General features: G+C 38.1%; 1 protein-coding gene and 1 long non-coding RNA gene across 2 annotated transcripts; both read right to left on the bottom strand.

Moving 5' to 3' along the window:
• Positions 1-21,733: 21,733 nt before the first annotated feature.
• On the bottom strand, positions 21,734-40,499 carry LOC108677449 (netrin receptor UNC5C; the record flags this gene model as incomplete). Its single annotated transcript, XM_018165669.2, has 16 exons — positions 21,734-22,430; positions 23,973-24,132; positions 24,961-25,207; positions 26,862-27,007; positions 28,260-28,431; positions 28,903-29,130; positions 29,919-30,178; positions 30,380-30,847; positions 31,818-31,967; positions 32,574-32,609; positions 32,962-33,126; positions 34,148-34,318; positions 34,637-34,761; positions 35,119-35,278; positions 37,672-37,887; positions 40,475-40,499. Coding segments are annotated over 16 exons (2,901 nt in total), but the record flags the coding sequence as incomplete, so codon positions are not given.
• An 8-nt stretch (positions 40,500-40,507) lies between these two features.
• LOC108677453 lies at positions 40,508-58,184 on the bottom strand. The gene is made up of 3 exons (XR_001931254.2): positions 57,872-58,184; positions 51,975-52,877; positions 40,508-40,601 (listed from the first exon to the last, which is right to left on the bottom strand). It is a non-coding gene; the product is annotated as an uncharacterized LOC108677453 (long non-coding RNA).
• Positions 58,185-72,089: the final 13,905 nt, after the last annotated feature.

Here is a 72,089-nt window from a genome sequence, read left to right as displayed (position 1 = left end):
AGACTAATGAATTTTTTATCCGTATGTAAGAATGTGAAGGCCTTCAATTTCATAGCCTTTATAAGAAGATACTCGAGTACGAATACCGAGCATATTATGAATTATAATCTTTGACTGTGTGCTTTTAAGTTCGATCAACAGCCTTTGTAATATTGTAAGCCCAATGCGCGCATTTTCCACAACTTCGTTTAATTTATTAGAAAAATTCCATCAATTATACTCAGGCCACGCATCCTCATATAAATTATTTAACCGTAAACACAATTGGAACACGAGATGAAATTGTTATTATTTATTAATAGTTAAAAAGTTCATTGTCAAACGCATGGGTCCGTGCGTGACAGGCGGTCTGGAGCAGAGACGCGGACTGCTTCGAGTTGTCCGTAATTTTGCCGTCACTCGACGAAGTAATCAGCAAGAGGGCGGCATTCTTCCTGGGTGACGTTGAATGCGCAGCCATTGTTGTCAAGCTTTTATTCGGTGCGTGAGAACAAAAATCTAAATCGGGAGAAATAATTATAAATATTTGCTGCCTGTTTTTTGGTGAAAATGGTTCCGTGAGAGCTTCGACTTGGTGTTTTTTCGGCGTTACGCTTGAAACACTATAAGATTTTTAATGTGAAATAAACGTAAAATTTGAAATTAGAAGTAATCAGCAAGAGGGCGGCATTCTTCCTGGGTGACGTTGAATGCGCAGCCATTGTTGTCAAGCTTTTATTCGGTGCGTGAGAACAAAAATCTAAATCGGGAGAAATAATTATAAATATTTGCTGCCTGTCTTTTGGTGAAAGTGGTTCCGAGAGAGCTTCGACTTTGTGTTTTTTTCGGTGTTGCGCTTGAAACACTATAGGATTTTTAATGTGGAATGAACGTAAAATTTGAAATTTAGAAACTTGTTTTTCAAATTTCTTAGTCAACCTGTACCGATGACACCGAGCACTCCGATGTAACATAACCAAGAAACGAGTCCCAACTGCCAATCCTTGCTGATTCAAAAAATCTTTAAAACCTGTACCGCAGCAACGATGTACATTTTACGGGTGGTCCAAACGCACAAAAATGATCAGAATTCTTGATACGTGTTTAACACTCCATAAAAACTTTCAACAACAACAGCGTCCAATGTGGCTTAGTACCTCTCCTTCCACATTCACCCAAGACTCGGTATCTACACGGCCAAGGAAATCAATAAGCTGCGATGTATAACACAGTGACAATGGCGAACACAATAGCCAATATAACTGAGCAGCCACGGAAATGAAACATGGGATGGAGCCCTGTACGACCCATTGCAAGATTTGAAGGCCCATAAAGGCAATGAAGACTCGCATGACATCCACTGTTCCGGGATCCTCGCTCGCTTCGGCCGCCCGCGCCCCGCACTCCGACGCGTCCGTCGAGCTCCGGGAGAGTATGTTGGGTTTAACGTGCGTTGGTGCTTTTCAACTGGAATCCTACGTTGAAATAAGGTTGATTGAACCCGGTCAGCTCATAATCAACGTAATTGCAACGCCATTTGCCTGTCTTTACTGGTGCATCATGCTGGAGACTTGACTTGGTTTGCGTGCTACATTTTGTCCGGATTCATGACTGTCTGGAGTGTACCATACGGGAGACTGACTTGGTTTGTGTTACGCATTTACGTATTATGCTCAAATTCAAATAGAACTACAATGATGTTATTAGTATGTCAATATAAAGCTGGCAAGCCTTCGCCCTTCAGTTTGTATGAGATTCTACTGAATACAGTTCCCGAATCTTGAGTCTCGTCTCTGCCCTTCTTCCACCTTAGCTTGGTCTCGGAAGTCATTTGACTAGCGAACGTAACAGTTATCGTGCTACGTTATTTCTAGAGTTATGAATTGCTGGTGCGTACCATGGTGGAGACTGACGTGGTAAGCGAGCTACGTTGCGTAGGCCTGAACTAAAATTATCAAAGTTATTATACAGTGGCATTTGTGGAGGTTGTGCAACCTAAAAAATAAATTGTTTTGTTTTATGATTTTGATAGATTTAAAAAAGTCCTGACTTGAAATGTTAACATTAATTTAATGCCCTTTACTGTGCACGGCTCCCACTAAATGCACGGCTCACACTAAATGCACGGCTCACACTAAATGCACGGCTCACACTAAATGCACGGCTCACACTGAATGCGCGGCTCACACTATAATGCACGGCTCCCACTAAATGCACGGCTCCCACAAAATGCGCGGCTCCTGCATTCCAATACGTAAACGTAAACAAGGAATTTTTGTTTTCGGGGTTATAATTTGAAATACATTAAAGCTGATGATTTACTATAAAGACTAAAAAGGTCACCGCGGCTTCAACTTTTAAGCGTTATGCTCATAAACTCTAGTTTTTAGACTCAAGGCTTTTCTGTAAATACAAACATGACCAATAAAAAATTGTCTACACTAATAAACAACACATACAATTGAATTATTAAGTACGTAAATAATCATAAATGAAACGAGATACGTATTGAATATAATTCTTTAGTAACTTTTAACAATCATTCGAAGTCCCTTCATTTCCTCTGAGATAAACAGTATATCCATTTGCAGTTGTACTGCTATGGCCTCTTTAGAAAAAAATATAACTCAGTACTCACTGCAGTGAGTGACAGAGAGTGCATTTTCTCGTCGACGAAATCGTGAAGTCACGGACGGACAGGCAGACGAACAGACGTTCAGACAGACGGACTGACATGACGAGCACAATAGGGCATTTTTTTCATAAATGAGAAAATGCGTTAAAAACAATCTAGCTTGTGAAACCTGCATATACTAAAATTCACACACATCATTTGATGAATATTCATGAGTTGGATTCCACACCTGCACCCAGTAGATGCATGTATGAGTAGAAAATCGAAACAGATCTACAATATAGGCGTGAGTATAGACGGATGAATACGTAATAATTTTCTCGTCCATGCTGTTATCGGTTGACATCCAAATAGTGTCTTCGAATAGCGGACTCAGCATTCAGGACCATGAGGCCTCCATTCAACACATGCGGACGCACGTGTCCGGAATCTCAAGTGTTATACGCGAGATGGATAATTGTGTGGTCACGGCATATATTCGTGAAAAACCGTGTAAATTACCGTGAATTTTAAAAATTGTTTTTAATCGTGAAAAATTTAATCTCCGCTGCGCGCCTGCCTTGTCTGTTCTGATGCAGTCGCTGTAGAAATGATATGATGTACAAACTCTATTATAAACTTTCATTGCACATTTAAGCTTTGTTTCAAATAAATTAGGGAAATTAATCTGATAAGTAATTACTATTTTATCAACAGGAAGGCTCAACTTTATTTTTATTTCGTCTGCTCGTCTTCCGTCAATCGAGGACTGGCAGGCATTCATTCCTAAAAAGAGATTCCAGAAATATATTGCATTTTGATCGACCAAGTCGCAAGTTTTAGGTCTTAGGACTTTTCAGATCAAATACGAACTGGTGAGGTGCATCAGGAATTAAAAATGAGATGATAATGGAAATGCACATGATGTTGGATGTAGAAGTTATTTTTAAATTTANTATTTATTTTACTATTAGTTGCCGGTGATTCAATTTCTATTATTGTAAATTGTTAATATACATTCCATCAATATTTAATGTTGCTCTATAGCTATGTTCAAGAAAATGTATGTGTGCTATGTCATCTCATTGTTTAAATTTCATTAATCATATTTCCAACTACTACATATCACTACTCTCTATCAACGGGCTTTATTACAGCAAACAAACTACTCTGTAGGAATGTATCACGCAATGAAATAATAATTTGTAATTTACGGCAAGTTCCTATTGAAAATGTTCATCTCAATTATCTAGTTTATATCAATAAAACTTCAATTCTCATATTATCATTACTGCATTCTTGTAGCGGTCCAGTTTAATTTATAAGATTTTGTATAAATATAATAAAAATATTTAGAAATTTAGAATAAGACATAATGGTAATATTAAGATTTGTTTATATCTGAACGTAACCACAATGAATACGACAATAGCAAATTTCATTCCAGCTTTTAGTATTTTTGATACATTGCGCTAGAACCTCTTACTAGAGTAAGTACTTAAGTGTTGCAACAGTCAGCCTGTACTAATTACTTTGTTCAATAGCTGATTTGATTTATACTGTTAATAATCTTTTCTATGTTTTTGTATGTATGCAACTTGTAACAATCTGTTATTTGTTATTTATACAGGATTCTATACTGAGACCAGAAAAAGTGTCTTTTATTTCACTAATCCTGATCGTGAGATGCTTTATTCTCTCGCAATGATGAAAAGTTAAATCAATACACGTTTCAGACAACTGCTTTGGAAAGCGCACGTTTACCCACTATATGCTTTGAGTGAAACGGGGAAAAATTATCAAAATATGATTCGTAATAGACTGTATAATCCTGTTGTATGCCTAAATGAGATGTGGATGTAAACAATACTAATAACCAAACCGGAAAAATAGACTACGGTGCGGTTCACTACTGTCCCTGTTACGTTTAAAAATAATGCGTCTTCTCAACACCCAGAGCGCAGGGACAGGGCCATTTACAGCCGTGATAAAACCGGCCGACCAACTTCCAGCCAAAAGACGGCAATAAACCATCGATGACTTACATAAGGAGCACAAGGGTCGGTTGCAGACATTGATGCTGTCGGCTGTAATGTGCACTCCATTTTAAGCTGCACGTAATATGGTTAAGCATTTTGAGTGGTGGCGTTTTGAGGCCAAGCTGTTGTCATGCAAACACCGCACCGCCATATCTTGCCATACAAGGCGCTCAGGCACATGCTAAATACCGACGCAATTCGTTTTGCGCATCCGCTTTTCATGCGTACGACGCGCCGTTCTCCCTCATCGTCAATTATCAGCGGGTCATCTGCGGCCGATGGTTGGCCGAGTTTCCTATGAATTTTTATGGCTTCGAAGCGGGAAGTTTAACAGCGATGGATGGCGCGCCGCCTTAGCTAGAGAATAAAGAAGGCACAATGGATGTACTTGGTCCGTGCTATACTTGCATAAATTCTTGCTGCCACACCGAGACAAGCTTGAGTCAGCTTTGCCATACTCCACACCAGCGCCATTAATTTTCTCCGTATACGTGACGACTGGGCTTGCTCTTACTCCTTTTTGAGGTCTCTGTACTTTATATAGTTTTAGTCTCTGTTTTTTATACTTTTACTGAGATATGATCAGAGCAATATTATCTTTACTGGTAAATTCATATGAACAAAAATAATTTGTTCTTGAAGTCATTGATCCTGAAGAAAATGTGGCAGATTCTTTATTTGTTATTTTTTATATATTTCAGGGACTCCCAATTCATTATTCTTATCCTACTAATCAGTCAGCAATCAGCCAATAAAAAATAGAACACAAATTAAACTTAAATTCAATTAAAATAAAAACGAAGGCTGAAAAATGTATAGGCAAGCGGGAAAGGAGACTTGTATGAAATAATGGGGGAAGGGCATAACTTCATCTGTACTTCAAAGCTACCGTTGTCATGACGACCAAACTCTGCAGCAACTTATTTTACTTCATATTTACAGCTGCTCTGCGACTCGCATAACAACAACAGCATCTCCTTAACTTGCGAATAATCTTGATTTTTCTCAAGCTCATTTCTCGGCCTGGAACGTAAAATAAAATAATATGCGTTTAAAAATTAATTTTTAAAGACAACACTTCCAAAGAATCCCGTGTCTCCAATCTCACAAATGTACAACGAATTTCTCATTTAATTGTCAAATTAAAAATTTAGTTTTTCAATTTTTTTTAATATATAAATTTTTTAATACATAATTTTTTCAAAATTATTTATTCTGTTAATTGTGATTTTTGTATTCACAGAATGCGATGGATTTCTGTGATCTCTATTTCGAGATCACAAGTTTAACAAGTTCGAAAAATATTTTAAACCGTAAGATTCTGTTCATTTTATTAATCAAGCTAAGATCTAGTAACATATTCAGCGAAATTAAAAGGAAATAAGAACATCGTTAGTATGGTGTAGAAAAGTAAATGGTTTTGAATCCGCAACCCATGTGAAGACTTTCTGTTGACTTGCATGATATATTTCACTTCAATTGGGTTGTGAGAATTTTTATTGGGATCAAAAATGTGTTACTCAATATTTCAAATGTAAATACAGATAATTTCAATATTGTTTATGAACGATTTGATAAATATTTATACGAACTCCAAATATTTATACGGAATCCTCTCCTCCTTTCGTTCAGAATGCACCTTTTATTCACTTACAGAAGCAGTTCATGACATCCAAACGTTTGTCGTTGTACAAACATTTGGGCGATGTATAAACAAGCGCCATAGGGCGGAGACGTTTCTATGAAACGTTATTGTTGTTGGTTTAGACAGAGACGGTGTTGCTGCTGCAGGTTTCTCTTGTTATTGTAGTGAAGTGGTCCTAATGGATGCGTTTGTCAACTTCTATAGAGAGGGATAAAAAAGTTCCAGAATAACCAACCAAGCTCACCCATTAGAACCACCCATCCTTGGCGGAAGCTGTGGCAAAGGGATTTGTTTGCAGATGCACTAGGCTCTTCCTTCCAATAATATGATATCGATATGGCAACCGTATTTCCTTTTATCCAATTCGCAATAACTTCAACTTATTACAGATTCAATGGATTTATCTGCAAAACGACGAAATTTACTTGCCAATAGTTCCTCCCTTCTGTTTTCTTCACCTCCTGGCTTAGGCTACTTGAAAGTCGTTGAAAATTCTAGTTCCGACATTGCAGAGAGTGTTTTCATGAGATTAATTCTTTTTATCTGCATGCCAAGAGTTCCAAAGATGCGGACTCGGGGCTCTTCATCCGCACGGCGTTGCTAAGCAACGCTCCGCGAGACGACGAGGTTACCAAGGTGATGCTCGGTCTGGAGACGCGCTTGCTCACGCAGCTGCCAAAGTCGCTCTCAGCGCAATTTCATAAACTTACCGGGCTTCACAAATGCTACACTAAGAAAAATTAATGGATCAAACTGGCCGAATATTTACTTTAATTCTTACCTATAGCGTGAGCAGAGAACGGACGTAGCACTGATACACCATTTGGCCGAGCTAAACTGGGTCTGGATGACTTTACACAAAGACAAAAAATACAGTGGTATTTAGACAAAGTCTTACTCATTTCTTTGAGTGCAGCTATCCTTCTGATACGCAGTACAGCTTCGACTCAATTCTCAGGATCCCTTGATCTGCATTCACTGTTATGCATTTGTATGGGTTCTCTATTATTGCGTTTTGTAGAATAATAAACTATATTGGAAAGGGAAAAGATGCGTTGCACCATGGGATATATACCTTTGAAATCGGTGTTTCATTCCGCATATGTTGAGGATAGCGATTGAGTATATGTTTCGATGTGAAACACTCTCTGCATCTTTTCCCTTTTCTATATAGTTTTTTATACTCAACATAAACAATATACTGCCAATATTTATGAATGCCTAATAATATCGTGTTTCGATTTTACATATTCATCGAGATTACTTACATAACTTCATCCTAATAAACCTTGTCCGAAAAGCGATTAAGTTACAACGATTGCATCTAATGAGTTTACGCATGGCTACGACAGGAAATAATTCCGGATCAATTGTGTCATCCTGACTCATGGACCACGGAACAAGCCTGTCAGGATCTCCTTGAAGATCTTAAGGAGCAATTCAGGGAGTGCAAACAAACTCGCGATTGCTCATTTATCACCAAAACGTACCTGAACCCAGCCGACAAACACCATCAATTCGAGCGACTAACGCCATCAGAGCTTCATTTGCATCTGCCAGTTTACTTAGCAATCAACAAATCCTCTGAAGACGCCCTAGCTTATCTAACATGGGCTGCTGCTCTAGCAGCTCGACATCTTCTCGGCGAGGCGACAAACCTGCAAGAGCGAAACAACGATGTTCCAGACTGAGTTAACGGTGATTTCGAAACAGTCAATGGTCATTTGCAATTACAACTCTTAATTGTTGTCGGTGATAATGGTGTTTCTAGACTGAGTTAACAGTGATTTCGAAACAGTTAATGGTCACTTGCTAGTACAATTCTTAATTGTTGTCTGCAATAGTTGTATTGGTGTATCCATGGAATAACGGTTTAGGATTTGATATTCAATTTATTATTTAATGGAGTGTTACGCGAGAAGGGAATCTGCCAAGATAAATTCACGCTACTGCATATACGTTTGACTCGAACATTTCGCTATAATCTAAAATTATGACTGTCAACACATCATTTTCTACCGCATTTAATTCTATGTTATGAAAGATTACATTTCACAGCAATACTCGCAAGAATTTCTCGCCGGTTATGATAATTAGTTTGGATGAAAGTCCTTTTAATATTAAATTTAAAAGTTAATTATAGCACTAATATATTCTTTGTGACTACTACAAAAAAATAAAGTCTTCGAATCAAGAATATCTTATACGGAATAAACTTGGACACCCCCCTATGGAATGTCGAAGAATAAATGTAAAATAGTTGAGAGAATGACAGAACTGACCCTAAAATAACGTAATAAAAGCAGGCTTCGCTGTTCATTGCTTGTAATCTCAGTGGAGGGGCGACCGAGACGGCCAATTTAAGGAGAGCTTGACAATTTACAGACAAGTTTTAACTTTAATTGAATCTCGGGCTGTCAGTCCCATGAAACACCAGCAAATAGTTGTTCAATGGTCTTAATAAACTTTCAAAGTTCATAACAAATTTGTTAAGATCTTATTGTTCTTAATAATTTTTTTATAGGTATAACAAATTTGTCTTAATAAATTTTCAAATAAAATCCTAGTTTTTTACACCACTTTTCTATTTAAGTGTATGTCATTGTGTATTGTGACCATCAAAGGATTGTGGTCTCAAGTCGATCATTTCGTCTCACTAGTTTGCATCATTGCGGTTTCAAGCACGCAACTCAGCGTCTGGAAACGCTGCTCTGAGTGAGTCTTTGTTCCTTAAGTTTCTTTGTAGCTAAGTTTCCTTAAGTTTCTTTGTAAAGCCTTTGAGTAGAATCCAACCTCTCTTTTTTTTTTTTGAAGCAGCCGAGCGTTAAATGCTTCATACGCACGGAGACCGACGCCTCATTCCAGTCTAGGATTAACGTGAAGAATTTTCTTCCAGTTTCTGCATAGTGAGCGTCGATGTAATTTACGGTAGCGCTCAACCGCTCACGGAAAAAATGATGAGCATGGTTAACTTTGGAGTTTTAGAGTAAGTTAATTAGCATTGTAGTTGAAAAAAGAAATAGGACAGAAAAGAAGAATAAGAAATGTGATAGGAAAGAATTCACAATTGTAACAGCCAAGCCACAATTACATTTTTTCGGTGCAGTATCATAACGAATAAAATGTTTAAAAACGATGGGAAGAAATCAGTAGAAAAAAAACAGAAAATTACTTATTGAGTAGTTATTAGACTTATAATTGCATGAAAAATTCAGCTCTGGAAGTAGAATTTAATATTTATATGTGGTGCAAAGATTTGATTAACGTTAAATAAATCTCAATCCATTCATTATTGAACAAATTTTTTACGAATTAATTTCAACAACATGCTATGAGAATTTTCACTCTCTTAAAGGTGATTATATAAATTCTCTGCTCGAGGTTTCCTATCAGCTTCTACCCTTTAAGGTTGAACGGCTCTTGGCCTCTTCGCTTGCAAATTAAAGCGTCATCTTATATTCATGCAGAAATGAGCTGTCCGATTACTTTTCCGCGCCTTCCAGGATTCTTGGCTTGTGAAAATTTAAATTTTACATACTTCATTTTTAATTAAAATCTATTTACTAGCTAGCTATATAACATCCTTTTTATTTGACGCGCGATGAATCTCAATAACATGATACTGAAATATTTAACCAGACCGTCTGAATTAATTAAATGAAAAGTGCCTATAAATGTTCGACAGCAAATGAGCTACAAATTTTACAGGTTCCCTGTTCTATAAAAACCAAATTTGAGTTATCGCTATTAAAATTTTCGTATAATATCTCTTCCAAATGTTACAAGAATTCCAAGTTAATAGATCGAATTTGGTTAATGCAATGACCATATGTAAATAGTTTAATCTCAGGCGTCTCCAAACTACACGATCACTTAGCATTTCAAATATTTGTACCGGAACTTGGCTGCGATTGCTGCTGCTGCTGCTGTTGCTGCTGTTGCTGCTTCTGCAGCTTCTGCTGCTTCCGCTGCTTCCGCTGCTACTGCTGCTTCTGCTGCTGATGCTTTTGCTGCTGCGCGTTGTTGCTGCATGTTGCTGGTGCTGCTGCTGCTGCTGGTGCTGCTGCCACTGCTGCTGCTCTTCTATTGTTGACCCCCCAGCTCTTCCTCTTATTGCGCTGCTTCCTCTCCCTCGGCCATCGTATTATTCCCGTATTCTTCACATTATTTTGCTTTGATCAGTTATCCGTTATCCGTTACCAGCGCGCATGAAATTTAGAAAATAACGAGTATTAACTTTGCTACTGTTTATTTAGTCCTTTTTTACAGTTTCCCAATTACTAGCACATATTTATTTTACAAATTTCATATGAGTCAAGATCGTTCAGTTGTCTATCATTTATTTCAGCGAAAATGTTGCTGTTATTACGCCATATTGTTACCCTTTATGCAAGACAATTTTAGAAATGAAAATTTAACTAAAACTTTTTACTTTCATTGCTCATGTAACAAGAATTGTGACCGCAACTGTAGGAGGCCCTCAAAAATTTCCGACGATCAATGGTCTGTTGGGAATAATGTGCTTGAAGCAGAAGTGGGCGCACTGATAATTGGCGCATAAAATTGAAACGGTGCTCTTCATTGTCGAGAGTTGGGGAGGCCGTGAATTCACTTTAGGGGATCTGTGAGTGATCTTTTGAGGGGTCGCATAATCGTTGCACGAGGGGCCTGCTTCTTAGCCCTCGAGACGACATTGTAAATCACGGGCGTATTTTGGACGGCCATCCCTGAAAATTACATGACTTTTGATGGCACAGAAAATGTGATGTACGCAGTGCCAAGGATTTTCTTTTATCCCCGCGATGTACAATTTTAGATTTGTATCATTGTTTTTAATATCAAGCTTATTACAGTGTCTTGATTAGCATAATAATAATAATAATAATTATTATAATTGAGCACGGAGCGAGTTACAATAATTTGGTGAGTTTTACCTGCTTAGCTGCAAACCCGACTTATTGCAAGCTCTGTATAATTATTGTATATATTATTGTGTTGCTGTTAAAATTATAATGAATAATAAATGTTTCGCTCTCGCAGGAACCGATCGTCAAAACCACAACGCGTATCAAATTAATCTACTTGAAAACCAGTTGAACTATGCGAGATCTTGCACGAATATGCGGACATGTAACGGTACTTCAATGACGCAAGGATTACTGAGGTAACGTCCGTGTATCAGTCTCGTTGCCTGGATATTATTCAGAAATTATGTACTCATTCATATGCAAAATACTCATTCATGCGATAACACAGGATAAGTTCATCAAGTTCCAGCAAGGATCAATGAAACCAACTGAGCGATTCAGATTATTTCCTGGCCTATGCATATCCGGCAGTTTGATACGAATATACGAGTAGGTTTAAATTCACACTTGGGAACAATTAAATGCTTTTGATGGACTCAATCAGTTAATTAATTCAGTTGGATTTGTTTAACTTTGTCACGTTAAGAATGGATCCACTTTAAATTGAGAAAAATCGTTAATGTAAATGAAGCACGCGTCAACAACAATTAGTTGACTCGAATGATTTTAATTAATTCAAGTAATTTTTCAGAAGGGTTTAGCTATATTCAGTTCTCATTTAATTAAAAAATAAACTAAACTATTAAACTATCTCATCAACCCCAACATGAGATGTGCATAACTGATAACAGAGTTGCTTGAACTGTAAAATAAATCACTGGAATAGATTATGTTCACCAGTCACGTAGCTCAGTATTAAAATGTACTAATTCTTCGATTTTATAATTCAGGGACGATAAAACATGATCAAGTGACAAGGGAAAACTTTTTAAATGTTTCGAATAACTCGCGTTCTACGCCCACTCTCATGCTGTGGGCAAGATATCGTGGAACTTTTAAAAACAAAATCACCTGTTCATTTTTCTTAGTGAATTATTTATAAGAAAAAGTGCGCGAGCCAAGAGAATATTACTCACTAGAAAAATATACCACTCATAATACCAGCATTATTTCGCAAAGAAAAAAATTATAGTCTTGCGCAGTGAACGATTTAACTTGCATTAACTTCTCGTATATCAATATGATCATTTAATTAATATGATCATTTAATTGATATGATCATTTAAAAATATTAATTCCGTTTAACCGTTTGGATATTTTCCGTAACCAAATTCCAACTTTAAATTCAATCTCCCACGTCGAAAAGAAATGTTGAGATGCTAGATTCGCCATTTTCTCGACCCGATCGGATTTCATATTCTACCTAAGTAAGCTAGAACACAGAGGACATATTCAAACCTATTATCAATTCCTCTAACCGCCAGTTTTCCAGTTTATCTCTGAATGTTGGCGGCATGAAACTGATAAGTTAGAGAGCACTTTTCTGTCCCAGCCATTCAGTCTTCTCGTGGATTTTCGAAGAAATATTTTTGGTTGAATTTTCGGAAGGATTCTAGAGTGCCTCACCTCCAAGTGGCAGCTTTTCTTCGCTCGGCTTCCGCTCGAGCAGCGAGATTTTCAGTTGAAAATATCATCTATGTATTATCGATGGCCACTCAGAGGTTTATGGTCGGCCTTCCCTGATTCACTTGTAATTTCTATAGTATCGGATCCCCAGGAAGTGAGTCACTCAAAGCGCTTCCTTAAGCCCACTCCACCTGAAATGTTACTGACTTAAAATATTGCCAATCGTTCGTGCCTCGGGGGCGACCGAAGGGCTGCTTTGACATATTTTAGAATGATTTAGTCAGTCATTTTTAATGATGTAGTGTAGTCAATCATTTATGAGTCGGATTACCATGATGTTTATCAGAGACAGGCAAATTCTAATCATTGAATATTTAACAACGAAGAATATAAGTATAATATTAGAATGGGACAGCCCTGATCTTAAACTTGGCATGACATATTTCGGGCAATAACCTGACGCTCTACGTTGAAATAACAACAGTTAATTAATCTTTTATTTCTTTATTTTTTTAAATAAATCCTCGAATAAAATAAAATTCAACCGTCAGCTTATTACTTTCACATGTGCTAAACAATCTTGCTCCCCACCTCCATGAAAAGCCCGCACCTAGACCGGTCTCTCAACTTGCGATTAAAGTGACACTGGGTTGGTCAAAATCACCACTACACAAGAGCTTGCCTTTGCATCCTGTAATTCCAAACCTCAACGCGACTCTGAGCTTAGAGCTGCATGGCATGCAGATGAGCTGCATCCGAGCATTCAATAAATAAACTATAGAACATTACGCCAGCAACAGATTATTTCACTTTGTACCTCGTGCTCAACAACGAAATTTAATTGGGATTTATTCTCCTACTGAAATCACATACGATCAGGATAAAATATATTAGATATTTATGTTCCATTATTGGTCACAGAAACTCTGAACAAGTTTTACTACAAGCAAAATGTACACATTTCCTTTATTAATGGTGGCATATTTTGTTAGGGACCTACTTAGAAAAGATATTTATTACATACGTCATATGCATTATGGTTTTGGCGGATGCATTTGCCGCTTAATCAGCGGCACATACACCCTCGTACTTTATGAAATATATTAAATAAATTAATTCTGCAATTGTTTTGTTCGTAAATTCTGAAGTTATTGAGGAAATAGATTTTATTTATATCGGTTCCTGAATAATTTATAAGTATATAGTAATGTATAAGGTTTTGGGATGCTTGACTTCGTCATTTTAGTTTCAATCGCCCCTTGCTGTGATCTCGGCTGTTGGTGCAATCTAATTTTTATTGTTTTTGGTGATTTTGCCGTAGAGGTGAATTGATAGATAGCTTGTGAGTTTAAATTTAATCCAGTATAAGGATCTTAACTGGGTTTTTGCTGCTTGCAGTATAGATTACGATAAATTAGCAGTATTTTTTGATTGGTATTTGCCTTTTTAGTGAATTATTTCGGATGTGCAGTGGTAGAATGTCGGGTTGGGTAATATTAATATTGACTTTTGACGTTTGGTTTGAAGTCGAATATATTAGTTTAATATTGTCTTGTGTCGTTTGGTTTGAAGTAAATTCTAATAATGTCTCCTACAGTTGCACTGCACGTTAATTTTTTGCGTATACTCAAATTTTCAACAGTTTTTCTGCTTGTACGTTCTGTAGTGACTTCTATGAATGTATTTTACAGTTGAACTGCTCGGACGTTTTAAAATATAGTCTTTACATTTTCTGTAACGTTGAAGTGCTTGCATTTTTTGCAGTCTATTATTTCTTAGTTTTATGACATCCTGCACAGAAATTCATTCTTCAAAAAATTCGCCGTTAACTCAATAATTGATACGTCTATTGACACATTTTCGATGCATTTGCTATATTTTGATCACAAATTGCCCAAGTCTGATACACAAAACTATTGATCTGCAAAACTATTTCGTTTACTCATATGATTGATAAGAATATTTAACCCATTTACTCATCAATCGATTATTTTATTCTCATTTAAAATTCCATTTAAAATTATATTCATACAATATAAAAGCCATAGTTTTCGATCATTCACCTACATCTCAATATCCATTCATACTATGAGGCACATTGTTCAATTCTTATCTTGGTTCTAATATCACTTTGAGCATCCCTTCATTATCAAGAATCGCTACGTCATAGCGACGCATCGTTTCGTCCCTTAAAACTTTTCAGTAAATCCTTGTGTGACTTCCACATTGGAGCGCACCATTTAGTGAATTTGTACTATATAGCGCATCATTTTGTGCCTACTTACGCTATTACACATAGTTTTTCTTCATTCCTACTCTGCAACGCATCGTCACTGCCACGCAATATCACATTATTTCGTTTATGTCTTGGTGAAGACATTAATGCGAGTGAATTATCAGGGCAGCTGACGCAGCGCAGGCAGCGTTCTGAGTACACTTCACACCCGTGGCCGCCATCACTTACGATGTCGGGGTCGTGGTCGTGACATCCGCGATGTTGGTTAATGCAAGTCTTTGTGGAAATTGTGCATGTAGAGTTACACGGTAGAGATGGATGTATTTTTGAGGTATAAGGAGCTTGATGATTATTGCCGTCCGTAGATGGCGGTAAAGGCATTGCAATCGGCAGTGCTACGTGTATAAGCTAAGTGTTCTCCATGAAGCTGGAAGTGCAGGAATCATTTTACGCCTGTTTAGTCTGTTTATTTCGTGAATGTTTAAATTTTTACGGTTTATTGCACATGTATTCTCCGAGTTTTCATGTTATCTGCTGATGGAGCTGGTCTTCGAAATGTTTTCATGAAGAAATGGTGAATTCCTTTTTTTCCTTATAAATTCTTGGTTTTACCAAGGCTTGCGTAAGACACAACCTCGCTGTGGGTTTAGGGTACGTGGGTAGTTGAGAGTCCTCTAATCTGAAGAGCACATCCCTCCTCAACACGTCATTTGAATGCCGTTAGCGCGCTAGGCCCTCGTCTCCGTGCCTGCTGCACACATCGCTTGGCTCGAGGGGAGACCCGGTGAGTGATACACTCCTGCAACATCGTCTTACAAGTGTGTGAAGTTGTGTCTAAACAATTATATTTATTTGACATATTAGGTTATTGAGAGATCCGTTATCATAATGGTCTACCGCTTTGAATATTAAAACCTGTATATGTCATCAACCTGCTGTTATATAGTGTCTGTTGAATTCATAGTAACTATATGACCTTGGTAATTGTTACAATCTACAGCCGTCTGGTTTTTGCCTGGAAAGAGAAGTGTATTTTTTCCATTCATATGATAAGTTACGATACTGAATTAATCTACTGAATTAGAATAATATTACTGGTCGAATAATAACGCTTGTAGGAAGTTTCCTGATCGCGTTTAAGGAATTAGTGCAATATAAATACGTACAGATTCAACTTTGGTCAGTAGCTTCTGTTCTCAAGAAAACGAGTATTCAATGCTTGTGTCACTCAAAGGCCATACTATCAGATAGTTACGTGTATTTAACTTTGTAAGCCGATCATTGACGAATTTTAGTTCTAAATCCACCAATCTCAATCGCGAAATTTGACGCTATGTCTACTTAGGCCGCTATGTCTACTTAGGCCGCTACGTTTACTCTGGCCGCTACGTATACCTTGGCTGCTACGTATACTTTGGACGTTACGTGTACTTCTGGCACCTACATATGTACTCGGCCGTTACGAGTACTTATAGGCTGAAGTTTGAAAATTTGAGCGAATTTTAATAGTACGGCCCCTGAAAACTTGTTATCTCTACATCCCAGTTGCTGAGGTAGCGGTCCGTAGAAGCCGCCTGTGCCACCCTCCGGACACCTGCCTCGGATTTACGCCGCTGCATCTCATTGCAGCAGTGACAAATGATCATGAGGTAGATCCAGAATTTAAATTTAATCCAGTGTAGGGATCTCAGCTGGGTTTTCGCTGCTTGCAGTATAGATTACGATAAATTAGCTTATTCTTTGACAGGCATTTGCCTCTTTAGAGGATTATTTTATAATTAAAACACAATCTAATAAAACGAGTCTAAGGTAGTAAAATATAAACCCTTGTGTTAAAAAAAGCGAATTCTTCAATAAAAAGGAATTTATCCATTTAAGAAAAGGATAAAAAGGAGAGGAGAAACAAACTTCAAAATATACAAGGAGTAAATTTCCTACGACTTCTGAAATAATGAATATATATTTTTCAGTTTTGGAAAAGTCATATGTACACACGAATAACACTGGGGATATCAGTTTTTGTTGAGTTAGATCTGACGCTTGTTTTTCAATAATTTTTGACGTCTGAATTTGAGGATAACCGCAGATTTTATCAATCAAAAAAATTTTTTTTAAATATAGGATAACTACTACGCTCCAAGATTTTCCGGCTAATTAGCAAGGTGGCTGAGTAAAAAAAGTAATATAATACTCATGTACAGTCTTCATCCGTTGACAAAGCTTTGCCAAATTGCTTCATGAAACCCAAATTTTTTGTGCAGAAGTGGAAATATAATGTTCTTTCTGGGTGATGGACAAGAACACAATATTTGTATAAATTATTATATTATATATTGTTATTTTCACAATGGGGTGTTGTACAATGTTTGGATCACCAGGTCTCCGGTCTCTTCTTGGCGGCCAATTCGACAGCATCCCAGCTAGGGAGCGCACTAGCTCTGCTCTCCCAGCTACACAAAAAGCAGTGATAGGATAGTTTGTGTATTTAAATTATCGACCAAGTAGGTAGCAGACCATTCGAAGGTCAATACAAATGATCCCTTAGTGATGTGAATTACGAAATATCAATAACTTTCTTTATGTCGTCATATTTTTCACGCAAACTGAATGCCCAGTTGAAACCTAACCAAATAAATTTACAGTGTCCCTTGCGTTATAGTGTAAAATTCTCAATTGTTCTATTAGACCACTTACATAATGGCAAAATATAAATCGTCCACCCTGAATTTATTGCAAAAATGCCCTTTATCGTATTCAAAAATATGACACCTAGGCACTCTTTTCAAGCGTTTTTTTCATTTAGTCGTGATGCTACGAACTCTGAGGCTTCTTTGGGCAGTCCCAAGTCTTGTACCAAATCATTTACGTTTTTCTGATCGAATACCTCGCGTTCGTGGTCATCTTCTATTTTGAAATCTTCTTCGTTGGAGGCGCTTTCATCCGCACCTTATCCGTATTCCCCTTCTTCCAAAGAATGGAAATTCATTGAAAACTCGCATGGGGATTTTAACTAAATGCGGCACTGGCCGCATTGCCAACAGTAAACTGGGATACTCTATCTTGAAGTATTTTTGTCTGTTATATCCTTATGTTTTTACTATACAAATGTCATAATCATTTGAATGATCTTGAAGCTTGTGTCAAACCATAAGTAAACCAAATCATAAGTAAACAAAGGTTTAGCGCATTAGCTCTGCTGTCCCAGCTACATAAAAGCACTTTGTGTAGTCAAGTTTTCGACCGAGTAGGAAGCAGACCATTTGAAGGTCAATACAAATTATCCTTTAGTGATGTGAATTACGAAATATCAATAACTGTCTTTATGTCGTCATATTTTTCACGCAAACTTAATGCCCAATTGAAACCGAACCAAATAAATTTGCAGTGTCCATTACGTTATAGTTTAAAATTCTCAATTCTTCTATTAAACCACTTACATAATGGAAAAATACAAATCCTCCACCTTGAATGTAGTTGAAAATTGTCCTAAATCGTATTCGAAAATATGATACCTAGGTACTCTTTTCAAGCGTTTTTCTCATCGAGTCGCGTGATGCTACAAACTTTGAAGCTTTTTTTTTGGACAGTCCCCAGTCTTATACCAAATCATTTTTTTTCTGATCGAAACCTTACGGACTGAGTCATCTTGAATTTCGAAATCTTCTTCGTTGGAGTCGCGTTCATCCGCACCATAGATCCTCATTTCCCTTTTTCCAAAGAGGAAAATTCATTGAAAACTCGCATGGGGATTTTAACAAAATGCGGCACTGGCCGCATTGCCGACAGTAAATTGGGATACTCTATTTTGAAGTTTTGTTTGTTATATCCTGATGTTTTTACTATACAAATGTTATAATCATTTGAATGATCTTGAAACGTGTGTCAAATCATAGGGATACCAAATACAAGGTTAGATCAATGCGTAAAGCATTGATCAGCACACAGTTTACACCCTTTTTTATATGTCCATGCTTTATTTTGACCACCAAGTTTCACATTGAAATAGGCAAAATATGTTTGTCGGACAGAAGTACTGATGCTTGTCAATTGACTGATAATGATAGAACAGCCATATATATTTATAATAATAAATCGGCACCTATAAAACGAACGTAACGTAATAGAAGAAAAGCAAGAACAGATGTGAAATCAGCATGCCCAATTCTATAGAAAACAGCTAAAAAATCTAGCTCAGCATAAATTGAGTTTCAAATTGTACCCCAGTGTAATAAGACGCTTTCCAGCAGCAGCTTGAACCTCACTCACGTCAGACGTCGATTATTTCTGTCGTTCACTGTCTATGCAAATACGGCGGATAATTTAGTCATTATATATTCGCCACGTTAATTTTTTTCCCAAGAAATGACGGACCTGGTAAGAAACCTTAGGTATACCAACCATAAATATGCAAATAGCACGTAGTTTCGTGTACGGTTGTCATGCGTGTCGAGTTGTGGTGTACAGCGAGACGAGTCTTCCTTCAGATTTCATTCCCGCCGTTGACGTTGTTTAGGCAAGGGCCATAATCTCCTCGGACACTCGAAGCAAACACAAAATCCCCTAAGAATTTTACTGCCAATAAAGAGACGGCGGTAGCGTAAAGGGGAAAGCTGTTGAAACTCCAAGCTTTTTTGCGTATAACGGCCCGAGGTAATCAGACAATGCCTGGGTCATCGTGTTTTTTGTCTCATCTCATCAGCCACAGAAAGAATAAACAGTTATACAATGATAGCCATGTCATCATATGCAGCAAACAATTAAGAGACTTTACGGGAATTTTTTATTTTTGGAAACTTATTGCTTGTGGCTATTGGATAATATATTATATGGCATTCGATTTCATAGGTGGTATTGATTCGGAATCAACTGAATACGTACGATGGGTCAGAAGTTTGTACACACAACTGTACATAAGGTTCGCTCGTTTGCGATGTTTGCCCAGTCCAGCCAATTACCGCTGAGCCGCGCGCGTCTGGGCTAACGGCAACGAGCCGTCGTACACTCCCACAGTCGTTAGCCCTTCCTAGTATACAGAGGAAAAAATCCCAAGTAAACTGAGAAGCAAAGTGAAGTAACGCATGCAACAGTTAATGTCCTCGACTGGCAGAAAACGTATATTGGATTTCCTCTTGAAAATTGTTTCCTCGACTAACGGGCGATCATGGTATTCTTTATTGGCAGCTCTATTTGTGACCTATATCTGAAAAATTAATTGGAAATCATCTATGGCACAACCATTTTCAATCTAAGATATAATGAATTAATTAATAGCAGTTAGAATCGACGATAAATTTTTTGTTATTATTGATATTATAGATTATCGTCTTATTATAGATGATATTCTAATCTAATAAGGCAGTTTAAGAAATCAGTATTATTATGGATAATATTTTAAGGTGATGAGGCAGATGAAGAGATACGTATTATTATTTTGGATGTCATGTTAATCTGATTACCATTAATTTAAAGGAAGAGAGAGAAAAAATTTTTTGTACGAATGTATATTCAAGTTTGTTTTATTACACAACGCTTTACAAACGCACCATATAATGTACAGTAATAGGACTTCTCATTCCTTAGTTACTTTCTACCAATATACAATCAATGTTGTACATATAACACGGACCATCTGAGGGTAGAAATGACGGACCGGAACAACTGAATGAGATACAACCGCGTCAGATGACCACCGCATTAACTCAACAAAAACATGCATATATTATAAAAAATATAACTCAGTACTCACTGCAGTGAGTGACAGAGAGCGCATTTTCTCGTCGACGAAAACTTGAGGTCACGGACTGACTCGCAGACGGACAGACAGACGGACATGACGAGCACAATAGTGCATTTTTTTCATAAATGAGAAAATGTGCTAAAACAAGTAATTCCTATAGCTTCCAATAGTTTATAAAAATGTACAGGATTTGTCGCCAGGACAAGATTTGTTATTGCACAAAGTAGATGAGTTAATTAGAAATTAGGTCTTTCCAACAATTAATTAATCACACGCTTTAGCAATTCACGTGCGGATTAACTTGCTGTTTACCAAAATTTTTGTTATTCCATATGTTGGACATACGACTAAACTTTGGATACTCTGGTTTTGCTGGTGTAATTTTCTTTGTAAGCAATTTTATTCTCTCAAATTTCTTATTTAACCTGTTTTATCATAAATGTTGTGGTAATTGAAATAAATAGGCTCCTGAGAAATATTAAAATCCGAAAAATCGAGTGGGCGACACGAGTAGTCATGGCAATTAATAAATATTTTACATTCCGAATTCTAATGACATTCAAATTATAGTACGATGAAAATCACCAGAAAATTCAGACGACAAAATACATGATTTAATGATAATCAGCATTTAATAGAGCATTCAACATTAATTCACATTAACCAAACATGGATTTCTATGTGAAAATTTCAATTCAAGCGAACGAATATACTGTTCCCTAACCTGGAAGTAGAACAATTAATACATTTAATTTTAAAGAAAAATGTTCAATTATTTACAAACTAGGTAACTTCAAGTATTATATTAATTTGTTTTGTCTAGATCTCGATTTCCACCTAACAAATTTACAAATACTAAACTTAGACTTCATGTATTGCTTAGGAGCATATAAAAAATTGATTCATTTGTATTGATCGTTTTGCATAGCTGGCACGCTTAAAAAAATTCGCTCACAGACGAAGAAAAATCGGCAAAAGTTAATGAATTATTTAATAAATGCCAGGATATGAATGAAATTTGCATCGTGTTCGTCAAAGTCTGCTTGCTGTTGTACTTATGATTTTCAGTGTAACCACTTTAATGGATGTGCAAAGAAATGGCACGCTCAGGGATACATACATAACGCGGCTCCCACAACCATATAACGCATCACATATTCCAGACACCGAACACTTACATCGAACACTGGACGGATAACGTCGAACAGTTTCCATAACAACAACTTCATCGCTAAAATGTTCCTTCAGTTAGCATTTATATCTAATAAACACCATTAATGCAGAGCTCCATCTAAACGTCCGGAAATTGTGTTTAATCTTACAAACCTCCTTGCTACTCTGCATATCAGTGCGCACAACATGAATATCGTAATTTTCATGGAAAAAAATTTGAATAGATATTTCTGAACCGAGTCTTCTATGACTAAAGGAATGCACGAAATAAATATGGGGAAGTTTCATACCGGAAGGACTTGTTCCAACTTGAAGTAACTTGTCGTAATTTGAAGAACGTAAAAAATTTGAACATAAGTTCATATCCAGGGTTGGCCCTATTTGGCAATTTTTGGCCTTTTTCATATCCAAGGCCCGGTGTGCGTCTCGAGGACGTGGGCCGCGTCAGGACGGCCCATGACGCGCAGGACGTTCAACAGATCCGTGACTGCGGACGCCTGCCGGTGCCGTGCCTCCCACAGGTCCAGGATGTGCTCAGTAGGGCTGTTCTTGCACGCAAAGTAATTCAGGTACCTGAGAGAGGAAAATTGACCATTGAAAAAATAATCATGGTAACCAATATCATATTTTAGGAGGAGATGTCTTCGTCATTTATTCGAAGCTCACGAATTAGAATAGAACCTCCACTGCCATGCAAGTTAGTTAGTTAGTTTAGTGGCCAAATGTTTACTAGCGCTTCAGCTATTTAGCTATCTCGCACCGAAAGTCAAGATGAACATCACCATAGAGGTTGAAGGTCTCAATTATTCATCACCCACAAGGGGCGGAAGGTCTCAGAAGTCCAGCCCGCTGAAGCTGGCTCGAGAGAAGCAGCGTTAGCATCTCAAAGAGACGAAGTGACAAGGAGGGACAGGTGAAAAGCAACAGAAACGAAGACACTCGAACAAGAGGTCGCTTACACGGGACGTCGGCCGCCCGCACGAGAGAGACAGAGAAGGGAAATGTAAGGAATCCTACCTACATAATAACTTAACCCCACAACTGAGACCTACAGTCAGACACCGCGAGCTCAGCGGTGGGGCGCTCAGGAACAATCCCCCTAGGAGCGCGAAATCCCATAGGACTTCTGACGAGCACAGACACCCGTCAGAATTCCCCCCTGAGGGGACACTGCCATGCAAGTACCTTGGGCGTCAATATAAGTAAAACTTCGAAGAAAAAATAAATATTTGGTCTCCCTGTCACGTCAGTCTACCCCGGGTTACTCTGCTGCATTCTGTTACTCCGAAATACTCTGCCACCGAGGGTTACCCGGTCTCGCCAGTTACCTCGGAGGGCTAACCTCCGACTCATCACACAAACTCCTGGTTCACAATCTAGAAACTAATAGCTAAAAAAATAATGCATGAATATTCATATGTCAATAGTGAGACGTGCAGCGTGTTTCTGAATATATGACATTTAATTTCACTCCTCATAACTTATACTGAATTAATAGTTAATTGACATATCTTGTCCAAACATGCCCATTGCTAGTATCATGTGCATAATGCATGAATACTTCTGTCGATATTGAGGCGCGCGGCAAGCATTTAAAACTAGACCGACGAATTACACTCCTTAGACCAGGGCCGGAATTCAACCCTTAATTGCCAACATAAAAATCCAGTTATCTAGTTGGTTACAACGATATATTATGCGCATCATACAATATTACATGTATAATGCACAATAATATTCGCACCTGTCGACATTGAGACGCGCGGCGAGCATTTAAAACTTAGTTAGTTGAATGCAATAATATATCATATGCATTTAACTATATTACACGTATAATGCACAATAATATTCGCACCTGTCGACATTGAGACGCTTCGAGCATTTAAAACTTAGTTAATTGAATGCAATAATATATTATATGCGTCACAGTATATTACATGTATAAATGTATAATGCACAATAATATTCGCACCTCTAGACATTGATACGCGCGGCAAGCATTTAAAACTTAGTGAGTTAAATGCAATAATATATTATATGCATCATACTATATTACATGTACAATGCAAAATAATAGTCATGTATCACAGTATATTACATGTATAATATTCACACCTGTCGACATTGAGGCGCGCGGCGAGCATGCGCCAGTCGTTGCCGCGCGCGTTAGGAGGGTCGAGGCAGCGGCAGAGCTCGCGACGTACGCGGGCAGGCAGACGTACGGGCCGAGGCTCGCTACTGAGCGCCACTAGTGACGACCCCGCTGATGATGACACTGCGGGGACAAACACCAGTGCTGTGTGGTGAGTATTGTTTACTTGTGTTAGTAGAGTTATATACCATTTATATTACTAGTGTTACTAGGTTTACGTTTATTTTTTTACAACACTTCTTTTTAACTTCACTTCTTGTTTTTTGTCTGTATGCTACAAATCTTATAATCGATATTTAACACAGTTCTACCTGTCCAATCGATCTCAAACTTTGCATACTTGCGTAATGTTGGCGACATTGCATGAATCAGTTGACAGAATAAATAATTTTGATAATTTAGAAAATTTTATATATAAAAAAATTGAAATTTTTTAATATCTGAAAATAAAATTAGAAATTCATTGTACATGTGTAACAACAAAGACACTGGATTGTTTAAAAGTGTTGTCTTCGAAAAGTAATTTTTAAACGCATATTATTATTAAGAGCGTAAATGACAAGTATATTCAGTATACCAGGTGTTCTTTATCTTCATAAGCTAGGAATCGGTAACGGAAAAAATTTGGAGCACTGGAAAATGTGTAGCGTTTTGGAGCAGAAGCTTTTTATAGCTCAAAGGCTCACAAGAAATTAGAATCAAACTAAAAAAATAAGATTCAGATATATCTTAAGCTTAAATAACAGAACACGAAGAGATACATAAATCGATTATGTATCAGAACGTAATATATCTAGAAAATTTGTACTTCCGAGTATAACAACTGGATCTGAATTTTTTATCTGAATCCGGAGATACAAACCTGATATTTCAGCGGAACAATGTTGAAAAAATTCATTCATACCAATAATTTCAAGACATTTTGAAACGAAATGGCGTCGTTTTTCTCACCTGTGGACGGTCTCATCAAGACATGAGCAGGCGAGTCAGTAACGGGCGCGTATGGGAAGTCCGTGTTGATCCTAGCGACCTGACAGCCGCTGGACGACGTCTTCTGCTGCGCGTACACTCGACAAGACAACGTACACGAACGTCCCGACGTCGACGCCCCGTCAACCAGACGCTCCAGCAGGAACGTTGTGGACACCCAGGGCAGTCCTTCGTCACCCCCACACCACAACCTCTCGAAGGAGATCACCTGAACGAGGGACAAGAGGACGGGCGTCAATAAACAGTGGGTTAAGTCGGTATTATTTAGTTTATTTTATTAGCAGTTCGAGATTGTGCTACTGAATTTTAAGCGGAAGTAGTAAGATGAATTAATATTTTATTACAAACAAGTAGTGTGTCCTAGTTGTGGAAATCTAAACAACTAGCGCATAAAATATGTCGCTATTCATCGGCCGTATTTCAGTACATTTTTATGTAATGAAGTATTATTAAATTAAACACAACCGAATCTGTACTAATTAAACGAACAGATCTCTTGAAAATACGTAAGTATCATTCCAACTAGTATTACCAAGACATTATCCAGGGTGGGGTAGAACCGATTGGGCAGTTTTAAGGCGAAATAAAAGAGTAATGGAGGTACACAAAAAAGAAAGTTTATTTTCCTCGAGGTTAGCATAACATACCATTTAAAATACTTATGTTTTGATAACAATATCAGGAAGATGGTGGCCGTTAGTTGCAACACACTGTTGGAGTCGTTCGAGGAAGTTTCCTACAGCACCAGCACTAAATGGCGAGGTATGGCCATAACCTCTGCAATAATCCGTACCCTTAGCTGCAGCTCTAGGGTGTGAGGGCGACTTCTGAACAACCTTTCTTTTAAATGTCTCCAAAGAAAGAAATCGCAAATGCTCAAATCAGGTGACCTCGCAGGCCACTGTAAATCACCCCTCAGAGACACCAGACGTCCGGGAAACATGCGTCTCAAAACATTGAGTGACATTCGGGCTGTGTGAGCTGTAGCCCCATCCTGCTGGAACCACATGTCTCCCAATGCTTCATTTTCAACAATGTTTTCCATCATGGGCTGCAAGAAATTTCGCAACATTGCAGCATAGCGATCGGAATTCACTGTCACGGTTACTCCCTCCTCCGAGAACGACTCCAACAGTGTGTTGCAGCTAACGGCCACCATCTTCTGATATTGTTTTCAAAACATGAGTATTCTAAATGGTGTGTTATGCTAATCTCGAGGAAAATAAATTTTCTTCTTTGTGTACATCCATTACTCTTTTATTTCGCCTCAAAAATGCCCAATCGGATCTGCCCCACCCTGTATTGCGAGTTCGGACATTAATCTGAGTCACGAGTCTGTTACCATTTAATACACAACTCTCTTGTTTTCATCTCAATTCAAGGAAATAAAAGACAACTTCAATTAGAACGCAAGGACATGACAAGAGATCGAGGTGCTGCAAGGACATGACAAGAGATCGAGGTGCTGCAAGGACATGACAAGAGATCGAGGTGCTGCAAAGACATGACAAGACACCGAGGTGCTGCAAGGACATGACAAGAGATCGAGGTGCTGCAAGTACATGACAAGAGATCGAGGTGCTGCAAGTACATGACAAGAGATCGAGGTGCTGCAAGTACATGACAAGAGATCGAGGTGCTGCAAGGACATGACAAGAGATCGAGGTGCAGTAAGGATATGACAAGAGATCGAGGTGCTGCAAGGACATGACAAGAGATCGAGGTGCTGCAAGGACATGACAAGAGATCGAGGTGCTGCAAGGACATGACAAGAGATCGAGGTGCTGCAAGCACATGACAAGAGATCGAGGTGCTGTAAGGATCACAGGATAATGAAGGCCTGTAAGCTCCGCAGTACTCACTTGATTGGTCTGATCTTGAGCAAGTTTCCAGCCCTGCGTAATTTCGTCCAAACTTAAGACAAGGTCTGCACCGTTGTCGTGCAGGTAAAATCTCTTAGGCTTGTCTAATAGGCTTGCTCCGCGACTCCGCTCCAGCGCTGTGATACCTGACAAAAGTTTTTTGAACATTTTACTGATAGATAGGAAACAATTAAGATGTTCTACATTGATAAGAAGGAAGATTTTGTACGCCGCTGACCTAGATTAAACAAAGTTCTCGCCCGACATCATTACAAAACAAAAAAAAAAATGTCCAAAGAAGTCTTTCCCCTTTCGTTGCCATCTTGGACTCCTTTCTCTGTCCACGCTTTCGACAAAAAATTTTCTGCTAGACGCACACAACAACTATTCAAACTTCACTACAAAAACCTATTAATAATTTTTGAAGCTTTGACGGCAATGCCCTTCCTGAGCCCACTCATTAAGCCCACTCGACCATCGAGTGGGTGCGTGACATACATGATGTCTTCACTCATCAGATGCGCGTAACGAGAATTACGATATAAACATTAACTCCTGGACGGATTAAGAAGTAACCTCGGTGTCTCTCACCTGATAAACGTACAACAACAGTCATTATGTCTCATGCAAATAAACCTTATAAGTCTTGATGTTGCACTCTTATGATGTACATAGGCTACGAAGTTTCTCTCATGCGTTGCGAATTGCAACAATTTCGATGTGTGTCTCTGAATGTACGTTTAATATATTAAAGTTTCTCACTTTATTTGTGTATTACAACAGATACGACGTCTCATTCTTAAGGATCTTATAGCAGCTTCTCTAGGCATCTCACTCCTAAGTAATTACTTAATACTTTAGCCTTTGAATAATGTCTGTCTCGACAATCCCCTCTTGGTCGAGGAGCGTATACGCAGCAATGTGTTTTGAACACCAATTTCTCGTACAACACAGAGTGACAACACCCACTTTGAAGTTGCGTTTATTAGTAATCATGAAGTTTCCTTCTTAAGTTTCACATCAGCCGCAATACCTGATCACTAAGAAGATGCAAGTCGATCATTTTGTCTCGCTAGTGCAATGCGTTTCAGAATGCCTCGCTCCACATATACGGATGTTCATACGCCTCACTCTTGAGTTACACATTAATCACTACGACTTTGCTGAGGTGCTCATTAATCACTATGTCTCACTCTTGAAGCGCGCATTAATCACTACGTCTCACTAATGAGGCGCGCATTAATCAATACGTCTCACTCTTAAGGTGCGCCGCAGTGTCGGGCATTAATCACTACGTCTCACTCTTAAGATGCGCCGCAGTATCGGGCATTAATCACTACGTCTCACTCTTAAGATGCGCCGCAGTATCGGGCATTAGTCACTTTCACTACGTCTCACTCTTAAGGTGCGCCGCAGTATCGGGCGTGACGTGAAGTGTGACGGTCATGTGACCGTTCATGTCGGGCGGTGGGGCAGCCGCTACGACCCTCAGGGCCTTCACTGCCGGGGAGGTCCCAGCGCTCTCCCCCAGCAGCACGAACTGCTGCAGGCGCTCTGTCATCAGGTACGCCTGATACCAACACCGGTGCAGTGTAGATTAGGATTAATGGTTTAAGTAAATGGGAATAGTTTGATTAATAATCCAATAAGTATTAGTTGTAATTTGATTATTAGCTAAAATTTCCCATCCTCTCGCACGTGCAGTAAATTTTCCGCTGTTAGCTGCGACTGATGGAAGCGACATGAGCACAGCGATTGGACCTGCATTTATATTATCAATTTTTTTACAGAGGTCAAAGTGATATTGTAGATTTATTTTATTTTACTTTTGACACTATAACTAAGAAAATTACTCCAATAATATCTTCAATTTCTGACTTTTTCATACACTAACCTAATGATGTACAAGCCTTATGAAATACTAAATATAAATAACGCATCAAAAAACAATGACAGCGGCAAAAATGAGTATTATTCAAATAGCAAACAATATTACCATTACCTAATGAAAGAGCAAGGAAACATAACCTTGTTTTCCCACCTGCTGTCCGTCGAGCTGCGTGTAGACGGGCGTGTCCACCCTCTCTTCCCCGAGGGTGATGAGCTTATGCCAAGACTTCTCAGGAGACGCTGGCGAGTCCTGGCAGGTGTAGAGGTGTATCCTCCACGCCGTGTGTAGCACTGACGAGCTGTGCTCGAATGATAGGATAACTGGCTTCAGGAGCTTCACTGATGACGGTCCGCAGCATATGACTGGACTCAGCAGCGTCTGTTAAATAAAGACAAGACGGGACTCAGCAATGTCTGTCAAAGAAAGACATGAGGAGACTCGGTAATGTTTGCAACAACAGACAAGACGGGTTTCAGCAGTGTGTGTCAACGAAAGACAAGTAGAGACTCCCAATGTATGTCATAGAAAGACAAAAGGAACTCAGTAATGCCCGTCGACAAAAGATAAGACGGGACTCTGCAAGTAGCCAACGAAAGACAAGACGGGACTCAACAGTGTCTGTCAACGAAAGACAAGACGGTTTTCAGCCCTGTCTGTCAAGGAAAATGAAGACGGGACTCAGCAGTGTCTGTCAGCGGAAGAAAACTAGCTTCATTTCAAAATTGTTGCTTGAATGGTCGATTTAAGGACACTTCAGGGGAGACAAATAACTAGAACATTTATTCATTACCTGAACAACTTCAGCCGATCGATTGAATTTTTCTGATAAAATAAAAACCAACTCTGTCACGTTTTTAATTTTTAACTTAATATTTTATCTGTAAGTATTAAACTGATCAAAGAAAGTTATCGCCATTATCCGTACGATATCGCTCAATTAAAAACAGAGAGTACGTTAAAAAACAATGAGTAAATTTTAAACCAATTGGAAGCAATTGAACATAAGTTTCAATGCTGGAAGTGTCAAGCATATGCAATCCATTGTATATAAAATTCGGAAAAATTTCTTTTCAGGCACTGATAAATCTATAACTGGAAACTGTAAATGTAAGTAATTAACTTTTGCGCTTTTGAATTATTTATAAAATCTGGCACACTTGACTCACTTGTCGCTGCGTTAGAGGTAGAGACACGTTGAGGCGTAACAAGACGCCAATGAAGAGCTTATAGCTTGTGTCTTGTGGGATGGCGCCTTCTGGCACAGTCAGTGACACTCCATACTCTGGTACCACTAATCTACCTCCAGCATCTCCAACCATCTCCCATACCACCGTGTCGTCTCCCTCGCTGCCGCCGCCCCCTGCTATTCCTCCACTAAATATTAAACTATCCTCTGCTTCTGAGTTGGTGCTTGTGTGAGAGTAACCTGAGGTAGAGAAGGATTGAGAGATAATTTAAAGGTATTTGTTGAGTGACGGATCGAGGGGTATTATGTGCATAATACATCAGGTATATGTAAATATATTTCAATTCCATTTACACTCATTAACTAATCTATAACCAGACATTGTGTCGCTATTAAGCCTAAGACAGAATATGATTCCGACTTAAAATTGTCTAGATTTACCTGACGAGTCGCTAGCGTAGGAAAGAGGAGACGCGCTTCTGCCAGATTTCTGTAAGGAACTTTCAGGCGAATGATTGTTTCGGGAGGGACCGGCACCAAACCCGTGCACCCGCGTCACCGTGTTGGAGGCCGACGGGAGCAAATGAAGCCCCTCGGTCGGGGAAGGTGAATCCAAAGATGACCTGATCAACGGCAAGTCGTAAAGGTGTTCCGAGGGAGGCACTGCGTTCTCCGACACTGATCCAGAATCGCCAGGTACCGGAGTCGAGTAATGGGCGCCACTGTCTCTTGATGATTTGGCGTCAGTATTCGGTAGTGATGCCACGGCGGCAGAATATACTGTTCGCTCGACTATTCTTCCGCTGGCCAATGTGTTGAGGGTGGCGTTGATGCCGTGGGTTAGGTCCGGACCGAATACGTAAGATTTCTTTTCGGCTGTACCTCCGGCGTAGAAAGGAAGAGGGTAATCTGTTACGGGGAAAAGTTACTTGCAGGAATTACTTAACAATAGCAAAATTTGTAACGACATGGTTTCTAAAACGACACATACGGCGTTATTATTTCATATTTGACAGTTTTATTTATGTTTATTACAACCAGCGTCAAGGGAATTATAATTGGAAGGGCCAGGTGTCGAAGGCTTATTTATTTGTGCATGGGATAATCTCTAAAAATGTAAATGTTTTTGAAACACGCGAGACGCGTTAATTAATTATCAAAAGAACAATCCGTTGACCGATGATGTGACCGTGTCGTCCCCCACGCACACGCGTCCCCCAAAGAGGGGGGCGGGGGCGTCACACGCGCGGGAGCTGCGCTGGGTGCAGTCGGGACCACATGTGGACCACTCTCCCCACGCCGACCACGCGCCGTCCACAGCTATATAAAATCAACCAAAATTCGCTGATACCTAAATTCATACAAATTCATTTCCATTTATCCGACACGTAAATAAAATTCATCTCACTCTTATTTTTGCTGTTTTTTCTGGCACTTTCTTAAGCCCCCTCAGTTAAATGCAAAAAATACGGATTTTTCCGTTACGATGTTTATATAAGTCAATAACTGATGTATGCGTTAATAAAACGAAATTTTTAATTGTTTTGTGACGATTTTTACCAAGCCACGAACTGTACAATAACGACCATCCAACAGCTAGCTACTACAACCTGTTTAGTATCGACCATTATTATTCTTAATTTACATTATTATTATTATTTGTGCATGGGATACTCTCAAAAAATATAAATGCATTTGAAACACACATGACGAATTAATCAATTATCAAAAGAACAATCCGTTGACCGATGACCACATCCACATTTATCACAATCTAATTCTGAAATTTTTACCCAAATACAATAAAGCTTGAAGATGATCAAAATAGCTACTCATTATTAATGGAATTTTAACAAATAAAATAACGAATTTAACTGACCGGACACAGCGGCTTCGTAGAGCACTCCGTTTTGCCTGCTCTTGGATGTGTATTTCCTAAGGACGAAGAAGAAAAGCAGCAACACCAGCGGCACCAACACCGCGAGCACCACGATCAGGGAGATGTCTTGTCGCACCGCCTCGTCCCGAGCTATTATACGATGAAAAATAAAAATATAATGAAAAACTATTATACAATGAAAAATAAAAATATAATGAAAAACTATAATACAATAAAAAAATAAAAATACAATGAAAAACTTATCTATAGTTGTTCAAATTATTATATTTGACAATAATGGTGAGAATTGAAATGCAGTGTTCACTAATAATACACGAGTTTCTTCATTTGAGGCAATTGAGCTTCTCTAATTTATTTACTGGATTTGAAGTTTTAGGGTTAGCCATGATCGGATTAGGGACAACGGCCTTTGAAAAAACGCAATTTTTTAATCACAACAATTTCCAAATACTATTAATCCCGGGCAACATCGGGATAACTTTTTAGTATACTATGAGTTTTATGAAGTTGTGCAGGAGCGTGAAACTTGGGATCAAGGCAAGGTACTTTATAACAAACAGCTGCCAACGCCACTTGGCCGCGCTCGTTCATACTGTATTTTACATATTCAAAAACTATTTGAGGCATAAAAAAAATTATATTTTGCTTTGTCCCGGTTCATTAACATTGATATTATAAATGTTAACGTTTTTGTAATCAGGATGTACAGAAATTAACAAAAATTTGCTAACCTACCTTTCTTAGTGAAGCCTTCTCCGTACATGTTGGGTTCTGCAAGTGAAAATTGAAACAGTACCATGATAAGAAATAATTTGAATTTGTGTTTATACCTTATATGTTTGTACCTTCCACTCATATTCACACCATTTACCGCAGTCATGCACTATTCGAATCAGAAAACAATATATACTTGCGCAATTTTCTCGGTCCATGAGTCTTGAAGGGTCTATGATCAATAACATGACTGACACGCAATCTCCAAATTTTCTTCGCTGTTTTATTAATTGACACAATCTATAATGTTTAAGATATTACAGTTGTATAGCACCAAGTTACTCTATGTAATTTGTTCTTATTTTAGCTTAGGATTAAGATATGAATTCAGCGGAAAAAGTTTACTCACTCATGCACATGCCGCCAGTGCAGTTGCGCGTGACCGTGTCGTCCCCCACGCACACGCGTCCCCCAAAGAGGGGGGCGGGGGCGTCACACGCGCGGGAGCTGCGCTGGGTGCAGTCGGGACCACACGTGGACCACTCGCCCCACGCCGACCATGCGCCGTCCACAGCTAAATAAAATCAACCAAAATTCGTTGATACTTAAATTCATACAATTTCATTTCCATTTATCCGAAACGTAAATAAAATTCGTCTCATTGTTATTTTTGCTCTTATTTTCTGACACTTTCTTAAGCCCTCGTCAGTTAAATGCAAAAACACCTATTTTTCCAGGACAATGTTTATATAAGTCAATTACTGATGTATGCGTTAATAAAACGAAATTTTTAATTGTTTTGTGACGATTTTTACCTAGCCACGAACTGTACAACATCGACAATCCAACAGCTATCTACAACCTGCTTAGTATCGACCAATATTCTTCTGAAATGGAAACTTCAGCGCGCCGTAGAGAGTAATCCTTGCTGCATTCAGGTTTTCATCAGTTATATCTATGTGATTTTAGCCATAATTTATGAATAAATCATCTCATGTGATAGGACTGATCGCTGTAAATTCCACATTACTCAAATAGATGGAAGTATCACATCTGTGTAAATTTGAATAGTATATCAACTCTTTGAAATTGCTATCAGCTCCTTAAACGAAATCATACAGTAGCATATCATTCGGTAATAATTACATGAAGGTGATGGGAATAAATCGAATCTAAACTTTCTTCATCAATACCCACCGATCGTAGAAACTAATTTAGACAGCCTAGATAAAATTCACTAGATAGCCTAGATATAATAGATGTTACATAAATTATATTACACATAAATAATTGCTCTGTCTGCTCACTCAGACATAGAACGAACGAAAAATTCGCAGCAAAGAGAGCTTCCGGTGAGCCGCTCAAAGATCTGTATTTAAATATTTAAATTTTTGCATTGCATTGCTCTAATAAAGTTTCAAACACAATTTTACAATAAAGTTGAAAATACTAGGCTTATACAAAATACAGACTTATAATATAATAATTAATAATATTTATTATAAATAATATAATAAATATTATATAAATAGGCTTATGAAAAATTCATATCATAATACGAATATACTTATTCGTAATGTAAATGCAAAACTCACCCGGACACGGCACTCCGGTCGCGCACTCTTTTTTCTGGAAGGCTGGGTCGCGACATGCGGGGCCGCCGGCCGCGGGGGGAGCCGTGCAGGTGCGGGTGCGTTTCTGGTGCCCCGTGCCGCACTCAGCGCTGCAGGGCGACCATGCTGACCACTGTGTCCATGTGCCGTCCTCTGAAGGGTTTAAATGGAATTTCCATTTGCATTTGGCCCTAACCAAGAGGTGAATTTATTACCCAGAAGTTATACGCAAGTTCGGCGTCAGGTACTTTATTATAATTTATTATTTTCGCACCAAATTAGCCTTTGATTCAAAGTGTTTGAAATTTTGCATATCCCATGTTTTTGAGTTAGAACAATTTCTGTTCAATTAACTTAAGAATTTATTGAGCTCTAACTTATAGTACTTTATAAACGATTTTTTTCTAATTTCATCTAACTTTTGTCGAATAATATTACAGTCTCGGTAGGGTATAATAAATTTAAACTCACTGTAGACTTTGAGAAACGCTGGATCAGAAACGCGCTTTGCGGCGACGTTTTCTGCGACGCACGAATAATTCCCGACGTCGTCTGGCCCAGCAGAGAGCAGTAGCAGCGATCCCTCCGACGACACCCTGATTCGTTTAAATACATTGAAACGTTAATGTAAATTTCAATTCATTTCCTAGGAGATGAATATTTTGAGAGAGAAGTGATCTATAAAGAAGCAATGCAAAATGTGTAATCACTGTTCCAAAAAATATAGCAGGTGAACGCGAAAATCATGCTATTTTGATCCAGTTGAATAAAAAATAAAAGCAATCACTTAAAACTTGCTTGCAGGTAAGTTAACATACCATCCAATCTCATTGAATCAACCATTGTCTATAGAAAAACTCGCTGAAGCCGTTAGGTCTATCTCGCACTTAACACTTGTCTGTAGTTGGACTCGAGGTTGAAGTCGATGGTCCTGCCATTGACTCAACACTTGCCTGTAGTTGGACTCGAGGTTGAAGTCGATGGGCTTGTCATTCTTGAGCCAGAGGGTGGACGGCGGAGGTTGTCCCTCCGGCGGCAGGCAGCGCATCTCCACTTGGCTCTCCAGTGGCACGGACCGCGAGTACGGCGGCTCGAAGAAGTGCCGACGCAGATCTGTCAAGCAAATCAGATTGTTCCCTAAAAGTATTGAGTGAAAATTCATTTCAATTTTTTTCTATCTTTATCTTATCTAGTGGACTCAGTAAAATTGATCCCAAATTTATAATTGAACCATCTTTAAGCAAAATTGGCAAAGGAAACAGCTAAGAGCAGCCAAGTTTAAAAGCTTCCACTTTAAAGTCTCCGTGGTCATGATATCAAGAATCTAATGGGATCTTGGCCTCTCGATCGTGCACGGTTGCAGCAAGAGAGCAGAAGAGAGAGGGAGTCATAGAGTAAAATCCACATCTTATGAGAGGAACGGCCACTTGTGCATGACAGAGTGTCCGTTCTCGAGAAGCTGGAGGAATGAGGACGATAATTTGCCCTACGTAGTGTAGATGGTAGCGGAACGAAGCGGTGCTTTCTATTGCCACAAAAGGATTTGGCCGGACAGTAAAGGAAGCCCTGAACCAGTTATCATGGAGCATCATTTCAGGGCGCTCAATAATCATCTGATCGGAACTGATCGACGGCTCTTTATGTGAACGACTCAACTTGAAGCCTTATTTGGTGCATAGTTCCTCTGGAAATAGCCTTGCAACCCGAATGCTAACTGCCATGCAGGCTTCAAAGTTCATAATTTAAATGGTACCTAAGAGGCATCGTAGCAAAATGTAGAGAATATAAGAGGGGAAAAGGCGATACAAGTCATTCAGACCATGTTTGGAATTCTTACAGAAAAAATAACTCAACTATTTCATTTCTCTCAGCAGTCACGAAACACGAAAGGTCAAGAAATTTCTGTACGTTAAAGTCACCCCATGAAAGGGGTGACTTTAACGTACACCCCGTTGCAAAGTTGTGGATTTCAACATGTTAACCTGAAAACATCTTCTTTTGTGTATAATATAATAGAATAATAAGTAGAATATAATAGAATGATAGGTAGAATTGGACGGAAGAAGCTTGATTGACCTTTCTAACCGATGTAAATAGTCGCTATCAAAAGTTTTCAATAAAAAACGCAATGTATGGCCAGTTATTTACCCAGCGATTCATATACAATAGAGTTAATTCTTCTTAATTGGACTGCTGATATTTCATTATTTTTAACTTTCTTCTACTCGAAGAAATTGCTCGATTACTTACAATCTGAATTAACTGCATCTACACAAATTTTCTTCACTCCATTCACGAGAAAAACACTTCATACGCTCAAGGCACAGTGATTGAGCATTGCAAAACCAACACTACTAAAACCTTCAATTATCAACGGAGTCAGTAATAAGAGCAGCTTTGGAAACTTACAAGATAAGACCGGCTCTAATCCTTGAAAATTTGCTCTTTAATTGACGAGCTACTCAATTTGATACCGGGCGATGCGTTTTTGCCGTTTTTCAAGCGATCAGCATTTTAGGTTAAACAACCGCCAAGCCGCAAAATGATATAGAATTATGCAAATAAGTGGTTCACAGTTGCGTACGCAACGCATCGGCGTCTGAATAACAAGACCATTGTAGGAATTTCCGATTGTGTGCTGCGGAATTCATAGAAAAATTTAAAAATAATACTGATACTTTTATGCAAATAAGTAAAAAATTTGTACATAACATTCATTTCATAATAAATAATATATAAATAAGAGCCTGTTGAAAATTAATCAGTTGAATTTGAACAGCGTAGTTATAAATTTCTTGGTTAATAGTAGTAAAAAATGCTTTTCAAATAGACAAAACGGGGCCCTTCAAAAAGAATGCTCTTAATGCTAACTTAGCCAAAAGTCCTAAAATCTACAACATCATCATAAGATATTATTGCCTGCTTCTTTTACCTTCCCTCTTCTCTCCAGACGCCGCTGGGCGCTGTTCCTATAACTCGGGCGCCGGGCCAAGCATACGTTCCATTTAAAGCAAGAATTAATAACCGTATGTCTCGATAAACGATAGGGAGTGGGCTGGTTGCTTGGGTCCACCCAAACAGCCACCATGACGAGGTTGGCCCGACATAGGTGGAGTCCCCCATGCCCGTATCGTGCCATCTAGTGGCCAGATGCAGCCATACATGGTAAGACTGCTTTCTTAGCTAACAGAGATACCTCTGCTCGCAGACGCATTATATAGCTGCTGCTGAGCAGACACATGATTGGTAGGGGAATAGATAGATAAGCTTAGATCATCCGTGGCACGTGCTTTTGAATTGCTGCTAGTGAAGAGAGAAAGACCATTTGGAACGAACGGTCGGTCTTTTATTTTTATTCGTTGTAGTGTGTATCAATCAATGGGCAATTTGGGTTCCATTTGTTACTGTAGTATAAAAAGTGTAGTGCGAAACAAAAACCAAATTACATTGGATGTTATTGTTTACATTACATTATATTTAAATAGAAAAACGAATGAATTACTTACATGCGATGGACACAGAGGCGGAGAAGCTCGTAGCCTTGACGCCCTTAGCGTTCCAGGCGTTGCAGTAGCAGGAGTAGCCGTCGTGGCCGAAGTATTCCTCGACCTGCTCCCTGGTCACCATAAGCTTTGCTTCCACCTGCTGTGTTCCTGAGCTGACATCTTCCACCGTCTGGTCCTTGGAGTCTGGCCATGTTGCGCCATTACACTTGAAGCGCACTGCAACGGAATGCGCTCTCCAAATCAGACATCGATGCTCCTATTGAACAATATATATTTTCTTATTAACATAATTAAGTTCATAGCAATGGATTTGTGAGAGGTTTGTTCGTTATCTGCTGGTTTTTCCATCAATAGAACATGTATCTAGTTAAATTTAAACTACTTTGCCAGTTAATGACAATAGAGAACCATGAGAAGGCGGCACCCAGCTAGAAATGTCGTTACTCTTACAAAACAATAGGCTATATTATTGAAGTGTATTTATAATTCTCTTACAGGATGTGGTAACTATGAAACGGCGAAATATTACGATGCATCCAAAGTTCGTCTGTTCAAAGCTTCGCGGAAATTTTCAAACACAGGTTGCAAGAAATGGACAACAACTGAAAAAAATAAGGAAAAACATCTGATTTTACTTGATAATTCTTGAAACTATTTTTTAATGAATTCTCATGGATTTCTCTCCATGTCAAATTTCTCGTAAGTTCTTTTTGTATAAACAAAGAGATATAACAATTGAATTAGCTTTGCCCAAGTGGTTTGAATTAAAATATTCTCCAACGGTAATAACTCTTCCATCTTCAATTGATTACTTCGATGCGAAACGTCACCTGAAATTAATTGGATGATTAAATTTATGGGAAACTTCACTAAGATCTCGTTGGCATTAAAGACTTAAAATCCTAAATACTATAAAAGAAACCCGCAAGCCCCTAGCATCGATGCCTCCTCGATAACAATGGGCGACGGGATGTCAAATAAATCTTTCTTATAAGAGATGCCAACTTATTAACGAAGAACTCAAGGGATGCTTGGCAGCGACAATCGGCGGCCTACAACATTTTCAACGGAGATATTTTAATGATCTAAGGTAAAAATGCGGGTTTTATAGCTTGGCTTTTGATATTAGAGACTCGTATAAGTGGGGATATTAACGCTGGGGCCGGATAGGAATTGTCGTAAATCATCGAGCTGAGGCTTTAATTAGCTGCATAATAATTGATCGACCATCTGGACCTCCCGCGCCGGCGCTGTCATTCCGACTCTTCGAACGCCGCCAAATATCTCAGCGCGGTGGCCGAGGGCGCTTACTTGTCGCCAAGTCACAGGAAAAATGTTATCGTAAACCTTCAATTATCCATGGAATTAATATCTTCGGGATCTGCTTTCAAGCTAAAAGTGTATATACTCAATAAGATTTCTGAAAAAAGTAAACATCATTACTTTCTTCAACGAAATTTAAAGTTAATTAGTGGACTCGCCTCAAATTATGTTGATTGTGTTTAGCATTATTATACTACATTCAAATTAATATTTTTAAACATTTATAATAATTGGAATCTTATTAAAATTTGTTATTATTAATAAATTAATATTGATAAATTATTATGTTCTTCAAACTAATCGTGTATTGCAAAAAACCCTGTGTGGAAGAGTATCATTTTTAATTACAGAATAGAGGAAATAACTTACCAGAATAAACTCTGGGAGAATGAGAGAACAATGCATGAATATAAATGTACAAAATTGAATGTTATTGAAGGCCTGACCATTTGAGTGGCAATTTTAGGCTCAACCCTGCAGTGTTGGGTTGTAATTACCTGGGGTCAACCCTCCGTCGTGGGTGGCGTTCTTCGAATATTTCTATTGAATTTAATTTTTTTATCAACCTAACAATCATAAAACGGCATTTAATTATCAAGAGGTTTCTCAGACGTATGAATCATGAGCGCTAAGTTTATTTCATGTAATTTATATTAAGTTTAGTCTATGCTGTCGAATATTGCATCGAGATTTCATAGCTTGCTGAGTGCAAACCAGATATAACCTTAAACATTTCCCTTTAGTTCAGTTTCTAGACGAACGTACAGTAATCCCAAAAATGTAATATCATGAAAGTGAATTTGAATAAAATAGTGACCGATTCTTAAATAAAACAAAATATCGATGTTGAATGCAAAATCGAAATTCCATAAATGCAAACTGTAAATCATTTATAAGTGATTTAACATTAGAACTCCAAATATACTAGAACTCCAACAGGTCTCAGCTAATACTTCATAATCCTCTTCAATACGTAAATGTTGAGAAATAATTCAATGATATAAAGAGCTATAAATAATTTCCCTACTTTAAGAGCACTTTATCAATAATGAACAACATTTAGAGCAAGAGTCAGTCAAGCAAAGACCCCATGTAGCCACGTTCAGCCATGGTCGTAGCCACGCTACGGCACCCGGGACGCAGCAGCGGCCAACAAAGCCAGGTTGTGTCACGCCAGTTAGCGCGTGATGGATCGCTGGTCTGGGCCAAGTTACTGAACATTTTTGCGGTCCATAGGAAATTGGTTCGGCTTAATATTGTGCTCGATTGAATATTTTTCAAAGTGCGTGAAAAAAATTCACAGAGTATAGGCAATCTAGGGGGAAATCACGTCATTTATTGAATACCAAGATCAGTAGCTAGTTTTAATTGTAAAATGATTACTACATGTTTTCAAGTTTCATGCTCACATTTCACACCTAAAACTTTGTACTACCATTGAATGCATGCAGAGCCTGACAAACAAGCACCGCATACTAACCCTTGACTGCATACTGATCCCGACACTTTCTTTATGATGTAGGCGTTGGTGGGGTGCAGGGTGAAGTAGGGGCTGTCGGGGGACTTGTTTGCCGACCCGTCCCCCACAAACGGGTCCTTGGGGCCATCTGCAAAACCCGAGACAGGATCAAGTGGTTTCCGTCTGAATGCTGGGATACCCTAATTAAAAATTGAAGCCACATTGCCAAAGGCCGTCAGTTAGACGTGTATATGAAAGCCATTTGTAAATTAAGTAATATTTCATAATGCTAGTACTACACAAGCATGTATTAAATTCCCTTCATGACGTCTGCCTGTACAATTGCTTAAGTATTTTAGAGGAAATATATTTATGTATATTCGTTGAATTATTCAGGATCCAAATTCTTTAGTCTCTTCATGAATGGACTGATTCTCCATACAATATCACAGGTTAAAATAACATACGTAATGATAAGATGTACAGTGTGAGCTGACATGACTTGCTCCATCATTAAAACATGATTTTTGGGCCACGCATTGTTCAGAATTTAACCCTAATTTATCTGCACACGAATCATTGCGGTACATGAAAAATGAACTCTGAATATTCCTGTGATTGATGCAGAATATATTTCCACAATGTCATAGGCACATAATTTTTCTATGCAATGAGTAGCATTTAAAAAATAAATAATGATATAAAATTATAACTCTAGATGACATGCATTTATAATGGAACAAGCAAGAAAATTTCACTTTATATGAAAGGTTTCGTATTAAATTTTGAATATTAATAATCGTGATCGTAATGCAATTTCTGCAAATTACACTCAAAGTCAAAGTGTTGTGATGAAATCTACTAAACAACTTTTCAGTTTCATTCAGAAGACGAAGAAATGCCAGAAACCACAACTGAAGTTTCACAGGAATAATCCACGACTAGCGATGAATTATGTATGATCGCCTTATGTAACAACTGTTATTCAACGTACGAACACTGCACCACTACGTGCAAACAATAATAAACGTACGTTCAAAGGCGTAAAATCCCACTGCGTATAACGTATTAGCGCGGACACCGCCCAGCTACAGACGTGTTGTTGTCAGAGACTGAGAGCTTTTTTTGCATGCACTGTAACGATGCTACGTTTGTAGTGGAGCTGGGCGATAGTTTGTTTACGTAGCTCAGTCGTGTGTGGGGGAAAGGGTATAATGAGTTTTATGTCGCCATACCAACAGCAACATTTCTGGCCTTTGAAATTTGCATCAACAACTTTGCATCAACTGAAATTTGCATCTGATGCTACTTTACATACATATCATTTGCTAATTGAGTTTGATTCAGATTAAATTACAGTATTCGTTAAGCCACCTAATCGTAAGTGACATCATTGCTACAAGTAGATCTCATTGGAGGGAAAATTTTACTGGATAAGCTCTAAGATGCTTAAAACTGATTCAACTTATTTATGAGTAAATTGTGGTAAATAAAATTGGAAGTAGTAGGAGTCAAAACAAAATCTCAAGCAATGTATTATGGCCACAGTGGTGATGGTGACGCTAGCACCGAGTAGCCACGAGGTCTGCATAAGATGTGCGGACTCTGAGCAAACCGGTACTCGATCAGTCCGATCCCTACCGCACAAAAGACCGAATCTGCGATAGGATCTCACATCGAGGCGGACAAGAATGTTGCCCAGTCCATTTGTGCAAGCCCTCATACTGCACTGCCATTGACCGACTCACAGAGGCTTTCACCAGTGAGTAATGTCTTTATGCACCTATGACATGGACACGATCGTTTGTCACAGCACATTATTCACTACATGGCCTGCGACACAGACCGGCTTGCCGTCGCTTTTTTTGTGTGTATTTTTACGGACAAGTTTTTTGCACGCTTTGTGTGTGCTGGTGTTTGCCCAGCTGGAAAATCGTGACTGGAAATTTTGTTTCATGTCATTAAGATATACGAAGTAAAAGGTTTGAAATACGATCAGGTATTTGGAACATTTAATTATTCGAGTATTTCAAAACAATAAACTCACGTCCTTGTTTCAAAAAGTTTAAAATGATGGTTTAATGATGGTTTAAATGATGATGGTTTAAATGATGGACGAGGTTTAAAATGATGCAATTATGCGGACGCAAATGATCATGAGTAACATTAGAAAATAGGAATTTACAAATGTTGACATTTTATATTGACAATAAAGTGAAGCGGAGAAGCTTTTTTATGGGACTTATTGTATATTTTTATGGGACTTATTATATTTTTATGGGACTTAATACAAATTGTGTCAAACGTTTTGCAAGTAACGAAAAAAAAAAACATTTGTATTCGTATGTTATTAGCACACAATTAATGAGCTCGAATCTGACATTTTTTCGAATCGGAAAATAGTTATACAGTAGTTCTCCGAAACGTTCTTATCCAAGATATTATAGTTAATTCGAAAATATCAAAGTCTTGTCAGCATATCACGACCAATAATTTTTTATTACTCGCTCCTTTAAACAATTGGCACGAATTGCTCATATATACCGTGCCTAATTTTTTCTAAATGCTCAACGCCTGAAAAATTCATTAAATATCTCTGTTGCTATTCCTAGTCCTCAATTCATAACTTTATTTTCAAGTCAATGCATGCAAAATGATTCAATTAAATTCTTCCCTGACATAAACTCATATTTGAGTTCAGTTTACAAAAATTTTACGTCGGACTGCTTAGAATCGTGCAGGAAAGAGAAAACTGTTCATTCAGAACGAATCTAATGTTTAGACGGAGCAAAGTGTTATTAAACGATACCTTTCGAACAACCCGCTCTAAAACACGTAAAGATTCGTTAAAATTCTAACTTTGATACAGGTAAGGCGAGATGTTGCCATCGTGGGTACCCGCCTCGGAATCACTTGTTGGGCGATTTGCATGGTACGCGACAATCTTGGTATGGCGGTAATATTCATGGGCGCTGTTGAATTTGAATAGTTTCTCCTAGAAACGGATAATGGATGCAGTGGGAGTTGCTAGACCTTCGAGTTGCGGGTTGCATGCATGAATGACTTCCTAAACTTCGTTGATTTACGCGCAATGCCGGCGAACAACGCCTGGTCTCTGTGATGCCATTAATAGTTTAAAGTGATGTGCTTAGATGCACTTAAACGCTTCAGTTATTAGAATTTCAAGAAAATGGATTCTAATACGCTAAATTCGTTTGAGATACGTAGGCAGAATCGAACATAAGTATTTCAAAGAATAATAAGCAAATTAGACGGATGTTTTGACGTCAATATATCAAGATTGAAGCTCGGAAATCTTTTATAAATTTCGCAGCAGTTGCCGCTCTCTTGTTTACGTTCCTCCAAGAAGAAGAAAAGGAAAGGATCAATAAAAACTGACAGATTAATTCCCTGCTACACCTACGCTTAATTGAAGCCATCGATAATTAATTGCCGTCAGTTTTAATTGCATGGCAGGACACAAGCATGCATAGGGGCCGCTGTGCGGGCGAGTTCACAAACACGCCAAAACAAGTTAAAAATAAATGCTAAGAATAGGGCAAAATCGATCGTCAAATCTCTTAACTTTTGTGAGCATAGTTGAGAAGGAAAGTTGCTTGTGCTAAAACGATGAATAATTTGAGTCCTCGTGGTTATTTAAGAATTTGAAAGCAAAAAAAATACGACCAGAAGCAGTAGATTTGCAGCAGTTTTATCAATTGACACGTAAGCACTCTCATATTATTTTGATTATCTACACAAAAATTCCATTCTCAAATGACCAGTGACTCTTTCAATAAAAACACAAGGTATACACTGTGTGTACAGACAAAATTATAATAATAATTCGAAGCATTTTATTTAATATAATAATAATTCGAAGCATTTTATTTAATATAATAATAATTCGAAGCATTTTATTTAATATAAACACAAACCGTGCAGCCCGTTGTGCAGCAGCTGTGCGTTGGGCTTGAGCCGTCATCGCACAGCATGTGGCGCGTTAAGCCGACTAACAAACAATGAAGGATGACGCAGTAACGCGCTTCAAAAGATCACATCTTGCCGTGACAAAAGAAGCTACGGGCATCAGAATACATTAATGTGAAAGCTCGTGCACATTCTCGCTTGGATCTCATGTGAAAACTGAGAGTCAGCATCCGCGGTCTCGGGAATATTTCATTGAGAATATTTGATGCGATACGGCGTGGTGATTTAATAAAGATAATGCATGAGGTGCTTTTATTTAGCGGTTTTAGGTTATTATTTCACGCTAATTGATTCATTTTAAAGTTTCCTATATAATGAGTCAGGCAAATTTTTTATGTGCAGAAAAATTACGTGCGAATTCTTTTTAAGATCACAGAAGGTGGATCACAGAAGAATTGGATCAGAAAATTTTAATATTATGATCAGAAAATTTCAGTTTGACTGAATTCAATTATTTTTCGATCGTTTTATTGTCAGATATCCCAGCGTCAGCGGCAGGGGTCGCTCGATGCTGGATTACACGTGTCTGGCCACGCTATTAGAGCGGATAAGCGCCAACCTCAGAGAGTTTTATTTGCATTCAACTGCACAAACAATAAAATATCCATGAAATCCGGCCATTGTGACCGTAAAAATAGCAGATGACGCTAATTGTACATAAAAACGTGATACATGATTTTTTTAAAGCGCAACCTAAACATTTTGCAGGAGGAATTCATGTACACAAACGCTATTAGAAAAGAAATTGCGAAAATAACCCATTTCTGTTTTTTCATATATTTTCCAACCCTCATAGATCGAATAAATCTAAACATACATACTACATAATATTAAGTACCTAATTTATATCTTAAACGAGAATGATTATTGATTTAAATTGATCATCTTGGCAATTACAGAACAATAATAATTGCGGCTTGATATTGATTTGTCCATTGAAAATTTCTTAAAGACGTAGCACAATTAAATTAACTGCGATGCCAGATGTCTCTTTCGCTTTACTGTGCAATAATGCATAATGACGACCTAATCTCGTGTAGCGCGACCATCACATAGTTACTTTTATTAATTAATGATGGCCAAATGACGGAGTCAATCGAATAATCACCATGGCGCTAAGAATTCATCGTTGAATTGAACCATACCTTATATTTATTCTGTCATGCAATGTCTACTACACCGGACAGTTTGCTATAATATAATACTTGCCTAGTGATGGCGACATGATGACATTTTGCTAATAATTACTAACACTTCGTTATGCTTCTTATGTGAGGCTTGCTGGCCATGAATTATGTAATATAATTAATGCTGGCCACATGATGATATCCCCGTATAATTAGTAACAATAATTCAGTTTGCACTCATATGCTTTTTGACACTATGTTATTTCATATATTTATAATTAAATTATGAACTCCGTGGAATAACTAACGCGCTATTCAATTTATATTATAATTCTTCTTGACAGTATGTTATGTAATAAAAGAACATTCACATGATGAATATCTCCTACAGAACGACTAGCAGACCGTGAATTCTATCGTGCGGCAGGCAGGGTTGCGGTCGAACCATTTAAGTCACGAGATGTTATCGCGTGAAGCCGCCCCTGACGAACCCATCTGATGCGCTCGACATCTGCTAATTCACTGCCCCAACATCGCCACGGGAGGGTGAAGACTTATCGAGAGCTTAGCGTGAGTTACTGCGTGATGAGGGCCAAAAAGACATGTTGAAAGCACCAGACGAGTTACTGCCATGAGTGTACGTAGGGAAGCAGAGGGTGAGTATGAGGGCTACGAGCATGGCANAGTGTACGTAGGGAAGCAGAGGGTGAGTATGAGGGCTACGAGCATGGCAAATGAGACCAGGCAAACGAAACTCGGAAGAAGACATGAGGAGGGAAAAGGAAATATGTGCCATGTGATCAGTTAGAAATTATAAGGGAGTACGAAACATAACTAGTATGCAAAAATGTATTGATTTTAGAAAGAAGTTTAATGATACGAGAGTGATTCCTCTGAGAGTGCTGTATGTATAGACCAAGGTATGGTAAGGATATGAAAAACACTTCATATAGTTTAAATTATTCAAATAAGATACGTTACATTCTTGACAACAACATTTGTCAATTACATAATGACCTTGAACGTACGCTGCTCACATCCAGAAATGTTGTGTATTTTGAGAAACTTTCACGAAGTATTGAAAATATGAATGCACATGACATTAATTGATATATACATTTGAAAAGCGTTTTCATCATTTTAGTGTTCGAAAATAAAGTGAACTATTTCTGGCTGTCTGCAATGAGAAAAATTTGTTGACTTATAACTTTCAACGAAGTTTGCGTAATATTCCTACGCTTTGGACTCGACAAGAAAAAAAAGTTTAAACATGCACCACTTGGCACTTTCCAAAGAAAATGAATTATAGGTAGTTTATCTCACAATACAAGAATGCCCCGAAGGAAGTCGTTTAATGAGTTAATAAGGTTATGAGGTAATAACTACGCTGTACGTCTTTACTATTTACCAGCCAAGCACTGCTCAGGAAGATCAATAATGCGAGCAAAAGCCTAGGGTTCTAACTCAACTTGTTCTCTCGAGTCACGGTTATTGTAATTGCTTGTGCAATCTAAATGTAAAGAAATAGTTTTAAAGTGAAAAAGTAATGAAATCGAAAGAAAAAATGCACAAAAAAACTTTGGACAATTCATTTTTTAATGTGTGTAATAGAGTAAATTTAACTAAGAAATACGTACAAAATTTTCTGAACGAAAAAAATAAACGAATGAGCACCGGCACAGAGAGACATTCACGACAAGTCATGAATGTACGAATAGTGCAAGGTACCAGTCACGAATTTGGTGTACGCTGATTGAACAAACATGCACATTGCGCAGGTCATCCCAAGACTTAACATGTTCCGTGAATTAGTGAAACAAAGCTTTAGAGCCGAGAAGCTGAGCCACAAAAACCTTTGAAATAATTATTCGCTTCTCACAAAAAATTATTGATGCAAAGTAACGATTATTGATTTCATGCTGTGTAAATAATACGTATACTTCGTGTCAATTTACACGGCCAGGTCTACAATCAAACATTCTGTAGAATTTCGACACTAATGCCCAGGCAACATAAGGCACAGTGATACTGAACAAATAAAAGGTGACGCGTGAAGCGAAGCTATCTTGCAATGCTCCTGGACTGATTGTTATCGACAAGTCGAGAGCATAACAGCGGGATGTCCCGGTGTCAGTGTCACGCATGGGGCCGTACAAGGTGCGGTCTGCAAGGACGAGTCTGTTATTTGGAAAAACCAAATAACGACATAATAATAATAATAAATGTCGTTATTACCAAAAAATTAGCTGGTTTACTTTTTTATCTATAGTTCCTAAGTTTTGCTCATATATTGAAATTTCTGTATTAAATTTTTTGCAGAGTCGTCGTGCAATGCTGTTATCGTTGTCTCCTCCTACTTCAATTTTATAAAATTTTACAATCAGGATGCTTCTATTTCATTTCAGCTGTGATTTAATATATGGTTTTTCCCTCTGGTCAATTATTCACCGCACAATATGAGTAAATTTCAAAACTATTTTCAGCTTCTTCACAAATCTTATAGAAATTGGTGAATTGATTTGGAACGAGAGTTACAGGTANAGGTACGGGTATCTATATTTCATTGGACTTATAAACGCGCTTTATGCCTTCTAATCGTTACGTAATGAGAAATCAGCTAATTTGTTCTAATTTAGGAGTCGAATTTTCAAGTTTTGTAGGACTTGTTACACTTCCCCCAGTCCTGCTTAGACAGCCAATACTTCACTTCCTCCAGTCCTCCTTAGACAGCCAATACTCCACTTCCCCAGTCCTGCTTAGACTGCCAATACTTCACGTCCCCCAGTGCTGCTTAGACTGTCAATACTCCACTTCCCCCAGTCCTGCTTAGCCAGCCAATACTCATGCAGTCTTGAGAGGCCAATCATATACCCGCAGGTCGCGTGACGAAAGTGTGAGCTCATTAAGACATTGGTTACTCGTGTCACTTCGCCTGTCACCGCTCACTAAAAAGCTACCAAATAATCCAGGGTAACGACATTGAGAGCTGCCCTCGAGTGTCGTGTCAGCAGGCAATAAGGTGACGAAGTGATCCAGGTCACCGTGTCAACATTGCCAATCTGAGGGGAGACTCGCTCCCCTTCCTTATCCTCATTTGGATGCTTTCGAGGGCTGGTCTTCTGTTTGGAAGAATTGTTGATGGCTTGATTGCAATTTATTATTAAGATGACAGACACCCTTTAGAAACATTTCCGTAATCCTATTTCAAAAATTTAAATGCTTGATACTCGACAAAATAAAAAAAATTGGTCACTTATGAATTATTCCTAGAAATTTTCGGTCACTTGGTTGAAAGCGATAATTGGCTGAAATTTTTCAGAATATATAATTTAATAAAGTAATTGTTTAGCAGCTAAATAAAGGGCTTTAAATGGCTTCTTCTTATTTATGTCTTATCAACCTTTAAGTTTTCGTTTCTGCTATGGCTTAATTAGGTTCCACAAATGGCTCATTTCAAAGCTCTACAATTTATACAGCTTTATAATGATTGAGTTACGATCACCGGTGGCTGACAAGCAATCGTGCTCTATACTAAATTAATATCAGTAATTGACACACAAAGGTCGCTGTACATTGATCGCTTCATTTGATTAGCTGGACAAGTTTTTAACATACATCATTCCGGGCCTTGACTAAATTATTACGTTTTCTGGACGGGTTTCACGGAGTTACGATATTATTATGAAAATTTTGATAAGAATGTGACAATAGAGTTTTGAAATATACAAACATTGACAAGGATATTCTAACGGCGGATAAATTCATATTTTAAAGGAATAATTATACATCTCTAACTCTTCAAGTTTATTTCAAAGCCATCAAACACACAGTGACTCATTGATCCAAATAAGTAAATCAATCACACACGCGTGTGTCATTCCTAACACATTATCTAGCATTATTCCCGGTATTATCTTGAGGCCAGGATTTAGGGCAGCGGGCGTTGCTACTGACCCAATACCAGTGAATTATAGACAGCGAGAGGGGAGCCATTGTCATATATGGTAGGAAGACTGTGTATTTTTCTCTTGTATCTGGCCAGGATTAGCAAAAAAAGGCGTTATGGGGCATTAGAGGGTGAGCTAGAGCGGGCAGGGCAGCGTGTAATGTGACTGTGAAACCATTCGCTACACGACACCCTCGACGATGTTGTCCAACGGTCACGGAGCCATCAGCCCTAAATCCCCTTACCCAGTCACTGCCATCACATTAGCATAGCCATGGTTGAATTATTTCAACCATTGACTGTTCTTTATTGTCAGGCAAGTTCAGGAACGAAATTTAATTGAATTTTATCGTGTGCTCCAATGAATTATAATTTTTATTCAATTGGAAAGTTTCTAGAATATTTCAAATCATATTTAATACTCCACGCAAATAATGAAATAAATTTATTAAAAATTTAATTTCTAAAGTTTTAATATTCTCTGGTAATGCAACCTAAAAATTTGCTAAACCTGATGAATAATTGTTGAATGATTGTTATCCTTGCATCAGAGAAACATCCGATGACACACAAATAAACTAATTTTGCACGCAAATGTTTGTCTGTACCGATGCTGCAAAATCATAACTTGTACAGCATAAGAAGCTGTCATCACCCGTGATCTATCGAGGCGCTTAAGCTATTACGGACCAATGAAAATAAAAGAATGGAGGACAAATCTGGACATTTTGGCACGTGAAACGAATTGGAGCTACATATATTTTTAAAGCAAAATGTCAATATTGGCCATAAAACACCATTAATCTAACTTAATATAAAAACTATAAGTACTAACTTATCGAAATAAAATTTAAGTCATTGATAAGACTTTTATTTCCTGCAATTATGAAATGTACGATCATCCGACATTAGATGTTAGTTTTAACAGCAGTGATGATAAATGTAAGGACCACAATTGGTTTGGTTTCTAATAAAACAATGATGTAGTCATTGTAATGCATTTGTTTTCGTAAACTAAATTGCTTCTAATGGTGATGACAAGATAATTGGTTTGTTCGTAAATACCAAATGTACTTACGAATGTTAAAAAACATTCGTCTTTCTAAACCAACTTTTAACGTAGGTGTTGCTGGCGCTAAGTATTTGTCACTTCAAAAAAATATATGCAATAGAACAAAAAAAAGCAACAAGTGCATTTGATTTTTCAAAGGAAAGTGACAGTGACGACAAAATCACCGTAAAATATATCTTCTATACCAAATTTTTTAAAGGGACGCTCAGTGCGTGTGAAATGTTTCATATATTCAGACGACGATACATGGCACAGGTGGCACTAGAATGGCTCTCATTGCAGTCCTTCTTTGAGCAAGAGAGGGAAATTTGCCGCCCATCATTCAACGTCTCGTCGATCAGAGGTTCTTTGATGAGAGCTGCGGCAGCGACATCAGTTGAAGCCTGATAATTCATATCAGTCAGCAATGCTAGCTGGAGCTTATGTCAATGACAGCCTGTATTGTGCAAACGCATGATTAATGCTCTATAGTTGTGCATGTTCCACTAGTATCAAGACGACCATGGAACAATCTATCCTAGCCATAGTACTGTGATAAAAAAAAGTACTGTGATACCAGAGTACTGTGATAAAAAAAAGCTGGGACTTTATATTTATTATGTAAATGTGTTCGATTGACTGTAGGTGTTGTTTGCAGAATAAGTTCTGATATATAGTGTTGCTGAAACCTCATGTGACGTACTGCAGATTGGTTATGATTGAAAATTAATTTTGTACGATTATAGTTAATTTATACATTGCATCACAATCACGTAACATTACAGAGAAAATTTATATGGAAAAAAATAATAAAAGTGCTATTATATAGAAAAGTCCGACATTCAAAAGTAGTAGTAGTTTGGGTAATATTTTTTAGAACACATTGACGTGAATGAAAAAAATATGGCATTCAAAAACAAAAGATTGACCAGACGTCACTCATAATATCAATTCCTGATAAATTGAAAACTGTTCATGGCGGTTTAGATCTTCACCTAGCCAAGAACAATCGCATTTTAGAAAAAAAAACATCTACACTAACAACGAGTGAATTCATTCAAATAGAACTTCAAAAGGAAAATGAATTCCGCTCCAATTGTACAATTTAAAAGAATTTGTAGAATTAATTAATATATAAGATTATTGTATTTAATTCTAATATATATATTATTTATACTAATTTTTGAATTACATGTAAATTTTACCGAATAAATAAAAGACTGAAATAAATTTTGCTATTTTGATCGACAAATAGAAGGAGTCAAGACTATTCAATTTGTAATTAAACGTAACAATAAATATTAACCTTTCAGTATATTCCCAGGCTAATAACACGCAAACTCACACAAAATTTCCGCAATAGTTTAAAGACTAAATTTAAAATCCTAAATTTGTACTTCTACTCACCGTTGTGCGGAGAGGCCAGTATTGGAGCAGCGATGAAGAAAATCACCAATAGGAAATGGTAGGCTGAATTAAACAATCTTGTAGAAGCAATGGAAGAATAAAACGACTTCCCAGTAAATTTCTCACTGTGCCACAGTTTCCTTCTTTTTATTATAAAAGTGTTAGATGAAAACTTTGACTTATCCATTGCTGTGTAAGTGTAGTGCATACGTATATATTTCACATTGCAAAGAGACTTACGCGTTGCTAATGTGACTAGGTTCACTGAACACGTTGTAAGTGCCAGAACAAAGAACACAAATGAGTTTCCCATGCATGACTGGCCTGGGAGTGGAGGTGTCTAGTCTCGACGCTATAATGAACACATTACGAGCGGCGATATTATCGGTGATTTGCTTAACACACACTCGTTTGTTTCTGTTTCTCCGAGTTCATGGTCAGTGTTGGTGAGTGTGTAGCGTCTTGCTCCGTGTATGAAGATAATGTAAGTATAAGTAACGAGAAGTAGAAGTATAAGTAGCGAGCGGGAGCATGAGAGTAGTGAAAAGATTTAATGAGAACAAGTGCAAGAATACCGAGAGAGATTGTAAGAGAGGAAAGGGATGATTTGGAAGACTATGAGGCTGTCGAGATGATAAGGAAGACACGATTACAAGGGAAAGTGTTTCAATCCAAAATTAGTTGATAGAAGCAAAATGAGTACAACTCAAACTCCAAGATGTTAAAAGATAGATTTAGAGACGAAGCGAGAAAGACGCGAAACTGCCATGAAGGACAATAAAGAATGTCTATGAGTTGCCGTGTCCCAGATATCACTCAGTTGCTGTGGATTCGTTGCGGGTCCACTCGAGCAGCGCTCGGGACACGCGATGTCTTCTTACACGTCCTATACACTCAGGGTATCTGCAAGGAAAAGATGACATGTTGAAAATTAGTCCAACTTCAATGAAATTCTTTTATAAATTTTCATCTAGAATATATTCTTTAGAAAATCAAACCTTATTAATAATCTGGCGAAGTATTGTAATTTTAGTGAGATTGTTAAATAAAAAAATCGGTCACTACCTGAACCATCCAAATTCATTGCGAAAATGAAAAGCCACTCTATCAAATAATGAGAGAAAATTTTTACCATATCACTTGCAGATAATTTGTTGAAGATGTCATGAATTTACCCAATAAAATATTAAGAAATAGAGAAAGTTCTTTAAAATTTACTGATAATTTTCACTTAATCCAAACAACTCGTCCACGAGGCAAATTTTGAGCAGAGAGGCGGCCTAATGTAAATTTTTCCACCAGAAGCATCGAATGAATGGATTACTCATCGTTACTCGACGAACATAAAATGTCGCAGGAGTTCTGATTATTATTCATCTTAATCAACATGAAGTGTCGCCAAGAATTCAGAGCATTACTCATCTTGATCAACATGAAGTGTCGCCAAGAATTCAGAGCATTACTCATCTTAACCAGCATGAAGTGTCGCCAAGGATTCAGAGCATTACTCATCTTGATCAACATGAAGTGTCGCCTAGAATTCAGAGCATTATTCATCTTGATCAACATGAAGTGTCGCCGAGAATTCAGAGCATTACTCATCTTAACCAACATGAAGTGTCGCCGGGAATGAGGTCGCATAGAGAAGCATATATGAATAACGTTCATCACCGAGAGCACAAACTCACTTGCATTCGTCATCCCGAGAAGCAGGTCGTCATTTGCTATCGATTGGATTATTCCCGGACTGTCACTCATAGGCTTGGCTCAAACCCAATAATCATTTCTTGGTAGGCCTATGGAGCTCAGCTGTAGCTACCTCGACCCAATTTCTATATATGTCTTACTTTAGGTAGGGCAGCTATATATGACTCGGCAATATTGTCATCAAGTCTAAAAACTTTTCCAGTCCAAGTGAAAAAACCGTTCTATTTTTACACCAATATTACCCGTTCCATGACAAGTTTAATTTCATATCGACTTTACATTGAAGAATCAACATAGAAATGCTTTCGCCGGACCTGCATGACAAGACGTACATTAAAGCGGAACATTCATCGAGCGGATGAAATTTTTTATACTGCATCCGAGGGTTTATCCGACACGGACATCGTCATCCGATGAGATTATCCTCATTTTGACGAGGAAGTTCAGCGGAACGTGTTGCATGTGGCGACTGAGATGACGCCTGCAGCATGCATGGCTCGCAGCCATTAGCATGGCCAGGGGCTCCACCAGCTCAGGGTTCGTGCTACGTGGAACCTTCAGCCAAATTATCCTTGGCTTTGCACTGGCCATTCATTAGCCGCTCATAAAACGCCTGTAATCTCAAACAGAAGACGTTTTCTTGCAGTATATTGCCAGGAAAAAGGACTTCTCATTAGCGTTATTTGTTCAGGAGCAGAAATGTTGACACTTGCAATTACCGACTGTGGTTTTATATAAAATGTGGTATTTGCTTCATTTGTACGTGCTCCTTTTGAATGCATAACTAATGAGGTATGAAGTAATTATAAATAGATATGTTGCCTCTATAGATAAGCATACACAAAATGATTGCTACTTTACACAGCATTGGCGGAATTCGAGGCATCGCCGTGACACACACGTCATGTGTATTAAATTTATCATTCAAATTCTACAATGATACTAAAATAATCGAAAATTGAAACAAATAATTCATTACGTTTCAAATTATATAATCTTCTCTGAAGTAATTCTGTTACGAATAGCAGGGAACAAAATTTTCAACTTGCCCACAATATAAAGAATAATAATTTTAGCTATCCAAGGCTGTTCTCAGTCCGTTAAATAAAGTCAATACTCGATCGAAGGAGCACGTAAACGAATTTCTGACAAATATAGTACAATATAGACGTAGCAGACACACGATGATTCAGTGCATGCCCGTGACAAGTTTTAGATAAGATAAAGAAAGCATTATTTTTGCATTGGTCTTCAGATTACGTATATTTAAATTATTGCACTTTTACAGAAAAATTTTCACTAAAAAGAGACAAATTGATTGCTCAATGTGTTTTAAAAAGAGTCTTAAATTCACTTGAATTGAATGCGGGTGCATTTTTACACTGTATAGAAGTTGGTGCATTAATAACAAATAACATTACCAATTTTTGTGAAGCTCATGAATAGAGACATTTAAATCATTTGAATATTGTATTTTGGAAAGCCTGGCCCATACTTTAAAAAAAGTTAAGAGATCGTAAGTTCATCAGCCAATCATTGACGGCCTTTCAAGCAAAGTCCACCAATCATAGACTAGAAAATAGAGCGTAAATACTTACGTTGACTTAGCAAATTTTGAAAGTTTGGCCACGCTTGAAAATCATCACAAAACAATCAATCAACCCCAAAAAATCCAATTAAAAAATAACTTAAGAAGTTTTTCGAATTGCGCTACTCGACTTCTTTGCTTGAGCCCCGCGGGCCTTGTCGAGGCGAGCTTAGCGGTCGGGTGGGTGGGGACCGCTTAGTGTGTTGGGACTGTTGGTGGGGACCGCTACGTGTGTTGGGACTGTTGGTGGGGACCGCTGCGTGTGTTGGGACTGTTGGTGGGGACCGCTGCATGTGTTGGGACTGTTGGTGGGGACCGCTGTTTGTGTTGGGACTGTTGGTGGGGACCGCTGCGTGTGTTGGGACTGTTGGTGGGGACCGCTTAGTGTGTTGGGACTGTTGGTGGGGACCGCTGCGTGTATTGGGACTGTTGGTGGGGACCGGCCGCTGCGTGTGCTGGGACTGTTGACCTCCGCGCCAAAGGATCGCTCCCTTGGGCGCCCTTTGGCCCATCCTAGTCTGGCAATAGCGGCCACTGCTGACAGCGAGAGTGAAACAGGACACCTCAAGTGGCCACTTCAAGAAACTCTTACGCAATTGCTACACGATAACCTTTGCTCGGCCGCGTTCTCTAAAAATATTGCTGTGATTTCACTAAGAGATTGTCGAGCCATGGAATCTGAAAGCGCGCCGGGCAACAGGTCCAGCAAGGTATCAGATTTCGGGCTTAACTGGCTGTAAAGGCTTCTAAGATATCATTAAGACACTGTGTGTAGGGCTTCAAGTTACTCGAACGACCACTTGAAAGGTTTGAGAAGAAAAGAAAAAGCCTAATTTATATATAAGTTTAATACTACTGGACGAGCAATACAAGGAATACCTAAGCTTGGTGTATCTGCTGTGGCAGGACAGGCAGAAGCTTATTGTAAATTAGTAATTGTAAATTAGTTTCAGGTTGTCAACTGTCAACTCATCCAAATATCTGTTTCTTCCAAGAAATGTTTTAGAAATTGATCAATTACGAATCAGATCTTTTGCTTTCACACACGAAATAAAAAAATTTTTAAAACAGCTAGCTTGACTTCCAACTATTCTTACTAAAAATTTTACGCAGTATAAAAACAATCCTCAATTAATTTTGAAAATACTCAATTTTGCATTGTGGAAGACAATATTTGGCACCGCTGTAATAATTTATTATTTACAGGTAATTTGCAAAGCGAATTTTTCACTTGGCTCTAAATACTATTTTGATAGCAATCAAGGCGTGGTATATTATGGTAGAGCTAAATCATGCGACTACCTAATATACCTAAAAACACTATAGCACGAGCACGAACAACTAGCTTTGACTTTGAGAAAGCTCGAATCTAAAAATATTCATGCAATGACGAAGACTTTAATATCTTGATGTATCTCATCTGTAGATGGCGTTTCTATACGGGAATTTAATGAGACTGACTGAGGAAGTTTCTTTCAATAAAGTTGCATGTAAGAGCGGTGTGCAATGTGAGTGAATCTACCACGGTTATTGATGACTGATAATCAGTTACAGATTTTTCCTAATTATTTCCTATTGCAACAACTAACTGATAATATTGTCAAGCTTAAATAATGCTACATTTTCGACTAATGATGATTTTTTTTAATGGAATTCGATGCCAGGTTTATGTTGATCAGCTCCAGCAGATTCCATGACATTTGTTTCTTATTCCGGGTATAAAAAACATGTGTCTTCTGTCAAGCCCAGCAAATAAATACTTGGTTATCGTTTCACATGTTCATAATTTTATTCTATCCAGTGAAAAGAATTATCGGCATTGTATACAACTAGTATTCGTTGGCGTCGTCGAGAAAGTTACATGTAACTTAGATGGGCCGTAACTTACTGTATATCAGCTCGATCGCTAACGGCGACCAGCGATGTATATGTGGACATGGCCACAGACCTACGAAATTAGACGAACCTAATGCATGGACTTACGTTGAAATAATAACCGTTGCTTAATGTGTAGAAAGTTGCGAGAAAATTGTATAATGATACAAGTGACTACTTCGCTCATTATTCTATTTCTCGGTTGGTACTGAAATGAAATTTAAAAATACACATCATTATTGAGGAAAGAAGCATTGGACGGCTCTCCACAGGAGCGTTCTTAATGAATTTATACAACAATAAATTCGAACGTTTCATTTCTCAAAATTAAATTTTAGTTACATGACGTAAGAAAAGAAATGATTTAATTTGGCCCTTTAATTAAATTTGTATGAGATTTATCATTTTTACTTCACCCGCTGATCTATTATAGATTAAATTCCATGAATAAATTCCCGATGCCACAAATTATATTTTTCGGCGTTGAAAGAAAATGTCGCATACTAAGCCATGCAAATCTTCGAGCGATTTAACGCGAGTCCAAACTTCCATCGAAACATAATGACGAGAATAAAATGGAGTTACGTTTGTATTATGTCGTGCCTAAGTGTCTCTGCTGGCGAACGCATGCAAATCTTAAGGTAAACAATTGATTTATTGTGTTCAATAGGCCTTCAATTTCCATGGATTTAGCATTGAAAAAAGAGATCGAACAATTAATGCTTACCTCATCGACTTCGTGCAATCATTCCACAATCCACATTACAAGCTGGAATTTATGAAGCCCATGTATCGTTCCCGTTCGTTTTGCCGTATAATTTCTTCAAAACACTGAAAAGTTTTAAGTTTCCTTAAAGCTAATCGTTCACAAATCACATGTTTAATTGCAACAACTTGGAGAAATTTCAAAATTCTTGTGTCGATGCTAACATAGCTCAAAATTTGTATAAAAATCCGGCAATCTTCATAAACTCCCGAGTTCTTGGCGCACCAAACTGGAGGTCCAGGGAGCAAACGTTGCACACCCTCACTCTACTACTTGCCGCAGCACACTGACCTCATCTCTGTGTAGTTAGAGGGAGAGAGGGAGGGAGTCGGGGTCGCAGCCTCAGCTGGTTGTCGGAGCCTCTATTATTACAGACTTTTTTCCCTCAATAATTGTCGTAGAGAGCGCTACTGGTGTGTAAAAAATTGAAGGTATTGCTCCTGCATCTTGTCTTCTTTCGAGAAGTGAAAGGGGATGTGGAGTACCCTTCACAGGCGCCTTGTTCGGTAAGGTTCTCATTCGGCCGAAATTAAATATTCAGTTGCGGTCGTTGCACGCGAAAATAATGGTCCGGTAAAAGAAGCTTCAGTGTAGCGACAGTGGTACACGTAACCTTATCAATATCTGAAAATAAAAAAGAACTCTGCAATTAATTTTTTATACCAGCATAAAGGTTTAAAAAACGAAACAAAAATATTAATTAGGTGAAATCACTTACATGTAAACTGAACTGATCATAGAAAACTATGTCTGGATAAACTATTAAACACAACTACTGAATAATTTTTTGTGAAAAAATATGAGTAAAGTAAAATGTAAAATTCTATCCATCACAAATGCAAATACAATAGCAAGTTACACAATCCAATATTCTTTTTCATGGTATCCGCAATAACCTGCATTAACAAATCCCAGGATTTATGTGCGTGCATTTGCGTCGATGAAATAATTGACAAGCATCCAGTATTTTCTGAAGATTTTTATTAGGGCAAAAATTCCGATGAGGTAAATTCGTACACAAATTTTGCTATAACTGGAAATGCAACGTAGATCATTAGCACCAATCAGAATTTAGATAACCTGTGCAAGCACTCCATGCATTTAGAAAATCCGTGCATGCACTCCATACATTTAGAAAATCCGTGCATGCACTCCATGCATTTAGAAAATCCGTGCATGCACTCCTTGCATTTGGAAAATCCGTGCATGCACTCCTTGCATTTAAAAGACTCGTGAAAACAGTCCATGCATTTGGTACTATTTCAATCATTATATAAATTGTTGAGTATTCGAAATTTCAAATTTTCATTTTAGTTTAAAATTTTCTGAAAGCTATTGTACGGAAGGATTAGGTGATAGGATTATTGTTGAGTAGAAAGCCGGAGCGGAGGTATGTACGAAGCAGGGTTGTCAGATAGTCTGAAAAACGGCCAGTTCCACGGACAAAAAAGGCGTAAAAAGCCTTTAACTCAAAATATACTAGTATATTTGTAGGTTTCCGTGTAAAAATTCTATTTTCCTTTTTCTTACACTTCTTAAAATTTAATAACGACAGTCAACGCAATTGAAAAAAAATAAATCGCGGAATTTGCCCGTAAAAAAACGACAATCTGGCAACCTTGGACTACGAAGTAAGGATTCGATGTGAATATGTGAATATGCAAATAGTAATTGTGAATATATCTGTGAACGTTTGGATTTCATGTATCTGAATGTTTATTTAATTTGTTTATTATTAGTTATTTATGTATTTTTATTCAGTACTTATATAGCAAAGCCTCAAATGACAATACTTGAATCCAGGGGCACCAAGATGAAATGTACGCAGTAAAGTCTTGATGTTTATTAGTGTTATTTCATTATTTCAGTACGTTTAGCATTTAAAATTTTTTATTGAAGAAAGTTTTGAAATAAAGTATTTCAATTATTATTAATCAGTGAATTCAAACTTGTACGATAATGCAGTGACGAGTGAAGGCGGTTCTTTGAGTTAGTTGCATCCTCCTCAGGATTCAAGGAAATCTTCAAAAATTCAAAAAACAGCCTCAGGACGCGAAGCGATGGCTTTCTTACAATAAGCCACATTTCTCTTAAGGTATAGTTACTGGGGTCTATTATAGTGGTAGCCCAAAGGGAAGCTATGCAGGAACATTTATTTTATGGTCTTATTCTTGGGGTCTGATGAATAGATATACATACCAAGTATCAAGTACGCTGGGTTATTTTTGGGGTCTGATGAAGAGGCAGACCATGTAAGGGTCAGGTATGCTGGAACGCCTGTCATTCAATATCCATGAAAGCATACATACTAAAATTCAGTGATAATGTTAGAATTAATTCGCAACATCAATTGGAATTTCTAGCTATATGCGTCTCAGTAATTCATTTATCTTACGTTCCCCGAAGGAAACGCGTGCTCACAATTTTCGTCACAATTCTCAGAAGGCTAAATTTCATCGTCACAATTTCAAAGTCATGACTTGCATCACGAACCATTTGTATTGCACCACAAGCGTGGAAAAACCCCTCAAAACAAATCCTATCTGTGAGCAGGTTTAACAACAAAAGCGTCAGCTACATCTCTGGGCAGCTCAGTAGAATGTTATTCTGTAGCGAGGGCGTAGAAGGTAATGAAAGAAACCCTACAGCACTATTGTGTTGAGCTCAGTAATTACGTTGCCGTGGCAACCTTTACCATTCATCTCGACAGCTACGGTGCAAATTGAAGGCATTAGTACAAAACACACTAGAATTCTCATGTGTGCAGTGGCCGGGGTGTGGACTGGGTGGACTCTAGACCACCTCTATGCAGCGGCCTGTGTGGACTGAGTGAACTCTAGACCACCTCTATGCAGCGGCGATATGGACTGTGTGGACTGTTTGGACTCTATACAACTTCAATGCAGCGGCCTGTGTGGACTGTGTGGACTCTAGACCACCTCTATGCAGCGGCCTGTATGGACTGTGTGGACTGTTTGGACTCTATACAACTTCAATGCAGCGGCCTGTGTGGACTGTGTGGACTCTAGACCACCTCTATGCAGCAGCTGTGTGGACCGAGTGGACTCTAGACCACTTCAATGCAGCGGCCTGTGTACGTGGACTGTGTGGATTCAAGACCACCTCTATGCAGCGGCTGTGTGGACTGAGTGGACTCTAGACCACTTCAATGCAGCGGCTTGTTTGGACTGTGTGGACACTATTTCAGTCGCATCACATTCCATTATTCAAATATAATTATCTTTAATTTAATAACTATATACATAGTAAATTTCAAAAGACCGCGTCAAGTGATAGAAGTTATGTAGTAACGACATTGTCATCTTATATAATCATCAACGTGTAAAAGAGATTGGAGGTGTAAAGTACTCGTATAACTAGTCTGCTTAAATGCCAAGTTTACCAAGATTTTAAAAGCAAATAAAACCTGAAGTAAATCCTGAAGATTGTTTCTAAAAACGGGACATGATGAGTGCATACACGCCACTCATGTCCACGCCACAATATTACGTACAACATTACGTATTTGATTCTATAAACGGGACCGGATGAGTGGCAGAACGCTAAGCAGACAATATTACGTACAACAATACGTATTTGATTCTAAAAACGGGACCATTTGAGTGGTGACACGCTATGCAGACAATATTACGTACAATAATACGTATTTGCTTCTAAAAACTGGACTATTTGAGTGGTGACACGCTATGCAGACAATATTACGTACAATAATACGTATTTGATTCTAAAAACGGGATCGTATGAGTGGCGACATGCTAAGCAGACAATATTACGTACAATAATACGTATTTGCTTCTAAAAATGGGACCGGATGAGTGGTGACACGCTAAGCAGACAATATTACGTACAATAATACCTATTTGATTCAAAAAAGGGGCCGGATGAGTGGCAGAACGCTAAGCAGACCCTGCGTATGCGCGGCACAGCATTCATAAGCCGCCAGGTCGACGCTCCGACGACTTATGCGAGTAGCGCATCACTTTTATGGCTTCATCGCACCCCTCGACCGCGGCGACGAGCGTGGATGAAACGGGCAGAATAGAGGATCAAATCGTGGATGAAGCGAGTGGAAAGCATTCAAGCAAAATTAAATAATCATAAATGTAATTAATAGGAGTATATAAAATCAAACGTTGAAGAAATATGAAGAAATATGTTGGATTAGACCATTAAACGGTTAAGAAGTGAAGAAACTCCAGATTTCAAGCGGGTCTTTGCACTTCTATAAAGAACGAATGTGTCGTCAATGCTATACGAAAGAGTGTGCAAGTAGGAACGTCCTAGTCAATAGACTAGCTTGAAAAGAAAATGATCGTAACCGATAACAACACTTAAAAAATTAGAGTTGAAATTAAATTGATGAAGTTGAAAGAAAAGGACAGACCGGGCAGATGAACACATCTCCTACAATCTCGCCACCGGAAAATTTTACGTCAGTGACTTTAAACGTTGCCTGTCTGATGAAACTGCATCAAATGTTTATCCATTAAACCCAAATTTATACTTGGAGAGATGGTAGAATAACTAATTCAGAGACTAGGAAGCTTATTGGAGATTTTTTCGCAAACTTAGTTGCCAAACCATTTCTTTGCGCGTAAATTATGTCGGCCATGACTGTCCGGAACGACACAACGAATTTTTCTTATCATTTAACTTTCAACTCTTGTTTACACACTTCTTTAACAGGCAACAAAGCGTTATTTTTGTTCCAAATGTTGGTATGAATTAATTTAGTTCTAACTATTTACAAGAACTACTACGGAAACTGCTACGCGATGACAGACTGTCACTTAGTAACGCAAATTTTTGCCAGCTCGGTCGGATACTGACAAGCAACTGACGAGCTATAATTAATTGGAGTTAAATAAAACTCTCATATTAATTATTAGCGAACCATCGCGTTCACAATCTGAACAGGTGATAACGAAGCGATAACAGCTGGGCTCAATGTTCTTTTTATTTAAACTCATTTACTTTGGGCATCATATGTTTCACTTGACTGATGCAAACTAATTAATAGAAATTCTGACTTTTAATTTGGTTTGAAACCATTAGTTAAAAATTTGCCACACAAAAATAACAAAATAATCCCTACGTTCAACATTTGTATCGACATCTTTATCGCAGTCAGTGCGCTACTCTTAAAATACATAAGTGTTTATTGAAAATAATCAAACATAATATGATTACAGGCCTGCCATATTTATTGACATTCGGGTACATTTTCAGCATTGCCTTAGAGCGCGTGAACGAGCTCTTATCGTACACAAACACGATAATATATTTCGCTAGAATAATAGTTATAATAATGAAAAAATTATAATAATGATAATAATATAATATTATTAATTATAATAATACTCACAATATTAATAATTATAACAATAATAATAGATAATAAGTATAATAATAATAATTGAAAATTAGTAAAATAATATTCTTAGCAATAACTATTATGATAAGTAATAACTATTGCTTACAATATTCATGAACATAAAAATAATAATGAAAAAATTATGTCCACAGCAAAAGATATTCCTCTTCCATTTTTGTACCCTATTAACTAGAAAATTTGCTTAAGTTATTGTCCCTAATCTGGTTCGTTGCAAGGCTTGCTATGAAAAGCAGGCTCATTGAAGCGAAGATGGCCATTAAGAACTTGTCACTGCCTCAACGGATGGCCGGCCTCACATTGTCCTCCAGTTTAGTCAAATTTAGCTGTCCACCAGGAGCTGTCATGGTCCACTTGAGGAGGGAGAACATGTCTCTGTTTCTGACACGACTCCTATGAATATATTCTGGCCGAGCTCGTTCATTGTAAGATTGTAAGGAGATGTAAACAATGGTATTATAGTAAACAATGGTATTATAGACGATCAAAAACACGAGTGAGAGCTATCGGATAATTTTCAAATATCTATTGCTACCATTATCGTTTTGCCGAACCATACTAAATGACATAGCAGCACAAACATATATTCAATTTCAATTTAATGATCAGCATTAAATATCTATTTGTATACATTTGTATATATAAGATTTTTCCAATTTGCGTCCGAAGAAAAACTAAATGAGATTAACTTTTCAGTCTACGCACTTAAGCTGCCTCTCAACAAGGCTGCCTATCCCAGCTTACCATTCTAGGCTTGAGACAGCCCTGTGCTCGAGAATTATATGGTGAAGGCAAGTACAAGGCGAGTGACAGGCCAAGCGTGATCGATTGAAAACCTGAAACCCAGGTTCAGTGAGCATCAGGTTACTCAGAGCGGCGCTAATGTGCTCATCTCCCTTCATGGGGATTGATTGAAAGGGACGGTGGCTGCTCGTTCACAACTTCACATTGCGCAGGTCAAGGCAAGCCTAAAAAGTGCACCATTCGTCTCGAATTCATCGCGAAAACTTTAACGCTTTCACTTTAAGATCAGTATAAAAGTAAAAATGGTGGACTCTGTGTAGAAAAATTAACTTCAATTATGCTGAATGGGAAGAAGTGTGTGATTTGTGCCAGTGTGGTGCATGTTAATTGTGCCGTGTTTTAAAAAATTGAATTTAAATTGTAATGATTCTGTCAACAACTAACTGAAAACCTGCGGTAAAGAAACTCAAATGTAAAACGCATTTCAAAAGCCGGTGCGATGACCATTAGCCTCAAAAGGTTTCCTAAACATATTATTAATAACGTTTAGGAACCATATATTTACATAGTGCCGTGACCACACGTCTCCACGAACGAACCATGTCTGTTAACCAGCGCCTTGGCTGCGAGTGTTGTCCCTCTGATCCATGAATGGGACAGCTTAATCCGCAGTGGTTGAAAGCAGTCTCGTTACAGGTTGCGCTGCCCGGAAAGACAGCACTGTAATTACATGACTGCAATCAGCGTTGCATTGTGATGCTGTGTTACATACACGTTTGTTGTCGGGGGCAAACAGCTCCTCGACACTCGACTTCACCGTCCGCAATTACGATCTCTTGTGCTGCTCTTCAGCGCCGCTGCCGACGTTCATTGTAACGTTCCCAGCGCTGCGATGCCGAGGCTGATGAACGTTTGTATAATAACGCGCTGCTTCACGCGTCCGTCTCACCTATGCAATGAATGTTCGACCTATGGAATGATGGTTCGACATGTGGAATGAATTGGCGACAAATGGAAAGAATGTGGGACAAATTAGATGAATGTTCGGCAAATAGCATGATGGTTCAACATATGGAATGAATATGTGACAAATGGAATGATTGTTCGACATTTGAAATGTCTGTTTGACATCGGCAATGATCGAATGTAAAGAAAACCTTATGTAGTTTCACGTATTGAATGAATGAATATAAGAAATGGAAAGATGATTTGATCTAGCAAAGGCGTCGGATTGTTTCGGAATTAGCATCGGTGTACTGTATGGGATGAAGTTATTTCGTTTCTGATAACAGTGTGGAATACGGGAGGAAAATTTTATTATATGGAATCGAGTTTTTAATTGTTAATGTTAGGTGCAAGAAGTAAACCAATCATTCACTCAAAACCAAACTTTTACGAAGTATTATTTAGAAGTGCAATTAACTCTGCTTTATGAATAAAGATATAAAAAATAATGCTGACTTTCGAAATTTTCAAATAAAATTGGAAATTCAGGAAGTCTAAGAATTACTCCTGCAATTTTCGAAAGTGCAACTCAGCTGGTACAAAAATTCATTAGGCAGCCACCAACAATAATTCACCAAAGAATCGTCAGGCCTCTAAAAAATTTTGGTCTCCTGAAGAATAATTCAAATTTTATAAGTAAATCAAACAAAACGAAACAAATTTACATGAATGGTTCTAAAAGTATTGTTGGACCACTTAGTCAGGAAATCAATTTGGCATTCAAACATATCAGCCATCGCTCACATAAATAACCCCTCTCAAAACGTTCTTTCACTTTCATATGCGTTCATATTCTCCAAAAAAATAATCACTCTCCCCAGACTCATCTGCGGAGAATGTTAATACCTGAGAACTTCCACCTCGATTGCATATAACAATCGGGCTTCGACGGTTTGCTTGGATGCGTCTTTTCAAAGACTCCTTTCGGTGGGGTCGGCCCAGCGTCTTAGTCGGCGGCTCGCATCTTCATTTGCACCACAAAAGAACTCGGCCAGAATTGTGTGCAAGCTCTCCTTGTAAGAGAGAACATTTTGGTCCCTACATTTCCTTTACGCTTGTAAGTGCTCGTCTTGTGTAATGTTTTGCTAGCACATATTCATTCAGATGTCAGGACGTGGCACACTTCATTGTTCCTTCATTCTATTCATGTTCATCGTCACCTACTTTAATAAAATATATGGAAATTTGGGAATGAGATTCTATTCATAGCTACGCAGGAATTGCCGGACATTCTTTATGAATAACGTTTATTTTAATTACATTTCTGCAGATTGTAACATGCAATGGAAGTTAAGCGATTAAGTTGATGGAAACATAAAAAGAATATTTGCATATTGCGTTCAAATTAAAAGAAAATTGCCTAATAAGAAACGAAGTTCCAAATACAAATTGACAATTGAACTGCTAGCAACTCAAGCAGTCAACCAGAAGCTCAAAACTCGGCTCCTCGAGGATCTAATGAATCTCAATGAAGACACTTTATCGGATCTGTTAATAGAATAAATTGTGATGGGAGCGTAAAGTGCAGGGGTGTATGCCTGGTACCGTTCAAAAGACGACTCAATGAGAGCGTGTTTGGAGTCTATTATAAAGACAAGAGGATTGGGTTTCGCGACAGATGGGACGCGATCCTTTATCCTGCATGAGATTGTAGGGGGACGCAAAGTGAAATGAGCTGAAAAAACCTGCAAATTTTAAACTGAATATTAAGGGACTGAAAATGTTCAAATAGGTGACGGAGAGAATTTTGAAAAGCACCGTCTCGTGTATTCGATGAAATAGGGTATGACCAATAATTTACTCATCGAGAAGAACTTCTACATTTTTTTTCATTGCAGTACCTATAGTGAGATATGCTACTGCGAAGTTTCCATGTCTTTGAGATTTCAGTAAGAATTTTCAAGTAAGAAAATGAAATAACAAATTTTTGTTGTCATTAAGATCTAACCATTTCATAAAGTATTTTTTTAATGAAAAATGTAATTTGCCAGGCCGATTCTCGTCTGAAAGCAAGCATTTTCCGCTCTTTAATTCGTTAAACTTTATATTTACAACGCGTAGAGGATAACACCCGCTGTCTTCTAAGAGCAATGGCCTTCCGCAAGTCCATTTACTGCCACGCGATTCCGTTTTATCTCTGAAAAAATCTAGTACTGAACCATCGATCCGTTGGCGCTCACTTCGGATGCAGTGAAGCGAATTTGCGATGATCCACATCGGCAATTCGTCTTGTCGTGATTGGCAAGTGTTTACAGCAAGGAAAGAAGCCAGCGATCGCGCTAGCAAACTCCGGGATGGTTTGCTGCTCGAATACACACAGGTTGTTCAAAGAAAAATTCATTGCGATGTTCCTGAATATTAGTGCAAAATTTACCACGTTAAAGTGATGAAAGATGTACAGTAAATAATTAAATTTGAAGGATAGTCAATTATTATTGGTATTAGGCACATTCTTTATCTCGGCAAAAGAGGTCATTCCGATTCTGGGAAACTTAATTAGAGCGATTATGTTGTGGTAAATATTCAGAAGCCGTCATACAATATAATATCAAATACGAAACATGCACACTAATTTAGCAGCTTCCGACTAGGCTTCGTAATTTAATCTGACTAATAACAGAACAGAACATAAATGAACTAATATTTTTTCTTTGCTTTCTTTGGCTAGAACAAGAGAGTCTCTGACATTAATGAGACAAAGCCTCTTACAGGCCTCCTCCAATCCCAGACTTCCATCAATCATGGAGCAAATGAAGACAGAAGCTACCTAATATTCCCTCCTGAAATTCATGCTCGATATGATAACTTTACATCCTGGTTCTTTGTTGCGATTCTTGTCAAGAAAGTTGTCATTTAGTTTGATAGACTCACATGGTCTCTAAACCTTTTCAAACTTCACCAGCGCATTAATTGGAGCACACAATCTAAAACTTCAGTTGGCGAACCGTCTCGATAAACTTATGATAATTTAGTGGATTTGTTCGTAAGGAAACTCAATCAAGCCTCGTCCTTTAGAAATTTAATTTTTCAAAACTAGAGATTTTGCGCCTGTAAAGAAAATTTTTTGAAGATGCATGGATTGTCTTCCGGAATACGATATTTTAAGCAAAGGTAGAACATGGTCATGGATTAAATACTTTAAAACCGGAACATAAATAAAAAAATATAACTCAGTACTCACTGCAGTGAGTGACAGAGAGCGCATTTTCTCGTCGACGAAAACGTGAAGTCACGGACAGACGGACGGACGGACATGACGAGCACAATAGTGCATTTTTCCATAAATGAGAAAATGCGCTAAAAACATCAAGAGTTAACTCACTGTATCATCATGAACTTTGATTGAATTTTCTATAAATTGGATACAAATTTAAACTTTGCTGATTTCGATAACTGAGTAAACGAACGAAAAATTATGAATACATCAAGTCAATTAAGTCGCCAGCGAATACATTCGCAACTTAAATTCACTAACAATCTTCAATTATTCATAAACAGATGAGCTGATAAAGTTTTACTAAAAAGAAATATTATTTCGAAAATTGAAGCTATCATATTCGTTTTCTAAATTCCAGCCGAAGCCTTAATGCATTTCCTATCAAAAAACAAGTCGCTTTTCCTCACTGTTTTTTATTATTTTTTTTGCTTTTATTTTTTGCGAGGGAAGAAGAAGTAAACAAGTTTTATTGCGCAGCTGAAGATAATAAATTTTTCATTTGGCTTGGATATGAGGGCAGCTGAGCGCCGCTGATCCAGTCGCAGCCTCTAATTTTTCTTCGTCTCAAGAACAACGACCAATAAAACACGAGGAATTTGCCTGCTCTTGCTTGCAGATCCCCGAGGTATACGAGCTCAGAATTCTGCTCAGTGAATTTAAAGTGTAAAATATCATGTTTATTCTCAAATTATATCATAGGTTTATTGTAATTTATATCAGAAAGCCGGAGTAAAATATTTGTTATACGTATTTGTGCTTCAACTGACTTGCCTAACAAATGTAAACAGTCGGCAATTGTATTACTCTACTGTAATATTTTTTTATGACTAAATAAAGCAATTGACATAACAAAGTTAATATTTTCAAGAATGGTTATCTGTGCTATATTGGTACGGAGAAGACATTTTCTTCCGGCTGGAAGTGGTCGAACGGATTGACAAAATACGTGGCTGCAGTCAACTCAATTTTTAAGATTTTAGAAATTATTTGTGATGGATTACTTAGACTAGATTTACACTAATCTTGAGATTTAGAAAAAATACGTTGAGAAATTGGAAGACTCGAATACCGAAAACATGGGAGCGGCACGTATTAGTTGCACGTCAAGCTTGCACCAAATGATAGCTGTTGTGAAAGCCGCCCCGATCAAGGGAAGGGCTTTAGTCGTTGTACATCATCTCCTTTCATGTTGTTAATCACTGACGCCTTTTTAAGGACGAGATGCCCATAATTCACAATAATTGCCAGCCCTCTCACCTGCATTGGGCTCCTCTCACTTAATCATCAAGTGCGTCGCAGATCTTCAATGAAACACAAAATAAAATAACGCCGGTAGATGACCGGTGGCCGATCTCCAGCCATCCAACGTATATTATTGACGTTCTTTTGTTTATTTGGAACGAGGTGAGATCGGCCCTGTTATTGAAGTCTGATAATCCAATAGATAATTATTTTATTTACAGATGATAATGAGGATCGATTTTTCATCGAATTTCATCGATTATTCAGGATCAATTTTCAGAGGTTTTTCTTTTCGGATTTCCTTCCAACGACGCATGTCACAGAATGTATGTGCAGATAATATTCAATAAGCGGTTTATACAAAGCCTTTTTTCTCAGCTTGTTTAAATGAGGGAAAGTTCAAGCGCTTTCCCAGGCTTCATCCAGTGATTTATTTCTTGATACTTGGTGACAATGAACATAACCAACACTACGCACACGGGACTACACAACTCGCTGAATTTTTTTCGCCTTTTATTCCAGTTCAAACTTAAGTCAGTCAAAGAGTAAGTCAGTCGTACAGTCGGTCAAAGATATGGACCTTTTCGATCCGAATATGATGATGTGTTGCTGCTGACTCAACAAAGCAACGTAAGGCTTGGCGCCACAAGCATCTTGCATCGTCGCTACAGTACAACACACGGACTTCATCACCAACATCACACTCTTCATCACCCTCAAATGCTATGATTAATTCCAAGCATTTAAGATGATTAAAAGTATCAGATTCTTCTAAGCTGAGAATAATCTCATGAGTAGGATACGCCATCGAAATGTCGATCCATGCATGAACTTTGTTCTGATAAATGCGTAGAGGGAATCGTGAGATGGAAGAAATTTGCCCAATTGTGTTTTCCCTTTCGTAATCGACAAATTTTATGAAGACGGGTCAAAGGTGAAAATCTTTGTTCATGATAAAAGTTTTGTTTCATGGCAAGTGTAGCTGCATCCTGTTCGTAAGCTTAAAACATGTTCAACTTGAGTCATTTCTCTTTCATTGAAAACAAAATATTATTGGACTATCAAGCGAAATTAAACGTCGACTGCTTCACAGCTGAAAATTTGAATATTTAACCGTGAAAACAGAAGCTTGAATTGTGAATGGCTTCCTACGTAAGAAAGTTGTCTGTGAGAGAGATATCAGGCAATTAAAATTGGGAAATCAGATATTTTATTCATTCTATTTTCCCTTCATTTGTTTTCATGATTACTAGCCCGGATAGTCTAATTGTTAATTAAAAATCAAAGCCGTTTTATCGTCGGCCATTCATGAGACGCATGTAATTATGAAGCCGTACGTTGGTTTTCAGTAAGGAGCGATCGAGCTGCGCCTGTATGGCGCCGGCTCTTACACATATAAGGCAAGTTCGTAATAAGACAAGATTTTGCACGTCATGCCAGATTATCGAGAAAGCGAATGACATGAAGCGGTTATGCCTGCAGGTCAAGGCTGTTTGGGCTGCGATACAGCAGCGAAATAATTAGCTAGACCTCAAAAAATGACGTCCGATCGTTCTTTACTTGCATGCAATTTTTTATTCGTCATTTTCTGTTTAGCTTTATCGCTGCACCTGCGTACACGCTGAAACAGATACTAATCATTGCCTTATTTGGCCCGTAACTTCACAAAATAAATGGCCAGTGGCACTTCATTATCATTTTATTTGAACATTAGCACTTCGATGCTAATGTTTCGATGTGCACTTCCCTATTCACTTTTCAATCAGGACAGTATATCTTATCATCATGGTATAGTTATCTTATATTTTGCTTTCTATAACACTACTCCTTGAGCCGATAAGTTTTTGAGCCCCCAATCACTGATAATTTTTAGATGGTAGATGTTGTCGTACAGTCTGGGTGCACAGCAAAGGTCATGCAGGCTGTTATTATTTAACATTATCCATGGATGACATTACGTTCGCCTCGAGCAGTAATTAAAGAAGCGCTCCAGACACCGAGCGGTCACCAGCAGCCGACTTCTGATCTCTCCGCTCTCGCGCCGCTCGAATTTTCATGCGAAAATTGATACCCGCAGCAGAAATTTTCTGGCACGCGAAGCAATGCCATCAGGAAATTTAACCTGTAACCGAGACAGATTTTCAAGAGGGGAGCCGGCAGCAAAGCGGTGATATCTGTGATAATCCAATGGATTCTTTTACAGCAAAAAAAATAGGAGGTTCTTATTTAATTTTCTTGAAAATTTTGCTTTTGGGATAGATAGAAAAGCCATACTTGCCATCAATAACTTTATGTGTTGAATAATGTTTTAAGTACAAATAGAATTATAATCAACGTATAGACCCAAGCAGCTTGTGGAAAATGAGTTGCAAGATCATTTATTAATGACAAGCTCAAGCTGCAACAGGCAAAGTTCTTACTGAAGATGAATGTATATATTCTGAGGTTGCTCCTTTGTACGAGTTTTGATTAACATTTACTAGCATCTAAATTTGCAGTTATCCTCGAGAAGCCTCGTTCAAATATCCTCGCTCAAAACAACCTCTTTCGAAGTAGCC

Source organism: Hyalella azteca, unplaced genomic scaffold (assembly GCF_000764305.2).
Source record: "Hyalella azteca isolate HAZT.00-mixed unplaced genomic scaffold, Hazt_2.0.2 contig9518, whole genome shotgun sequence".
Lineage (NCBI taxonomy): Eukaryota > Metazoa > Arthropoda > Malacostraca > Amphipoda > Hyalellidae > Hyalella > Hyalella azteca.
This window is presented reverse-complemented; position numbering and strand designations above follow the sequence as displayed.